General features: G+C 37.8%; 3 protein-coding genes and 1 non-coding gene across 5 annotated transcripts; all 4 read left to right on the top strand.

Annotated features, from left to right (window-relative positions):
* The first annotated feature begins 15,503 nt into the window (after window positions 1-15,503).
* LOC142172750 (uncharacterized) lies at window positions 15,504-15,908 on the top strand. The gene has a single exon (XM_075236426.1). It carries the CDS (start codon window positions 15,504-15,506, stop codon window positions 15,906-15,908), a length of 405 nt encoding a protein of 134 aa, XP_075092527.1.
* Window positions 15,909-30,155: 14,247 nt separating this feature from the next.
* Window positions 30,156-40,404, top strand: LOC107775096 (protein RETICULATA-RELATED 4, chloroplastic-like). 2 transcript variants are annotated; one of them, XM_075237392.1, is made up of 10 exons: window positions 30,156-30,788; window positions 31,136-31,347; window positions 35,891-35,959; window positions 36,049-36,138; window positions 36,680-36,811; window positions 36,913-36,966; window positions 37,062-37,106; window positions 38,918-39,051; window positions 39,731-39,856; window positions 39,951-40,404. In XM_075237392.1, the coding sequence occupies exons 1-10, from the start codon at window positions 30,428-30,430 to the stop codon at window positions 40,033-40,035; spliced, it is 1,308 nt and encodes a 435-aa protein (XP_075093493.1). In that variant the 5' UTR covers window positions 30,156-30,427; the 3' UTR covers window positions 40,036-40,404. The 2 variants fall into 2 exon arrangements, with proteins under 2 accessions (XP_075093493.1, XP_075093494.1); XM_075237393.1 differs by lacking the exon at window positions 36,049-36,138 and having other exon boundaries at window positions 30,160-30,788.
* Window positions 40,405-42,252: 1,848 nt separating this feature from the next.
* LOC107775097 (uncharacterized) lies at window positions 42,253-45,453 on the top strand. Its single transcript, XM_016594777.2, has 3 exons — window positions 42,253-43,122; window positions 43,823-44,362; window positions 45,266-45,453. The coding sequence occupies exons 1-3, from the start codon at window positions 42,328-42,330 to the stop codon at window positions 45,362-45,364; spliced, it is 1,434 nt and encodes a 477-aa protein (XP_016450263.1). The 5' UTR covers window positions 42,253-42,327; the 3' UTR covers window positions 45,365-45,453.
* Window positions 45,454-54,611: 9,158 nt separating this feature from the next.
* On the top strand, window positions 54,612-54,718 carry LOC142173106 (small nucleolar RNA R71). The gene has a single exon (XR_012702536.1). It is a non-coding gene; the product is annotated as a small nucleolar RNA R71 (small nucleolar RNA).
* The last annotated feature ends 17,371 nt before the right edge of the window (window positions 54,719-72,089 follow it).

The following is a 72,089-nucleotide window of genomic DNA, read 5'->3' as shown; positions in this document are numbered from 1 at the left end:
GGCATCTTGAACCCAGCCGGGAGTTGGACGTCCGGGAAAGGGCATAGATCCTTGTAGGCCACGCTGACCTGGTTGCCCAATCTGTGCAGGTTCCTGAAGGACTGCTCCAGGCTTTTGAACTTCCTCATTACCTCATCTTGTTCTGGGACCTTAATCGGTTTTTCAATTTCCGTCGGTACCTCCAAGGGCGGGTTATAGGTATGGGGTTCTGGTGCATGAAATGTGGGCTCAGAGGGATAGTATTGCGTATCCTGAGCCTGAAACAATGGCTCGCTTGTTGATCTCTGCAGGGTGGCTGATGTAGGTCCCACAAAAGTGGGAACATTTGGTGTTGGGAGAGGTTGATGGGGTGGTGGAGCTTGGGAATCATGGGGGCTTCTCTCCTGATGATAACGGTGATTCGGGAGGCTTGTTGAAGGGCCGGAGTTAGGGTATTCCGGCATGTGCCCTAGTGGCTCAGGGCTCTTTTGTGCTTTGGCTAGAGCTAACTGCATTGCATTCATCTCTAGTCCCATCCTTTCTATCTTTTCCATCGCTTCTTTTAACAACTGGCTCATCGGCCTTTCTTCCTCGGTACTATTCTCTGAAGTAGTCATGCTCGTTGTTACCGGTCCTTTGGATCTGGTTTGGTAAGGGTGTGTTGCCAGAATTCTTTAACAACTAACTGTCTGGATTTTGTGAAAAATAACAAACTTGTTAGCGTTAGAGCTTTAACAGATTTGATAACAACACATTGGGGATGCAAATGCTCCTAGGCAGTTAACCGTTTCTAAACATGCTTTGCTTCGATAACATGCGTCATCCCGACTTTGCTTATTTGTCCCTTTTTTTAAAGTATTATGGAAACCCCTGTATTTTATTTATTTTCTTTTTCTTTCTTTCTATTTCTTTTCTTTTTGTTAATAACGGCCGAATCTTATGTGGATTGCCTACGTATCACGTCCCCGCGTGAATCAGACTGGGCGTAGTTCTGCCACAAAGTAAAGACACACAAAAATTCTTTTGGAATCATTTAATTCATCATCAAAATTTGCTATTACAAATTACTTCAAACAAAGAACAGCAATAGTACAGATTCCAAAGTTCTTAACCTAGCTCCTCGATAGAAAGAAAACAACACATAGGAAAACAACAAAGCCCATTAAACAAGACTCGAACTAGGGGCTATAATTCCAACTTGAGGGCTCGCGAGGCATCGCTCGGCCTTTCCGCGGCCCTTGGTGTAAGGTCTCTTTGCAAGCTCTTTAGCTCATTCATGATCCGATGGACGCAACCCATGATGGAAACAAGAAGGGTTTTTCGAGGTATTTGCTCACATGCTAGGCATCTCATGTAGATGTAGTGCCCAATCACATCAATTCTTCCTCGAATGTTATCCCTTTCAACGAACAATTGCTCTATTTGCCGGTCTTTTAATCCTAGTGCTTGAGCATTGTCGGCAAGTCGATCCTGGAACATCTCCATTTGTCTTTCCATTCTGGTCATTGCATCGTAACAACGTCTTCTGTCGGCCTGGGCATCTCGTGCTTGTTTGAAGATCCGTTCATGAAGAGTGGAGTTCGTTTTCCTTAATATCTCGATACTCATTTCATAATCCCTTATGACTTGTTGCAGACGATGCCTCCGGGCAATTGTACCTTTTGCCCATCTGACCTTCATCCTTGCTATGCAAGCTTCCGATCTCTCTAATTCTTCTCGGCTTTGGCTGACCTGATTTCTCAAATCTGCTATCAATCTTTCGTCGGAGCGACGTTCCTGTCGGTCGCTGTTACTCTTACTGGCTTGGCAAATGCGGGCTTTTAGTGTCTGGTTTTCTTGGGCTAATTTGTTCTTTTCACCCCGCTCGGAGGCGACTTGTACGTTGTTCTCAAATATAAGCCTTTCGACTTGTTGCTTTAGCTTCCCGATTTCAGCCCGGTAGCCTTCCTCCCTTTTTAACCAGCCCCACTGTGCATGTGATGATTCCGCAAAGTCTTGGATGTGAGCTCTCATAGTTGGTCTCTGATGCTCAAGCTCTCTTCTGTACCACGTGAGGTATTTTGACGACACTTCGCCCTTGGCCCGATCTTGTACACAAGTATTTTCTTTCAAGGTTTGATATTCATTCCAGATTCTCCGAACGACCGTTTCAGGGAACTTCCCACTAGGCCCGATTTCGATTACCTGGCTACTGAGATCCTCTTCCTTCGGGATTATTTGATATCGCCCCAACTGTCTCAATACTCTGCATGGTGCGTAGGGCTGGATACTTTGGAGACCCATCAACAATAAATAAGACTCAGCGGTCGACATGTGTATGACCTCATCTATGGGTAGCCACTCAAATGCCCATTCTATCTGGTTTGCTGACACCGAGCGCAGCAGCGTGACCCATTCGGCGACCCCTTCTGGCAGTTTGAAACCGTCGACCCTGGTGGGAAACTCTTCTATACAAGTCTTTTGTGATGACCCATATTTCAGCAACTGAGGGCGATGACATAGATGCTCTATCATCCACATTTGCAGTAGTATATTACATCCCTCAAAGAAACCTCCTCCGGTTTTGCAAATAGTGAGTGCGCGGAAAATATCTGCTATTATTATTGGTGCCAGAGTGCTGTTTTCTTGCTTGAGAAAAGTGCTGACAACCCCAGCGATTTGTATGTTAATTTTTCCATCCTTTCTAGGGAACACCAGAAAACCCAGAAAGGCTATCATAAAAGCAATACATCTATGCCTCTCCCATTTCAACCGGTTTTCCCCACTGCAAATCTTACTCTCGGGATTGTTGAACCCTCCCAGATGACCGTACCTATCGTACAGAAATGCCCAACTACAAAACCCTTTTGATAACTCTGGGTTATGTGCCGTTCTGCGGATCTTTACGATGTCCAGGAACTTGTGTATGGTCACAGTCCTCGGTGCAATGAGATACTGTTCTTTCATAGGGATTTTAGGACATCCAATGTACCCTGCCAACTCCTCTAGTGTGGGGGTGAGTTCAAAGTCCGAGAAGTGAAATACATTGTGTGTCGAGTCCCAAAATGAAATTAAAGCCCTGATAATGTCCCCTCGTGGATCGATGTCCAGCAATCCAACCAAATTTCCCAAGTATATTTTGACTGTATCTTGCCCTAATTCTTCTAAGTCGTTCCACCACATGCGTAAGCCCAAAGGAACTTTGTTTATAATGGCCTCAGATGAACTCTTACTCGTGCTCATTCTGCACACTTATTAAGGTGATTTTAGACGAAAGAAACAATATATGTATATATATACATGTGTATATATATATATATATACATATATATATTTTATTATATATCATTATTGGCAAAAAACGGGGAGTTGGACCCGGTAGGGGTTGCCTACGTATCCCACATCCGGTGAGAATCAAACCGACGTAATTCGGGTAAGAAAATTATCTAAATCACGGGTTTTCTCAAAATCGAAAAATATTGGGACATTGCTTTTTCTTAAGTGAGAAACTCTTGAAAATCTTTTCATTTATTTTTCAAAATTCCCGTTATCACCCGCCGGTCAACATGCAAATTCGAAGAAAATTAAATGCGCTAACAGACAAGATGCCACATGATGGTCTTTTTGTTCCAGGTTGCTATTCCTAGACGGGCCCAACCCCTGTGTTGAGCCCCCTAAGTCAAATGCAACGTGATGCAAACAAGCGTTTTCCTACTAGGGATCCGGCATGAAGTTATGTTTTACTAAGCTTCAAACTGGGCTTTGTTCTAGACCTAGTTTACACGAGCGGACAACTCGAGTCGAGGAGGGGGCTACGTACCGGGGACCCGCGGGGTCGTCCAGCTTTGTAACTTATCCGAGCCTCTTTCTACTTGGGTATGACACTAACAGAATAGGGAGTCTCGACCAGTGAGCTTCTCCCTGAAGGTAAGAAGAGAAGGGTTTCGGCACAATTTATATATACAGTCAAATAACATCAAAGCGGTAACACGCATCATTTTGTACATGAAGCACATATCACATAAAAAATATCAGATAATAAATAAAGCCAAATAGAACAATTATTCTAAGCTCGAATTTCTAACCCTGAACCAACGGTTATGGGTTTTTCTAATCCCCAGCAGAGTCGCCAGAGCTGTCACACCTCCTTTTTCCGCCCCCGCGAGGGGTGAAGGAGTTTTTCCAATTAAAGGACAATCAAAACGAGATTTATTTATTTATTTCAGAGTCGCCACTTCGGAGATTTAGGGTGTCCCAAGTCACCAATTTAATCCTGAATCGAGGAAAAGAATGACTCCATATTACAGTCTGCGTACCAGAAATCCGGATAAGGAATTCTGTTAACCCGGGAGAAGGTGTTAGGCATTCCCGAGTTCCGTGGTTCTAGCACGGTCGCTCAACTGTCATATTCGTCTTGATTATCTGATTTAATACATATTGAACCTATGTGCGAATTTTAACTTTTAACCGCTTTTGTCGTTATTATTATTTTTATCAAGAATCGCAACATCGTGGAAACACATCTCGGACCACGTCACAATCAATGTACCCGTGATTAGAGCTACATTTCGACTCCGTTGAGATTTGGATTTGGCTCACATAAATGTGCACCCGTATTTAAGAAGGTAAGATTAATTAAGACGCGTCCTAAAGAAACTACGTATTGTTGTTTTAGAAAAAGGCCGTGAAAAATTCACTAAACGGCCAAATCCAAAGTCTAGTAATGGTTATGTATTTATTGAGGGCCCCTGCGATGTGTGATTTATTTGGCGAGGCTCGTCTCATTTTTATTTTAAAGGATAAACCTACAGTGACTACATTTCTTCTATTAAATTTGTCTCTAAAAATAAAAGGAAATTCCTTAATTAATTACAGGCTAAAAAAAGTCGAACTTATTAGTTATTAGTTTACGGCTAATGCAAATGGAAAATTGCGAACGAGTTTGTACGAAGAGAGATTGCTTCCGTTCTATATTCTATTATTTAATAACACTGGAACATGAGATTGACGCATAATAATATCGAAAGCAGATTAACTATTCTTCGATTGATTTAAACTAACATTTACTAGATGAAGAAGTTATACCTATGCAACCTTATTCATCGACGGGCATACATATAAGGTTCAGTTAATTATTCCACACATGCTTAACATTCAAAGGTGAAAAGACGGAAGCTGACCCTATCTAACTTAAGTGATACCGCTACATGTTTCATGCTTAACTACGCGATTTTTTATCTTTTTGCGATAATCCAAACTGCCTAGTATGCCTTTGAAATATACATTATCTACTGATGAGCTATGGTGAAACAAACGTGATTATTGCATTGACATTTTTAACCGACCCTCTGTGAAACCATTGTTGGCCGAATATCACTGCTACTCCGCTAGTTCTTTCTGATTAACATACAACGACAAATTACCGGGCCAAACTCTTATGGACTGAAAACTGTTTCATTACACAGTTTGAAGGCCAAACTTTACATGTCAAGCATACAAAGATGTTCTAAACCACAAACAGCAAAAATAAAAATAACTATGCTAAGTTCAGACTGCAATTCTTCTTATGCTCTTATTCATGCTCCAAATTCATCATTACACCAGTAAAATTAGAATGTGTACCTGGATGTTGGACAATAATAATGAGAAGAAGAATAATATCAGCAGCAGGCAACCAGACAGCAGTAATACAGCAGCAATAAACAGCAACAGCAGTTCCACAACAATGACAAACCCACAGGTGGTCGAGCAATCAACCACCAATCCCAGAACAGAGTAGTAAACCAGCAGAAAACCCCAGAATATCCAATGCAATAGTGACAACAGTTCAATAATCACAACAAACTCGATGAACAACCAACAACGGCTTTAATAACAATAAGACCAAACTCAATCAACAACGTATAGAAGCCCAGATTACAGTAGTACTCTCACAGGGAAATCAGAATACCCTAACGAGATAGTAACAGGCCAACCCTTTAGAACTAAATAGTTTTGTTCTTCTCTGAACACTCAATAATTTTCCAGCTTATGCTTTCAATACTCACTGACCTCTCTCCCCCTTTTTTTTTAGCTTGTGTCCTCCTCTATTTATCCTAGCATCAGCCCATTCAAAAACAGCCTGTTAGACCATTCAAACCCCCTCTCATGTTCTGCTGCTGTTTTTCTACTCAAAGATAAAATAAAACCCTTCCCATGAGATTTCCCTGACAAAACTATTTTCATTATTAAAATGCCTTATCATTTTATTAAACTAAACCAAACATGGGCAGCAGGAATGTATCCTGACAGCATATGATGTCCAATTGACCCTAATTCATTAAAGAACTACAAATTGCCATGCTTTTCTGATTTCCAGCCATTAAAGGCACTCAATATGTCATTAATTCCACTATTGGTCAATTAATTCCATTAGTCGAATCAATGTTTTAGTACCTTATTGTCAGCTCATCTTGACTTTAAGCATTTCAGAATTTTATAACCCCAAACCAAACCTTTAAAACCCCTGACCATTACTGTTTTATCCCAACTTCAACAAAAAATGAGATTCTGAACTTATGGGAGTTCAAATTCAACAACTATCCTAACTGAATTCCAACTATTGTATTATAGCTAACAAACCATTCACAGATAGTTTTCAAACAACCAGCTAATCGACAATGGTTCGATCAAATCATATGAAGTTATCAGGAATCAGGACATTTGAACATTCAGTCCTATGAAACTAATCGACGACGTTTATCTAATCGACTATATTAATTAAAACGTAGAACAATCAGTCGATTAAAAAGATAATACAAATACGGCATGAACTGTTCTTGACAAATTTGCATGATACAGGGAAAAACCAGGCATTATTGATTCGACGATGTTAATCATATTGAAATATGTATACTACTATACGGATTTATCACAACAGAATAAACAACTCAACCAAATAGAAGGTCTTATGGAGATGAAGAACAACTGACGACAGAAATCCCAAAATAAACAAACCAACTAAATAAAAATGCAGAAAAACTAATCTAGACTAAAATAGATAACAAAAGAGAGAAGTGAACAAACCAGAAAAGTTTTAACACGGATGACCCAGGCCCGAGCTTGATTTGCCCATTTGAGGTCGGACAAATCCTAACCGAGGTGTTCTCGAACGAGAACACTTCGATTAGGATTTACTAGACCCCAAACTTCCGTTTATATCCAAACAAACCCCACAAATTCTTGTGTTCTAGGGTTCGATTCTTCAGATTTGGGGTTTTGGGATTTGTGGGTAGATTCAGACCAAACCAAGCCTGGTTTGGTCACGAGGGAGGTCAAGGGAGTGTCTAGTGTGGATTTGGGTTGGTTTGGTGTAGGTCGAGGTCCGGCTCGAATCTTCAAATGAAGATTCGAGATGGTGGGGGAGGATTCAAGACCCACGGTTAGTGGATCTGTGTTCAGGGGGTTAAGGTGGTCCTAGGGTGTTAAGGTGGTGATCGCCGGCATCCTTGCCGTCGGGTTTATGGTGATGGGAAAAGGGGCGGTGCTAGGGTTTGAGAGGAGGGGGCTCTGGGACGATGGTGAATAGTGGGTGAAAAGGGGGGGTCTGGTTTGGGGCGTGGGGTGTTAGGTTAGGTTTATATATGGGATGGGTGGTTTAATCCTGGCCGTTGGATCAATCAAAATTGATGGCCAGGATTGGAGGAGCTTAACAATACGGTATCGTTTGGTTGAGTAGGGGGTCGGTTTAAGACGGGAATGGGTCGGGTCATGAGGGAAGCCAAAGACCGTTGGATCAATGTAGATGAACGGCTCAGATCAACTTTGCCCAAAACAGCGTCGTTCCGACCTAGCAGGGGCTGCATTGAACCGTTTGATTGCAACGAATCAACGGCTCAGATAGAGGCACAGATACAGCGTCGTTTGGGTTGTGCCTGGGCAGCCTGTGTTTGGACTGGGTCTGTGTTTTGGTTTTGGGCCTAACTTTGGGGCCCAATCCGATTTTTCACAACTCTCTTCTTTTCTTTAATTACCAAAATTAAAAAATAAATTGTAAAATCAAAAATAAAATAAAATTACACACATATTAGTTAACACCTATAATAATTAACACACAATTTAACATTAAATAAAAAATCACTCCATGTCCAGAGACACACATGCATATATTTTTGATTTTCTTTTAACCAAATTATGGTTAATTAATTTCTAAATGTGCCATTAATTCCTAAATGCATGCAACATGTATTTTTGTATTTTTGTTTACGGACAGAACGATTATCAAAATGTCACGCATATTTGCACAATTTTACCCACTCTCACACCTCTCGGTAGAGAGAGTGATTTTGCCCAATTGACTCTCTCGAGACCAAATGGGTAGGTAAATTAGCTCAAGCAACTAGGATTCAAGTTGGGTAATTACTCTCTCGAGGTTTAACCCTTTAATTGGGACTATCAATTCTCTTGAGTCCATCCCAATTCCTTGTTGGGTCAATTTTGGAGATTTAGGCTCTCTTTCTCAAGAAGAGCCAAGTCAACTTAGCACAAATCAGTGTTTGCAATCACTAATTCATAGATTAAATCATAAAATTGACCCGAATAACAAACATCCATAGTCAATCTAACAATAGATGGCAACACCCATCAATTACCCACACTAAGGTTGAGCCACAACCCTAGCTAATGGGTTTATCTACTCATGCTTGAAAGAGAAAATAGAGAAATAGATGAAGAACAAGACATATTAATTAAATGCTAAATTAAAATACAAGAATCTATCGTTAATTTGAAGCTAAGATGCCAAGAAATGGCTACAAATCAAGTTCCCACGAGCACAACTAAGTTCTGGATATATCTGATGACCTAAAAATGGTAAAATATTTTATTTATACTAGGCTAGAAAAACTGGATAAAAATACCCCTGCGGGGTCAGCACAGGCCGCATAAAATGGACCGCGGCCGCGCTAGGCTCTTGGACTTCAATTCTGGGCTCTCTGACTTGGGTTCCGTGAACCGCGTAGAATGGATCGCGGCCGCAGAGGCAACTGTCATGGTCCGCACAACCATGACCGCATTGGCATTTTGCCCCTCTCTGAATATCTCTTCCGCGGACCGCACAAAAAAGTAGTGCGGTCGCGGAACCTTCACTACAGACCGCACAATGTGTAATGCGGCCGCGTTGCCTAAGCCTAGTTTTTGTCATCTCTCTAAATCTCTTTTTCGCGGACCGCACAAAAAGGTAGTGCGCCTGCGGAACCTTCACCGCGGTCCCCATAGTATGGACTGCGGCCGCGTTGCTTGAAGCCTGATCTTGCCATCTCTCTGAATCACCTAGTGCGACCGCATTCCATTTTGTGCGGTCCGCACTAGGCTTGTTTGCCCTCAATTTACTTTGTCTTTGATACTTGAGCAAGTTTCACTCCTTTTAAGCCGATCTTTGACATTTCGTCACTTTGTCGATCAAAAGCACAACTTATGAGCTTTTGGGATTATTTTGTAACGATTTATAATCAAAGCATAGGCAAGAAGGAGCATGAAACTCGTTAAAATCCCTACTTATCAGCTGACAAGAGAAAGACTGGAAAAAATTGAAGTATGTACAGAAACAAGGTGTGAAATATGTGGTGGAAGTAAAGAAACAATCCAACATTTGTTCTTCGAATGTCAGTTTTCGAAGGAGTGTTTGAGAATTCTGTTGGACTGGCTAGGACTGGGGATAAAGGAACCAGTTATTGATGGCATGTGGAGAAGATTAACGAGAAATGTTAGAGGTAAAATGTGCAGGAAACTCAAAGTAGCAGTTATGGCAGCATTGGTGTACAAGATATGGCATGTCAGAAATGATGTATATATGGAACAACAAAGTATCACACCCAAAGGTGATCTGTAGGCAGATTCAACAGGAATGTAAAACTAGATTGAATATGCAAAGTGTATTGGGGAAAATCAAGTTAACATATGAAATTAATTATGTGCTAACATGTCAAGATACGTGGATCAATGAAAGAGTGACAGATGACAAAGAGTATTCGAAGAGACACGAGCCTTAATAAGTACGGGCATAGATTCAAGAAATTAGGAAGGAACAGTTACTCGGACCTCTTCGTAATTTGAAGAGACATCGGAGGAATAAACCTAGATAGCAAAAAGTACAGATACGTATTATCCGTAATTAATGAGCATCAATGATGGAAAACATTACAGAATCTTCATGAAACAGTTACGATTGCTAATTATAACGTTACATTAACACCATTAATTGCTCATAATGGCTCTGTTGTGAGAGGAAAGAAACGTATTGCTTAAAAATAGCTATAAAAGGAGAGGAATAAACATTTGTAAGGACACAGAATATTATTGGAATATACTGATTTACTTTGCCTTCTTTTACTTACTCGGCTATCGTTTAAGTCAATTCTTCTTATTTGTTCCTTACTTGATTATCAGTAACCCGAGTTCTTCTAAAATTAATTTTTGACTGAAATTCTTATTTTCTGGTTAAACAAATTGGTTCTGTCGTCGGGGATCTGATAATCTTTTACTTTCCAAATCAACTCTCTTGTCAAAATAATCATGTCGAATGTCAACAACAACATCCAACAAGATTTACAACACCAAGAAAATCAACAACGACAGGAGAATCAACAAGGTGATGGAACTCCAGTCCCATCGCCACGAAATTCTCCTCGACAATCCCGAGAGGGGACTCTTGACGGATCTGAATCGAATACGAATGATCAGTTCTAAAATAACTAAGCTATTGATGAAGCTTTGAAAATATTAATCGCCCAACAGGTTAGTAACGCTCTTCAAGCTTTTGCTAACCAGCTACCAGGTGTTGCACCACCAACACCTACTCCAAACAACAACACCGTGGAAAATCCTCGCTTAGGACTCGCTAACTTAGGTAGTAGAGGAACTCCTAGAGAATCTCGTGATGGAGGCTTAGGTAACCCAGTCAATTCTGATTTACAGAATTTAGTACTAACCTTGCAGAAACAGCTCAAGGAGCAGAGCGATAGCATAGAGCAAATACCTGGAGTGCCGCCCGTAATCAAGGAAATAGATATAGACAAATACTCACAACAACCTTGGAAGCCAAGTGTTGCTCCTCTACCAATTTCGAAGAAATTCAAAATGCCCGATATTCTGAAATACGATGGAACAACTGACCCACGGGATCACGTAACTACATTCACTACCGGCGTAAAGGGCAATTACTTGACCAAGCAAGAAATTGAATCAGTATTAGTCAAAAAATTCGGAGAAACACTCACTAAGGGAGTATTAACATGGTACTCTCTTTTACCCGAAAATTCTATAGATTCTTTTGTTGAGCTTGCAGATTCATTTATCAAAGCACACTCGGGAGCTCAAAAAGTTGAAAAAAGAATGGAGGACATTTTCAAAATAAAACAAGGAGGTACGAAGCTGCTCAGGGAATTCGTAGACAGATAACAGCGTGAAAGGATGATGTTGTCACGTGTACCTGATAACTGGGCGGTTATGGCATTTGCTAGTAATCTAAATGAAAAAAGGTCAGAAGCCACGAGGAGACTCAAGGAAAGTTTATGAGAATTTCCAGCAACAACTTGGAATAATATTTATAACAGATACCACACAAAGCTGCGGATACAAGAAGATACCATCATTCAGTCTCGAAAAGATGAAAGGGTAAGTTCAAGACAAGCCGAAACTGAAAAAAGGTCCGATAAAAATAGGTACGAGCTTTACATGGGACCAGTAGGAAGAGACTCGCGTTCAAAATAGGAAAACCCAAGGTACGATCATAGATCAAGAGATAGAGAGTCAGATTCATCATCAAGGTTTGGAAAAGAACGAAACACACGAGAGACGCGAGATGATGACAGAAGCTTGAAGGCAAAGATCGGCGGTTATAATTTTAATGTTAGCACATCCGAGTTGGTGGATGTTTTAAGGAGCATGGGAGACAAGGTACGTTGGCCAAAGGAAATGAGATCAAACCCGAATAGGCGAAATCCTGATTTTTGGTGTGAATTTCATAACGATCACGATCACAAAACGGCAGATTGTAGATTGTTGCAAGGTGAAGTTGAACATTTATTAAAACAAGGATATTTAACCGAATTATTTTGTGAAAAGGGAAAGCAAGCATATATGAAGAACAGGTAGGAGTCCCTAAAACCTCCTTCACCAAAAAGGACGGTTAATGTCATAAGTGGAGGAGAAGAGATCAATGGCGTAACATATACGACATCAAAAAAAGTGTCAAAAATTACAGTTACACACGGGAAGCGAGTTCGACAGGTTTTGGAAGAAGATAATATTACATTCGATGATACAGATGCAGATGGCGTGCTAACCCCGCATAATAATGCACTGGTATTATCTTTACTTGTACATGACACTAATGTGAAACGAGTTCTGATTGATCCAGGTAGTTCCGTGAATATCATTTTGTTAAGAGTGGTAAACGAGATGTAAGCTGATGATAAGCTGATACCCAATTCACACACCTTGTCTGGTTTTGACAACTCGAGCGTCGTAAAAAAAGGGGAGATAATACTCACCACATTCGCAGAAGGAGTGGTCAAAGATACAAAATTTAAGGTGGTAGAAATGGATATGGCTTACAATATGATTCTCGGCAGACCATGGATTCATGAAATGGACGATGTTCCATCTACCTTACATCAAGTTATCAAGTTTCCATCACAATGGGGGATACGACAAATCTGTGGCGACCAACAAGCTTCACGAAGCATTAATTCCGTGGCAGATTCAAACACAAAAAGTGACAAAATAGCAATCACAGAATGTAGTTGAGGACGCATCAACACGAACCTCAACTGAAGATGGACAAACAGATGTAGATTCGAGGCCCGATACTATTCAGGAACCAGAAGAAAATGAAAATATCAAAACAATGATCGAGGAACTGGAAGCTATGGAGCTATTTATACAATGGCCAGACAGAAAAGTCTATATTGGAACTAACCTCAGACCAGAAATGAAACATAAGTTGATTGAATTTTTAAAGGCTAATGCAGATTGTTTTGCTTGGTCCCATTCAGATATGACAGGTATACCACCGGAGGTAATGACTCACAAATTAAATGAAGATCCATCATACCCACCTGTCAAATAAAAGAAAAGGAAGCAAGGCTCCTTAAAAACCCGAGTGATTCAAGATGAGGTGCAAAAACTTTTAAATATTGGATCCATCTGCGAGGTAAAGTATCTAGATTGGTTGGCTAATACTGTTGTAGTACCTAAAAAGAATGGTAAGTGGCGAGTTTGTATAGATTATACTGATTTGAATAAAGCTTACCCTAAAGATTCTTTTCCATTACCACACATAGATCAACTAATTGATGCTACTGCACGGCATGAATTGTTAAGTTTTTTAGATGTCTATTCAGGATATAATTAGATTAAAATAGATCCTCTAGATGAAGAAAAAATGTCCTTCATCACAGACAGGGGACTTACTATTACAAAGTCATACCATTCGGTTTAAAGAATGTTGGGGCCACATACCAAAGGCTAGTGACCAAAATGTTCCAAGTACACTTAGGCAAAACCATGGAAGTGTACATAGATGATATGTTGGTCAAATCACAACAAACATGGGATCATATTCAGCACTTGACTGATATATTTCAGATTCTTCGCAAATTTAACATGAAGTTAAATCCTGAGAAATGTGCATTTGGCGTCTCATCAGGTAAGTTCTTGGGATTTCTTGTTTCTAACCGTGGAGTTGAAGTAAATCATGCGCAGATTAAAGCTATTGAAGAAATTCCGGATATACTCACGAGCAAAAAAGAAGTACAAAGGCTGACAGGAAGAATAGCAGCCTTGGGCAAGTTTAATTCCAAGTCATTAGAAAAGTGCTTCAAATTCTTTTCAGTTTTAAAAAAGCAAAACCAATTTGAATGGTCTGAAGAATGTCAACAAGCGCTTAAAAATTTAAAGGCATACCTGTCAAATCCGCCATTGCTAGACAAACCAAAAGTTGGGGAGAAATTGCTTGTCTACCTTGCAGTTTCAGAAGTGGTGGTAAGTGTCGTATTAGTTCGAGAAGACCAAGGTAAACAATCACCGATTTATTATGTTAGCAAATCTTTGCTAGATGCTGAGACTCGATATCCTTATTTAGAGAAACTTGCATTAGCTTTGATTATGGCTTCTATGAAATTAAGACCTTATTTCCAATGTCATCCTATTTCTGTGGTAACTGCCTACCCCTTATGTAATGTATTGCATAAATAAGAGTTATCGGGAAGATTAGCCAAGTGGGCTATAGAACTAAGTGAATATGATATTACGTATCAGCCTAAAACTGCAATAAAGTCACAAGTTTTAGCAGATTTTGTGGCAGATTTTAGCCAAGGGATACAGTCGGAAGCAGAAAAAGAACTATAGATATTTAATGGATCTAATCCAGGTACATGGACCTTATTTACTGACGGGTCATGTAATGTAAAAGGAGCAGGTCTGGGCATTGTCCTGGTACCACCTACGAGTGAAACCATAAGACAAGCAATAAAATGACATCCAATCACTAATAATGAAGCAGAATATGAAGCTGTGATTGCAAGTTTGGAATTGGCACGAGAGCTCGGAATAGAGCAGGTCAAGCGACTCGCAGCTCGTAGTTAACCAGATGCATGGGACTTATACAGCTAGAGAGGCGAGGATGCAACAATACTTGGAAAAGGCACAAGATTTGGTCAGGCAATTTCAAACTTGGAAAGTTATATAGATACCAAGGGAAGAAAATTCCGAAGCATACGCTCTAGCTAATCTTGCATCTGCTACAGAAGTAACAAATGAAGAAAATGCTTCCGTGATTCATTTGTTTCATTCAGTATTTGATCAAGACAAAAATGAGGTAAATTACAATAATCTAACTTGGGACTGGAGGAACGAGATTGTCAACTTTTTGCATTATGGAATATTACCTGAAGAAAAGAAAAAGGCTCAAGCACTTCGCAAAAAAACTACTCATTACTGTTTAAATCAAGGCAATCTTTATCGAAAAATATTCAGTGGTCCTCTAGCAAGATGCCTCGGGCCTTCTCAAATGGAGTATGTGATGAGAGAAATACATGAGGGGCATTGTGGAAATCATGCTGGAGGAAGATCTTTGGTAAAACCCATGATTAGAGCCGGATATTATTGGCCAAAAATGGAGGAAGACGCGGAAAATTTTGTGGCAAAATGTGACAAGATATGGTAACAACATGCATCGACCAGCTGAATTATTGTATCCAGTCGTTGCACCATGGCCTTTTATGAAGTGGGGGATGGATATCGTAGGTCAACTACCACAAGTCAAAGGCAAAGTAAGATTTTTGTTAGTTCTCACTGACTATTTTACTAAGTGGGTAGAAGCGGGAGCTTTCAAACAGGTACGAGAAAAAGAGGTCAGAGACTTCATCTAGCGAAACATCATATGCCGATTCGGGGTGCCAAAGGAAATCGTATGTGATAATGGCCCTCAATTTATAGGTGCAAAAATCACGGAATTTTTTCAAAGTTGGCGAATTAAAAGGATTACCTCAATACCTTACCATCCGATGGGTAATGGACAAGATGAATCAACAAATAAAGTCATTATCAACAACTTGAAGAAAAGACTGGATGAATCTAAAGGCAATTGGCCAGAGGTACTACTTGGAGTCTTGTGGGCTTACCGAACAACAACAAAAACAAGTAGGGGAAAAACACCGTTTTCACTTGTATATGAAGATGAAGCCTTAATTTCAATCGAGATAGGGGAACCAAGTACGAGATATACTCAAGCTACTGAAGAATCGAATGAAGAAGAGATGCGGATAAACCTGGATTTACTTGAAGAAATGAGGGAAACTGCATTAATAAGGATGGCAGTGCAAAAACAAATTATTGAGCAGTATTACAATCGAAAAGCCCATCTCAGATACTTCAAGATTGGGTACTACGTACTCAAGAAATTTTTCTAATCCACAAGGGCAGCCAACGCAGGAAAGTTAAGTCCAAATTGGGAAGGGCCTTACAAGATTCATGGTATCGCAGGAAAAGGAGCATACGAGCTTGAAACATTGGATGGCAAGACTCTACCTTCAAATTAGAATGATGTTCATCTGAAGAGATACTACTTCTAAGGAAAGGAAATACCAACGGGCAGGTATCCCCACTCACGATTTTTATTTTTGAATTATTAAAATTTTACTAACGATTTTAGATGATAGGCAGAAAGCTAGTCCGTACTAAATGATGAATTACGACCTGAAAGACACGTGGAGAACATAATTCCCGGTCCAGGGTTACAATTATTCTGATGGAAATTTAAATGGGTTATGCAGCCTTCATCTAAAATCATACCTCCGAGTACCGTATGTTTTTCCTTTTCAGGAAAAGGACTGCATGGAAGGAATAATCAAGTTCTCGAGATTTCATACTTCAAAGCTCAAACACTTGGGGGACTAATATAATATACATATATCATATGTCTAATGAAGGCAAGGAAGGCTGAAACAAATAAATTTCAAGTCAAGCCTAAAGTCTACTAAATAAATATCAAGTTCTGAGCAAAGTCACGAGCCTAAAATGCAAGCCTGATCCAAAAGCCTGTGGAGAATACACTCGTGGATACAGATTTCAAAATCTTACAAATGTTTAGGTTAAAGGCAATATTTAGCTATGGGTCATAAAGAAACTCTTGGTTTTTCTTTTTAGCAAATCTGTTGTAAAGAAAATAGTTACGGAAGAGTAATAGAAGATATTTAAATATATATAAGATGTTATTTAAACTTGACAAAGTTCGAATGAAAACTTTATCAAAGTTATTTCAAGAAACATGTGTGTTCCTATTTCTCCTTTCCTATTTTTACACCATTATGAAGTTGAGACATATTCTTCATTAAGTGTCGTATATAAAAGGGCCTTCTTTTATAGTTCATGTTTGATTCAAAAATCCATGAAGTTAATTAAGCATTTCTAAAAGTGCAAAAAATCAAAAGGGTAAAGCAAACCAACCAATTAAAAAGCAAGACCTTGGACTTATAAAAAAGCAAGGCGAATTACTAAAAGAGTATAGCAGAAACTCGAGAGAATTAAGTTAAAATGAAAACTTTGTAATATTAAGTTTAAGCTAAGTATGAACTTAGTCATAAACTGATTGTCATTCTAGAAGCCCCGAAAAGGCCTGGGGACATACTGTTACCAAAAACATAACCCCCAAATGGGACCAGGGGTAATACCACCACACATTCCACCAAAAAGAAAAAAAAGAGTCAAACTTCACAAATAAACTTTCGTTGTGGAGAAGGTTCAGAAGAAGAGTTCAGGGCATCATCAGCAACAAAAGGCTTGATTTGGTCTGAAGGAGCTGGGACATCCACCGCACCAGGATCCGCTTCAATATTTTCGGGATATCAGCCATAGGTGAAGAAAAGCTTTGGCTTTGCTGAGTTTTTTCTATTGTCTCCTTAATCTTGGCTAACTCAACATCCAAGCTAAAACCTTCTTGGCTTACTTCTATAAGAGTATCATGGCCCGTGTTCAAAATAGCCCAACTAACTTCAACAGCAGCCCTATCCTCAAGAGCCTCGTAGTCTCTTTCCCAATGGTCAATTTCACTATTGAACTCCTCCCTCCCAGTTAAAACAACATTGTAAGAAGACTGCAAAGGGGCAAATGAACTCTCCAAAAACTTAAACTTGTAAGAAGACACTCGGAGATCTTGTTGGACCTGTGTGAGTATTTGAACAAGCTCACCAGCATAAACTTCTTTCTCATTTAGCAAAGCTTTAAGGCCTCTGATCTCTTCAGTAGATTTGGAGAGTTGTTCAGCAAAAGAAGAATCAAGGAGATTCTTTTCTTTGCCCGCCTGGTTGGAAGAAGCTTTTTCAACTGTCAATTCTGATGCCATGACTCTCAACCGGTGCTCTAAGGTACATTTGCTTTCTTCTAAAACTTCCATCTCAAGCTGAAAACTTTCATATTATTCTTTCCAATTGTCTGCCTCAATTTGGTAATCATGCATCAATTACTATGTATGGGAAACCCTTTTCATCATTTCCGTACCGATGAGATTTATCTAAAAAAGGGGGTAAGAATCTTAGTAAAAGGAGAATGGAATAAAACATGAAAAGAAATTAATACCTTCAATGATGACTGCACGATATCATTCATCCAAGTCAAAGAACTGTGACTTTCTAGTTTGGACTTTTCAACCGAACCAATCAAAGGTTTCAACCATACGTCAGCTCAACCTGACTTTTTCAAAAGACTACCATCGGCAGGGACTTCAATGGTAATTTGCTTCATCACTCTACTTCTACTTGAAGAACCAACTTAAGTGCAAGAAATAGTATTAGTGGGGACTGTAGAGGAAGTCATAATAGCTTGAGGTGGGGCAAAACAACAGCAGTAGAAACAGGCAAAGAGCATTCCATTGGGATAGACGCGGGGAAAGACGCAAGAGGTACTTCATCAGACACCAAATCAAAAACTTCACTATCAAACCCACATGAAAAAAGTTGTTCATCAGAGTCACAAGCTGCCATAGGAGTATCATCGTCAGAACTCACTAAGGTGGCTTTAATATGCTCGATCACGAGAATAGAACGGGGAGGAGTAGCTTCGTCATTCGAAATAACGCGTCTTCTAGCTCGCGGCCTTCTAACCAAAGAACTTCCATCTCGTTCCTCTTCCTCCTCAGAATCCTGGGGTGCATCAGCTTTCCTTTTCGATGAAGAACTTAATATTATCTCCTGAGCTCTTGCCAAAGAAAGTATGGAAGTTGCGATTGACTCGACACTTACACCACGAATAGGAAACCCTGATAAAAAAGGGGTCAAATACATTCTAAAGGGAGGATGAACAAAAATAGAAAGAAGAAAGGATAGTTTTTACCATGTGTCTTAACCTTCCAACCAAACCTGTTTGAAAGGTATTTCCAAGATCTAACCTCCATCAGAGCGATGATCAACAATTTCTCTACCCAACCACGGAAATTGGGAATCTCTTCAACAGTTCCCATGGTTGCTGAAAAAAGAGAGGTGAAACGGTCACGGGAAGAACAAACCCTTTCTTAAAAAGGAAAAAAGGGGGGAAAAGAGAAAAAAGAAAGTTGTAAAGAAAACTTACATGCAAAATTCCACTTTTCAGGGAATGGTATATTTTCTTCACCTACTAACCCTACAGTAGGAGCATCAATAAATCTGGCATACCAGCCATGGTCCTTGTCATCCTCAGGGCTGACTAAAATCCTCTTACTCATTGCCACCAAAGTAAAGATCCCATGTCGGAACAACTTAGGGGAGTAAAGGTGGATCAGATAAAAAAAAGTAAAAAGCAATTGAGCCAAGTTAGCCAAGTACCTTAAATAAGCAACAACCCTCCACACAATAGGGCCAATTTGTCCTAAACAAACATTGAAAAACCGAAAGAACTCGATGATAACAGGATCAATGGGGGGTCTAAAATTCAGTGTAAAGGGATATGTATACACGAAAGAAAAGCCAACCTTGAAGGACGTGATCCTTTGATTTGTATTAGGAATTATGATTGGGAAGTCAAATTTCCAATGACAATCTCTATGAACAACAGAGATCAAACCTTCAATAATCTGAGAAGGGTAAACATCAGCACGATCAAGAGAGGACATAGAAGAAACCTGATTCTTAATCGACTCTCTATCAGTATAAAAAAGAAAGTTCAAAGGGGATAATTTTGTCTACTATGGATTCACGAATTGGTTCATTAGAGTCCCTACTTCTGGCAGAAGATCTATGTAGAAGAGAACCCCTAGTTCTAGAAGAAGAAGGAGGAATAGAACTAGGTGGAGGTAAAGAAGCACCTCGAATAGATGATGATCCTAAACTGCGTAATCTTCCCCCTTTTCTGCTTCTAATAGGAGCAAGGGGAAGTTCATCAACAATAGGAACTTTTTGGGGATTAGGGTTAGAAGAATACATAGCTGTACGAGGAAGAAGACAAGAATGAATATTCAAAGATGGAAAACTTTTATGAGAAAGAAAAAGACAAAGGTTATATTTGTGCTCAGAAGCAACCGTCAAACAAAAAGGTAATGATGGGAACGTCATGATGAAAACTGTCACTTCGTGATTGATGTAAGCCGTAAAAAAGCCTTAAAAGGTGTTGAAGGGTTTCAGAACCAATCAAACGTCACCACGTGTCATATGCATTAAATGGAAGTGACATGCGAAGCGTTAGTTCTGCATAAGGTATAATGATATGTAGAATGACGGCAAAAATTCCTGCTTTAATAAGATCCACTTCCCAAATGTTCAATTGATGAATAAATGGCAAGTAGGGGGACTATCTGTATTGGAAAAAATCAAGTTAACATATGGAATTAATTATGTGCTGACATGTCAAGACACGTGGATCAACGAAAGAGTGACAGATGGCAAAGAGTATTCGAAGAAACACAAGCCTTAATAAATACGGGCATAGATTCAAGAAAACAGGAAGGAACGGTTACTCGGACCTCTTGGTAATTTGAAGAGATATCGGAGGAATGAACCTAGATAGCAAAAAGTACATATACGTATTATCCGTAATTAATGAGCATCAATGATGGAAAACGTTACAGAATCTTCACGAAACAGTTACGATTGCTAATTATAACGTTACATTAACACCATTAATTGGTCATAATGGCTCTGTTGTGAGAGGAAAGAAACGTATTACTTAGAAATAGCTATAAAAGGAGAAGAATAAACATTTGTAAGGACACAGAATATTATTGGAATACACTGATTTACTTTGCTTTCTTTTACTTACTCAGCTATCATTTAAGTCAATTCTTCTTATTTGTTCCTTACTTGATTATCAGTAACCCGAGTTCTTCTAAAATTAAGCTTTGACCGAAATTTTTATTTTCTAGTTAAACACAAAGTACTAAAAAAAAGAGGGGAAATATAGAAGAAAATGGATAGAGGAATTGTTTTTTAGCATAACATAGAGGGATGATAGATAGGGGAATTTTGCGGCTAGAAGCAATTTACTTCTAGTCTGTACAGCTTTAAAGAAAATATATAATTGGTTGGTCGAGAGATTAATAATATTTTTTTACACCAAAACAAAAATATTACAAAAAAATAAAGAACCTTTATATGTTGCTATATTTGTAAGGCTATATATTACCCAAAGTGGAAAATAGAAAAAACTAGTCAAAAAACATCCTTTTCACATACATGAATTTCTTTTTCTTGAATTTATATTGGGATAACCTAACTTATCCCTTTAGCTTGCGTAGCTATATTATTAAATTTAAATAGAAAGAATTACGTATTTAATCACTTGGCACATCATCCCAACTAAAAATAGCTTGGGTTTGAAGTTTTTATCTGGTTTGGCCCAGATTGTATATAATTTGAAAGAAACTTTTCAGTCTTTAGCCATTATTAAAGACATACTTCTAGGTTTTTTTTTCTTTTCTTCTTTCTTCTTTCCCAGCATACTCAATCTCTCTTCACTCGCCTCTCTCTTCTTTCTCCCTAAAATTACAGATTTATTTGTACATACTCGTGATAATCCTCGCATTCTATATTAATTAGATTTCGATTTTTGAGTTAATTGACAAGAAGAGGTTCAGGAACCACAATAAATTTGGCATATCAGTCCAAAAACTATCATATCTGGCCTAAAACTATCAGATCTTGCCTAAAAGAGTATCTCCGACGACCTCGTCTCATATTTTCTTATTTCTCTTAGTTTTTGTTTCATCCTTTGCTACTGGTGAAGCCCAGATTCAAATGCCAAAACCTCGCCGGAAAATTCAACACCAGCAACCACCGAAAATTGTAATGTGGTGATGGACAGAAGGTGTTTTCTAGCGTAAATTTGTATAGGTGGTGTTTATACACACTTATACAATATTGTATAAATATGTATAAGTGTGTATATATATATATATGCTTACAATATTGTATAAATTAGATATATTTTTAATGTATAAGTGTGTATATACATTGTACGTGTATAATAGGCATCCATGGATGTTTGACACTTTCTTCTTCTTTTTTTTCTTTGTCTTATTTTTCTGATATACATTATTAGAGATTATATATACAAGTTTATACAAAGTTATACATCATTATACATGTAATGTACATGTGCAGTTAAATATAAAATTAAAATTTTATATGTTCAATCTATGTATAAATCGACTTTTCTTGTTGATTAATTTGCAAAATCATGAACGTGCAATAATTTTTTCAATTCTTATTTTTTATTTATGCTATTTGCAACTTGGAAAAGAAGAAAATTTAAGGTTTTCAAGTTGCATTATATATGAATTTGAATTTTTTGTAGCTGGAATAGAAATATATACAAACTTGGGGAAGAAGAATAAAAAATCACCGAATTTTCGTACTTGAAGATCTGCAGAATAAAAAGGAAAAAGAAAAAAATGCTTATTTTTCAAAGTTTAGCCTATTTTTTACTGGTCTACAGATTTGAAAATTATAACTGGGTTATTTTGCTGCAATGTATATAGGTGTACTGTATTTTTGTGTAATTCTATTATTTTGGGTTAACCTAGCTCATGGCCCTTAATTAGCTTGTCCTTTTCTTTTCCATGGAAATAAATTAATCGTCATTTTTCAATCTGATTATAAGAGCTACAGGCTTCAACTAAATAGAGAAATAGAGCACAACTAGTAGAAAACTATTGCCCACTTAAAAATACAATTTATTGAGGTTAGCTTTCCTAACTATCTAATAAACAAATTTATTCAAGATAGCTAGCTAGTAAATGGGGCTAGTATATACAGCATTGCTCGATAAATGGGACTAAAGTAATTGATTCTATTTGATTGTTGCCTTTTAAAATAGAATCTTGATCACGAAAGAATATAGTGGGATAAATAAAATTCTTTCACTTTTCAAAGTGTAGCATTCGAGCTCAAAAAAAAGAAGAAGAATTAAATGATCGGACATGTTTTCCTTTAAATGAGCCGTACATGACACGATTTGGAACTAGTTAGATCGACAAATTCGAATATCAAATGGTTAAATAAAAAAAATTAGATCGACAAATTCGAATACCAAATGGTTAAATAAAAAAAATTAGGCACATCCATTGCAATTGGAGGATAGGCTGCTTTGAGCAGTTAGTTCACATTTTCCTTCGAACTTACAAGTACAAGAAATAAATACTACTCCTTAGTATTTGATTACAAAACTTAATGCAGAAATTAAATTCCCCTACACAAAGGATCTATTTTGAAAAAAGACTTCCTTTTATTCAAAAGTTAAAGTTAAACTTACAAAATGCAGATTAGTAAAAACTTTATAACTATGAGCGTTTCAATCATGCTTAAACAGATAACATATGAATGATGAGGAAATTGTTACAATAATCCTTTTTAAACCTATCTATTTCAATGTAATATTCTAATTCCAAACTTAATACTCATACCTACTTACAACATGTTTGGATGGTTGTTACTTATTGTATTATATCATATTGTTACAATAAATACAACATCTATTTTAATTGTTACTTAAATTTTTTTTGTATTATATCGTTAAATCTGTTATTTGCGTAACGATGAAAAATGTCACTTTATATAAAGATCAATTGGTGTATTATTTTTTCTCTCATCTTGTCATTCCTTATTATTAAATAATTCTATTTTATCTTTTACCCTGCCTTTTTATATAATAGTTCTAACATGGTATCCTATTTTTTCTTTGTAATATTGCAAGTTTATTTCTTATATTGCTGGTGCATAATATCATGAAATAACTGTATAGGGTAAAATATAATATGACACGTGGTCATCTAAAGGAAAGACACGTGGAACCCAAGACGGGGATGGCCGAAGACCGAACACAGCTATTCCATTTGTCACCGGAAGGGATAACGCTCATAAAGGTGTATTAAATATTTTGCGCCCGGTAGCATTTAATAAAGAATATTCTACAATATTAAGAACGACTGCCCGTTACAGAGAATTTGAGATTTATGTTCACTGTTACATCTTCATCAATGACCCTCATGATTGACATTAAAGGAGGACATGATCCTCGGACCTCCTTCCCTTGACACAGCTATAAATAGTGAGTCCGGTTATCATTATAAAGGACACGAAGTTTCTGGATAACTTACTCTACATTCTATACAAAGCTTAATACTATTTTACTTTCTTGCTTTTGATCTCATCATTGCTATGCCTGGAAACTTTGTTCCCGAAACTGTCATTTCTGCAATTTCATCTACATTCTGAGGTTAAGTATTGTATAATTCTTTAATTATTTTATTATTTTAGGATCAAATAAGTCCACTTGTTTAGAAACAACGTATAAATTCAACTGTACTATTTTACAGGTAAACAACAACGATAAATAAATACAATCTATTTAAATATTATATTCATAAAAATAATACACCTACAACTAACAACCATATAGAAGGAATATCAATTTTTGGAAATAGCGAAAAATCCTCCTCTCAAAGAGAACCTCAACTTTACCATTATAGCAAGCTCTGTATAATATTTTTATTATTGAAAATGATGTATAACAAAAGTCTACTCATTTAAAGGAAAAGAACAAATAAAACCAACAGAAAGGAAACAGGAAAAGGATAGCTAAGACAATGAAGCGGAAGTCTAATTCCACACCAACCACTTACGATGCACGTGACTTTTCCGCTATACGACTAATATTTCGATACTCCCACACGACGACTCCATCATATCCACGCTTCTGCTTTCCCCGTGTAACTCACGCGCCGGTGTACACTTCTGCGGACATTCCAAGGTTTGCTAGTCAGCATCTATTGGAACTAGTGTTTTTTTGTGTTTGTGTTTCAGTATCCGCATTGAAATCCGAGGTAAGTATTCTCTGCCAAGGATGAACTAGTTCATTTTATGGGCACTCTTTGTTCCTTCTTTAAATATATGTTCTAGATAGAATAATATTCTCTTATATTTAATAAGTAATTTAATTTAATATCAAGTTTTTGATTTTGTATGTTGTCATATATGTTCTTGATGTCATTATTTTATAGTCATAACAATATTATGTCTTTTCTTAGATTACAAATTTTAAGATTCGTTCTTTCTATTTTAAATTTGGTGTTCAGTAGAAAAGATTCACGTAAAATAAATGGTGGGAGTAATAATTTGTCTTCCATTTTGTATGGCACCTTGTTGTTTATTTTTTTTTTCAAAAAAGTATGTAACATCTTTTTATATTTAAAAGGCAAAAAAGCCTCCTAGCCATTTGAACTTGCACCCGATTATCATGCCGGTAAATAAACTTTCAAAATTCCCATATAAACACTTCAACTCGAAAATAAGTTAACTAACAAACACATCCGACAGTTGAATCCTAGCGTGTGCATTACAATTTCACAAACGTGGCAATCCAGTCAGCAATAAACGAATTAAAACCTGTCACATGTAAGGCACGAAAACACACTAAGCACCGACTATTTCCCATTCATTTTAACCTCAAGACCCTAAAACACTCAAAATTAATTTCATTTTCAGTCGCCTCTCTCTCATAGAACTCTACATTTTCAATCGTCTACTCAAATAGAGTGAACGATTGTCATAGGACTTTCCGTCCATTAGATCATGATCTGCACATTGTATTTTTTTTCTTCAAAATCGGTCCCAAAAGAAGAATCTGAGTGTTTCGTGTACCGTCGATTTCTCCTTCACCAGAAACATAGAAGTCATCCAAGGTCTGATTGTAATCTTTCATGAAATTTCTAGTTGTTTTCTTGGGTTTTTATGCGTTAATGAAGTTGGTCATGATGGATATATTTTGTATGCATGCAATGGTTCTTTCATTATTTAAGGTTTAATATTAGGACTTTTGTGGAATAACATACTAAATTCTTATTTTTTTCCTCTGAATTTTGTCAGTTCCATGGCTGATTTGGCATATAGGGCTAAAAAATGAGGGTTTTTTTATCATATCGAAATTTTTTATCTCTTAAAGTGATAAATAATGGTTCTTTGCCGCATTTGCTTGTTGTTTTTCAAAGACATATTCAGACAATATTGTCTTTTTCTTTTGAATATTTTACTGATTTAACTTATCTTATCTTATTTTTATAGGTGCAATGAGGTAGGATGGTTGTTCTTGTGAAATTACAATTTCACTATCACGGACAACCGGTAGCTAGCCTATTAGTGAGGTATGAAAACGGTATAACATGACCTACTATTATAATTGTTGACACTGATGAACTGCATGTTATTCAATTCAACAAATGGATAGATGATACAGGATACTTAGGTGTGGAGAAATTTGCATGTCAAGTCAATTAAAAAGGAGCATTTCGATTTATTAAGTATGATGCTGATGTGTTAAAATTCTGCAAAGATCTTCATGATGGGGATTTTATTGATGTTTATTTATGTCACACTGTTAATATGCTATGTGTTGATAATGAATTGGATGAAATGTTAAGTAGTAGTGTGGAACCCAGTTATATTCCATATGACCAAACAATTGGCTTTAGTGAAGTGCCACAAAGGCAAACAAGTAGAGCTAATGCTAGGGCAACAAACTCACATACGAATGATATAAATAGTGGTTGTTTCACTGAGGGGAGGGTAAAGGGAGTGCTGCTGATATAGAAGAGTCTACTGAGGATGAATGGGAGTTCTACAACTTTCATCTAGCTATAGATTCAGATTGTGATGAATTTGAGAGCAATTTTGAGAGTGAGGATGCTGAATATGAGGGCGTTTTTGCTGATGAGGATACAGATGAGTCACTTTATGATGCTGATGAAGATGTTGTTGGAGAGACATGTGATATAGAAAGGTAACCTTGTTGCTGCTAGACAGACCAAAGTAAATTAGAAGAATTTGAAAGAGAGATCTAGTGATGTTAATGTAGATGAGCTACCTAGTGGCCCAGTAGGTATTGACCCTAGATTTGAAAATATTTACAAGGATAAGTCTGCTAAATATGCTAGAAAATTGGGAGGGGATGAGCAATACCTAGACAGTTCAGATCCAGGGAGTGAGGATAGTACTGATAATGATGTAGATGCAGATGATGAGGTGCAGAACCTTCCTCCAAGAAGATACAGTAAAAAGGTCTACTTTGACCCTAAATGTAAGAAAATTATTTTCCAACTATGAATGGTCTTTGAAAATAATAGAAAATTTAGATCTGATTTACAAGACTATGTTGTACAGAGGAGAGTTCAGTTAAAGTTGAGGCCAAATGAGAGGAATAGGGTCAGGACAACATATTTGAACTCTAGTAGATGTAGATGGCATATTTTAGGCAATTTATAAGGCCACACATAGAACTTCATTGTTAACACCTGCTACCCTGTTCGTTCATGCTTCCCAGTCACAAGGAACAAGCTTGCTGACACAGCTTGGATAGTTAAACATTACAAAGATAAGATCATTAATCAGCTTACATAAAGCTCAAGAAGTTGCAAGAGTTGATAAGGACTAAGTATGGTGCGTATGTAGGAAAAACAATATGTGCCAGAACTAGACAAAAGGTAATGGGTAAGTATTTACGTGATTACAAATGGAGTTTTCTAAGATTTATCATTATGTTGACATAATAAGAACTACTAACCCTGGCAATACTGTTACGGCGAGGACTTTAAAAGAAATAGAACTTGGTAAAGAGGTCTTTGTAGGGATATATATATTATCTACATGCTTTGAAAACAGGTTGGTAAGAAGGGTGTAGAAATATAATTGGCTTTGATGGTGTATTTTTGAAGGGAGTGTGTAAATATGAGCTATTGTCATGTATTGCTAAGGATGGTAATAATCAGATGTACCATGTTGCTTGGGTAGTGGTTGAGAAAGAGACCAAGAACAGTTGGCCATGGTTTTTTTTAGGTGTCTAATGGAGGACTTAAAACTGACAGAATCTGAAGGTGAAGGACTAACAATTATGTCTGATATGTAGAAGGTATATGTATTGTTTTAATCTCGTTTTTTACTTTAATACTTAAACTTGCATTATATGAACTCTAACAATGTATTTTTATTGTTCAAGGAACTTGTTCGTTGTATCTGAATTAATGCCAAATGTTGAGTATAGAATGTGTGCAACGCACATATAGAGCAACTAGAAGAAAACCTGGAGTGGTGAGGAAAGAAGGAAGAAATTCTGGGATTGTGCAAGAGATTCATTTGAAGCATTTTTAAAGGATAACTAGATGAGTTGGCAGAATTGGGTGACAATAAGATAATAGAAGACTTGCTTAGATATCCCAAACAGTCATGGTACATGGCCTTTTTTAAAGACTATAGTAAGTGTGATGTTGTGCAGAACAACATGTGTGATACCTTAAACTATTGGATACTTACTTCTAGGCACAAGTCAATCATAACTATGTTGGAAGAGATCATAGTGAAGGTAATAGAGAGGATGACTAATATGAGAGAAATAGCTACAAAATGGAATTCTGATATATCTCCTATGGCAATAGGGTACATTGAAGAGCAATATATAAGAGCCGCCAAGCATGAATATAAATGGAATGGGGTCACTAGATCTACTGAGTTTTTTTATATTCTAGGTGTTTTAGAAAGGGCAAAGTTCAACTGTTGGTGCTGGGAGCAGTACTGTAAATGCCTAGGCTACTACAACTGCATCAAGAGGTCATTTTGGTACTACTATTGATGGTGGATCTGCAACACAACAATTTGGTACTACTGCAACAACTAGATCTGCAACACAAAGAAATTCTGAAACTACTTCTGATGGTGGATCAGGAACACAACAATCTGGAACTACAGAAGAAAGATCAAGGACTCCTCAATAAATTCTTAAAACTTTAGGTGGAATGCCTAAGACTGATGAATTTGAAATACTGTTTGGTAAATCAGGGATAGTCATAGAGAGGGTAAATATGTGAAATTCTGTCCAATTGTTATGTCTAAATATTATGCTAAGTTCTGAAATTATATTTCTATTTAAATGTAGTTTGGGTTAAGAGACAGAGTCACCCACGATCCTAGGCAAATAATTGATGCTAGCCAGACCAATATTGATCTTGGATAAATAACACTTGTACTAAGGTGGAAAGGAACAAATGCAGTAACACAAAGGCAGCCTCAACAACAGGCTAGAAGGAGATAAACTCAGGCAACCCTAAGCCAATCTGAAACTCTTTCTTCAACTCAACCAAACCTGAGCCAATCTTAGTTCAACTTCAACCAGTCTTAACTATAATGATTTGAAGAAATATTTCCCTTTGTGAAAGTTTAAGTTTGTTAGTATCAGAACTTATTTGTAGGTTATTTTTTTGTGGAAGATTTAGTCTAAAATATTCAGAACATAGTTAATGAATGTTGTTTTGGTTTGGTTTAGGCACAATAGTAAATTGGTTTCTGCTAGTATGGAGATTTGACAGCCTACTTTTGACAATCAAGATGATTGTTTTGAACTTGTCTAATATATGTTCGGATGTTAATGCCAAGTATCACTTTTCATTGCAACAAAATACTTCATGCACTTGACATTATTATTGTTTGTTAAGAATAAACACACAATGCAAAGATCCTAAGCTAAAATTACACTATAAGGAGCATTGTAGCAACAAACGCAATTACATATTGTTTTCCCCTATTCCTTCGCTGCTCATTGACGCGAATTCTTGATATCAGTCTGGATATCACTTGCTTGTAATGATTTGGAAGAAATGGGTCAACCCACCTGAAAAAATTATAGCAACTGCTTGTACCATACTTTGAGCATCCTAAGAACCTTCTACCCGAATTAGTGGGCTTCTAGGTTATGCACACAATAACGTCAATCTCCACAACGACAAAATACACGACGTTCCATTACATTCTTGGCCTGAAGAATAAAATATCGACCTCGAGAAGAAAAAAACTGACTTGAATCTATAAAAAAGTTGAAGAGTAGAAGTGCTACAAAGCTTGTATAGTCAATAACAAAGGTTGTAGGCCAAATGAGGAAGAAGAAGCCCTCTAAATAGATGGGCCCTTGGGTTTATTACCGTTGGGCATTGAAAAAAGCTCATTCACGCTCCTGCCAGGCGTGACTTATACTCACAACTGACTAGGAATAATTGACGTTACATATATTGAGTCAACGATAGGAGGTGTTTATTAGTTCACTTATACTCAAGTTAAATGTTCACGTGGGAATTTTGATCTTCTCAATCAGCCAAGAAAGCAATGAGCAATGAATTATAAAGTTTCAGATTTAAATCTTAGCAAAGGCAAAAATCTAGGTGATTTCTTTCATTTGTTCATGCCTCAAAAGTTGGTAAGTCCACCTCTATTTGGTGTGCGCGTGAGCTTACTTCCCTATTTCTTCCTCATAAAAACCTAAACTCACATTAAACGCATCTCCCACTCTGTTCTGCAAACCATAGTACTGAACGTTCACTCAAACAGCTACGCTCACCTATTCAGATAGAAAAAACACACAACAGAGAGTATATATATCAACAGCAGCAAAAGACCAAACAGCAAAAAGGCATTAACCCAAAACACCATCAAACATGCCGATCGCCGCCGCCGCCGCCGTTAACTTCCATCCGACGACAACACGCTACAGCGGAGCATTCGCCTCACCACCTTCTTCACCCTTCCGCACCTCCGTTTCCATCTCTAACTCCGTCAACACACGTGTTACTTCGCTCTCGTTGTCCATGAATTCTATCCCTAATTTCACCACCACCCGCCGCACATTCCTACTTTTATCCTTTGCTGCTTCTGGCGGCAGCGGTGGAGACGATAATTTCAACGGAGGTAACGGAGGCAGCGGCGGAAACGGCAGAGGTGGCGGCGGCGGTGATAACGAGGAGAGCGGCGATCAGAAAAACAACAAAAAGGAAGCTTTGATGGCATTGACGGAGGCAGGTAACTCGCTGTTTTTACCTCAAACTCTATATATACACTGAATTTTTTCAAATAAATAAATAAAATACATATAGTAATTTGGACCGATTTAAAATCCTGAATTCCTCTCTGTCGTGCAATCATATTCTGTATTTACTAATTTAAACTGGATTTGGGTTATATATGCGGATTGTATTTTTTTTTTCTTTATACTATCCGTGAATTTTAGCCAGTGATAGCAGTTGTTACCTTTTTATTAGATTACCAATTAATGCTTATAATTGATCTGATTGTGTAATTGTTTTTTGCATTTTAAGTGCATGTAACTGAAACTCATTTAAATTTTGGATCCGTATCTGCTTCTGTAGGTAGGTCATTGGAGAGTTTGCCGAAGGATATGAAGGCGGCGATAGAGGATGGGAGAATACCTGGATCCATAGTATTAAGGTTCTTTGAGCTAGAGAAATCTCCATTATTGGCATGGTTGCTTCAATTTGGAGGGTTTAGGGAGCGGCTTTTGGCAGATGATCTTTTCTTAGCTAAGATTGCTATGGAATGCGGCGTTGGTATATTCACCAAGGTTGGGAATCAGCATTTAGCACTTCAAGTTTTGAAAATTTACTAGTTTCCACCCTAAAGTTCAATGCTTTTTTACTTATTTGGCCTTGATTTTAAAAATATTTGTTATCTGCCTGCACTTTCTTGACACAATATCGGCGACTTTCTAGTGGGGAAGGCATGCATTTGTAGGTGGTTGGGTACTTCTTTTTTGATGAAGTAAGGTATTGCATTATAGGCATCAAGAAGATGCTAAAGGTTACAATCTAAAACTTGGTTAACTCTTAATACAATAGGTGGTTGGGTACTTCTTAATTAACGGGACCTAACACCTATAGTACTTTCTTAACAGGACCTTACATCTATAGTACTTTCTTTAGTTTGTTAAATATTTGGCGAAGACCAAAAGTGAGCGCAAACTTAAAGGACCAAAGCTACTCAGGAGTATATTTAAGGGACCATTTTGAACCTGCCCCTAAATATAAGAGACTTTTCTTTCATTTTTTCTGTACTATGTTGTCATGCTGAAATGGTAAAAATTGTGATTTTACTATAGTTTTTAATGTCGTGTCTATTGTCAAAAGGTGAATTTATCTAGGTCATGTAACTTTGGAAGTTGGTCAAAATTGATTTTAATTATGGATAGATGGGGTAGTATTTGATTGTCCTTTTTGACACATTTGTAGTGATTTCCGAGATGGGAGACATACTGTAGGATGGAGAATTTTCAAGTTTTAACTGCCATGAAGAATATAATTTGGACGAAGTAGAGACTTTTACGCAAAAATTAAGATTGCTGCAAGAGGATAGAGTTGTTAGGAGTAAAGATTGAAATTTTGGGAGGATATAAGATTGAAATTTTGGGAGGATATTTGTTAATTTGGCTATTGTCTGTTTGCTGAAGTGTTGGAGTCGATCAAGAAACCATCATTGGGAGAGATTATCAGCAGATGAGCTTACTAGTAGGCTATGAACTCATCGGTTCAGACAATATGAGCGTTGACTCATAATAAACGAACAACAAAGGAGATTTATCGAGCTCAAATTATGTGTTTATTTTCTTTCGTTTAACTTTTAGGATGCATTCTTCTTGAAGCACACTTGGCTTATGAAGAAAAACGCTGTACTTGAGGAATTTATTTATTTTTTCTAAAAATAGGCCTTTTTCTTTCATTGTTTTGTGTTTGATATTAAGACTTTGCTGGTATTTTGATGTTAAGACTTTAGTTAAACCGTATTTGGGGTGAGGGAAAGGTGAAATCCTACTCTAGAAAAAAATTAAAATTTACATCTTTTGTTATGAGTAATAAGAACTATCCGGGAATTGTTGACAATAGGAGTAAGCTTACCATGTAGGAGAGCAAGATGATGAAAAGTGGGGAGTGCTTTGTGCTTTACTCTGCAACCTTCAAAAATTTATTGAACCAGGGGAAGTCTACAACTCTTTGTTCATCTCTTTCCCTTTCTTCAATCTTTGTTCTTTAAATAATAGTCAAAAAACATCTAGTTTCTAGATGCTTTCCAAGAATCCTTTCAAGTCCTTAACGTCCTCTGTGGTCATGCTAACGGTAAGAATATTTGAAGTTTTTTTTTTAGTTATAATGGAACATCGGGTTTCCTAACTTTTATTTTATGTATGTTATGCTTGGTAAAATGTCATGTCTGTTTATTGATCAGGTAAGATGAAATTTAATGAGAGTATTTGATTCAGCCTCTCCTTTCTCTTTGTTGTAAAGCTGGGGCCCATTTGGGTTTAAGCTGGATAGCCATGAACTCTGGTTGCACAGACCCCTCATCCAGTTGCAGTTTTGAGGGTCTTCGAGGGTTGGGATCGGGGTGGAGATGTTTCAGCAGAATATTTCAAAGGTTGTTCGTGGGCTTCTTTCGGAAACAACCTCTTTATCCTTCGGGGTAGGGGTAAGGTCTGCGTACGCACTACCCTTCCCAGACCCCACTAGTGAGATTTTATTGGGTTGTTGTTGTTTCGTGGGCTTCTTATATGGCCAAAGCTGGATTGCCCGAAGTTAGCTTCAACTTCCTTTTTTTATTGATAACCGTAGTGTACTGACCAGCTTGCGTACACCTCTCGACTAATTCCATTTTTACCTACTACCTCCCACCAATACAGGTATTGGGTAACTCTATCCACCAATGCTTGGACAGATGGGAAGAAATTACCTAGAGCCTGTTTGGAAAGCCACTTAGGAATTGGATTTGAGTGTAATTGGATGTAATTACACAATTAGGCATGTTAAGTAATTACTTGGTCAACATGGAATTGAGTGTAATTGGAGATGTGTAATTACACTCTCGAATTCTCAAGGGGAGGTGAGAATTGGTGGTAATTACTGTGTAATTACAAGGTTACTTTTGAATTTTTTTCCTTTTTGTTTTTATTTTAATTTATTTTCTTTATAACTTTTTATTTCTATTATTTTAATTTCTTTTTATTTGAATTTTTATTTTATTTTTACTTTTTAATTATAAAATATATTTTTCTTTGTACATTATTTATCTTTATTTCTCTACCTTTACTTCTTGCGATTACATGTAATTGCTCGTATATTTTATTTTTTTATTTATTTTATTTCTTCATTTAGCGTAATCGCGTTATTACTCTAGTTTTTGAAACTACACCTCCTAATATTAGAAATAATGAGTCATTAACAAACTTTGGCATATAATGAGTGATGTCATTAAAGTAGAACCTCATTGTTGAATGAGGTTATAAACTTATTATGTTTCGATTTTTTTTTTTTTTTTTTTGGATTTTGAAATTGTATTATATTTATGGTTCCAACTTGTTTTAGTAGTATTGGCTTGTTATTTCATATTGCATGTTGTTCATTTTTTAGTTACAATTGATAGATTAGTTTTGTCAAATATTTGAATAATGTTATGACATTATATTTGTAAACATTAATTTATTTTATCAAATATGCATTTCATGATGTTCTTACAAAACGTATATTATTAATTTTATAATTAATTAAACTAAATATTATTAATTTGGAAAATATATATCATTTATTTTTACAATATTAATTATAAATATAATTACTAATTAATGCATATTCAAGAAAAAATATGTATCTCAAATACCAAATCTAATACCATTTATACTTATAAAAAATCATTTATAAACATATATTTATTATATTAAATTTTAACTTTTGATAATTAATTCATTTAAAATTTAATCTGACTATGTAACTACACTTGTACAACCAAACAGTACGCTTGTAATTACGCTGTAATTACGTTATGACAAACAAACAAGTCGTCGTAATTACTATATTGTGTTATTACTTGGCTGTGTAATTACTACCCTAGTAATTACATCAATTCCAATTATCGGGTCGTTTTCCAAACAGACCCCTAGTGTTTTTGCCTAAGCCAAGATTTGAACCTAAGACCTCATGATCCTCAACCCACTTCATTGACTAAATATATTGATAAGATAGCTTGGTATCCAAACATAAAGAATTATGATCCTTCTTGTGTACATAAGAAATTGGGTGGGTATAGGGCATATAACAAAAAGGGTTTCCTCGATCATAAAATAAAAAAAGAAAAAGCAGACAGGAAGAGTTTGATTCTTTAAACAAGCAGGTTTTGGCTTCTTTTTTAGCACCCTAATTCTCCCTTGGTTGCAAGTGAGCTTCAACTTCTTTACAGGAGAAAGAAATACATAGAAAAAGAAATTATACTCATATAGACCTAACGTCCTAACCAATATAGTTTCATGTGACTAGTCCGAGAAGCATTTGGAGCAGCTATGGAAAACTTGTTTCTCATGGTCGATAATTTCTATGTCCAATAAAGGACTCTTTTTCTTGTGCAAGCATGCACTTGCTTCATCTTTGCTTTAAGAAGTGGGAAATTCCAAAGTCATTGCTGTGGATTATGTTTTCTGTAGTGCTAGAAGGCAATCCTCATTGGCTGAATCCTCTTTTTATCGTCGCTTGCCAAAGTCCAACTGCTATATTTTCTTCTCTGGATTCATGTTCCTTTTCAGGCGTGCATAATTTACCAACCTTTGTCCCGCACATATTGCTTTCCTTATGGGATAGGTCTACTTTATAATTTTTATATTGGTAGCTGCACGTTATTATCTCTATTACTATGGCTTGTAACGTTACCATACTTGGCTAAGCTAGAGATCCATCTTTATATCTTTGGGCGTATGGGGTCCATAAGAACTTGAGTCGACAACATTATGGTTTTTCATTGTGCTGTATAGGGAAAATTTATTTCAAATGTTCCCATTCACCCCAATTAACAGGGACTCCATTCCCAAAGATCTTGAAAGTCCAGCATGATAGGCTATTAGGCTGCTCTGCCTGTCCTTGGCGAACAAAAAGAAAAACAATGTTATGTTACTTTTTCTTTGCAGATTATTTTCATGTTGTCTATATCTGTTTATGTATTAAAATTGTGATTATTTCTCTGTGCTTTTAATTGGTAACTCATTTTTCACCTGTGCGCTACAGCAAATTGCTGTTGCTTTCCTGCTGTCAAAATAGTACGAATATTTGTTTGTTAATTAATCTGCTTTATTCCAGACTGCTGCTGAGTATGAGCGCCGCCGGGAAAACTTTTTTAACGAGCTGGAAATTGTTGCGGCAGATGTGGTATGTTGCCCTTCTTCTGATTGCTAATATATACATCTGTTTTCTATTTTGATTTTTGTTTTTTGCTTGTAATGCTAATAGAAAACAAGATTTTCTTCCATGCAGACCTATTTTTGCTTCCTCTGATTTTATGCTGTGAGAATTATTGGGCTTTCATGGAGGCCGTCACTTTTGCGGGAGTAATTTCCTTTTATCCATATATGTTGCATTTCCAAAAACTTTTTTTTCCTGAAGTTCATCTATCTTTAAAGTAGATCAAATTCACTGCCCGGAACATTTTTCATTTACCTTGGACAAATAATTGATGTTTCTCTCCAAGATGTCATGTATCCTTGGTTAATGAGAAACTTAGATTTTAAATGGCAAATGATTGATGATTCTCTCCAATGTGTTGTTTATCCATTGTGAACGAGAAACTGATATTTTCATGGACAATCACCGATGATTCTCTCCAAGGTATTGTTAATCCGTGGTAAGTGAGAAGGTCAAGTTTTAAGAAGTTCTACATGTTTATCCAGAAATGTTCATCATTTTGTCAATACATGTACTTCTGAAGAAAATGGTGATCTTCCTCAATGCGGTTGAGCTGCAGAAATCCATTCCTTTCAGTGCAACTTCTGTTTTTAGGAAGAAGGAAGATAACGCCACACTCTTTATGGACCAACTATTGCTCTAGGTTTCACAGTTCTATCATTGATATTTTGCCTTTATTCTGCGTAGGTGATGGCCGTAATAGCAGATTTCATGCTCGTCTATCTTCCTGCTCCTACTGTTTCTCTCCGACCACGAATGGCAGGTGATGCTGGACGAATTGCCAAGTTCTTCTACAACTGCCCAGATAATGCCTTTCAGGTCATTAATGCTTATCATGTTAAATTTTATTCAGGTCATAAACACGGGGTTGTACGTTAAGAAAGGTTAAAGGATAAAATTTGACTTGCTATTATATACAGATGGCTCTGCCTGGAACATCGTACACGTTGTTGCAAAGATTAGGTGCAATAGCGGTATGTAATTCTTGTCTTGCTCTCATTCTTGGGAACTAAAATTTCAAGAATGAACTATTGACTAATAACTGGTTTTGATTGGATCAATTTTTTAGCGCAATGGGAGTAAACTTTTTGCTGTTGGAACTGCCTCTTCCCTGGTAATGTTCAAGTTTTCATTTTTTTCATTTTAGATGTGTTTGTGCTGAGACTTTTTCATCTTTACCTTTATCCATATATGTTACAAATGAACTCATTGTTGGTGTCGATTGTTCTTTCTTTTAAAGATCCTATCATCATTCATCTTTTTAGTGATTTGCTTGTGAGGTCATTATTGTTTTTGAAGTGTTAAGTAAATTTTATTGCTCCAGCCCTAAGGATGGTGCTGTAGCTGTACATATCGAGCAAAAACAAGATATATAAGGATTCTGTGAGGTCTAAAATTAATTTTGCTTCACCTACTAGTTCCTCTTTACCCCAAAGAAAATAAAAGCATACAATTGTACAATTGAGCTTAATTTTTTTGTATTGCATTGACTGTCTTGAAAACATCCCATGTTCTGTTCCTTCCATATTATCCACCATTTGGATTGGGGGGATTGTTTATCCACCATATGGATTGGGGGGATTGTTTATCCACCATATGGATTTGGGGGATTGTGTTCCACCATTTGTCTTCCTTGAATGCTTTCCCGTTCCAACATTTCGACATTTGTGCTGTAGTCTTGGGATAACCCAGTGAAGATTTACAATGTTGAGGAAGAGCTGCCGTAGTTGGTCTGTTGTAGGACAGTGTAGAAAGGGGTGGCTAACACTTCCAGGCTTCTCACCACATAAGTAGCATCTTCCCCTTTGAGGTCATTGCTGAAACTTCTAATCATATAGAATGCAAAAGGTTCAATATTAATCTAAACCTCAGCATGTACTGTACGTTCCAGGTCTCCGATACCCTTGGCTTTTTCCTGATAACAAAAGTTTATGAAAAAGAATACAAGGGTGTTTAGTGTTTCATTCCCCTATAATTAATTGCTTCTTTGTTGTCCAATGCCTCAACTTTGGTTGACCATCCCTTAATGCCCTAAAAGTACCTACATTTTGTACCTACTGTACGGTCTACTGATTTCTTATTGGGCTCAAAGACACTGGATTTCTTCCTGCATAACTAGTGACTAGTGACACCGATAACTGAGTCAATTGAGCCATCATACTAAGCTTAAAAGTGAACTGAAAATAGAATGATAATGTTTTACCCAGCCCATTGCACCATCAAACTCATAATAATTACCAAATACTAGAAATATAATGTTTTATTTTGAGCTAGTTTTTCCTAAGGAAAATTGCTCTGAGAAAAGCTGAAATTTGAGAAAAGCTGAAACTTTTCTCATTTATGCCAAAATGTATGTGGCAATACTATTTGCGGATTTTGTATAAAGCCACGGAATGGCTAGAAATTTTGAAGAGTGTATGTGGATGGGTAGAGTAAGGTCTGCGTACACAATACCCTCCCCAGACCCCACTTGTGGGATTTTGCTGGGTCGTTGTTGTTGTTGTTGTTGTATGTGGATGGCTATATAGCACGGGACCTGGGGTCCATTCCTTATGCTGAGGCGGAGCTTAGTTGTTGTGCACCAATGGATCTCACTCACAGCAGCCTGGTTTAGAACTTTTATCCTAAGATAATCACATTGACCCAAGATAATGTTGAAAGTTTTTGGAAGGGAAAAGAACAATTTTTTGACTTGAATCACCTCACTGTCCTGTGATTAATGTTTTTGGCATAACCTCTGTCATTAATTCGCAAAAGAGTCCTTGATTCTATATTAGAATTTTTATTTAACTTCACTTCAAGCATATCACTAATATTTTCGTTCCTGCCTTTTGTTGATTATTGTTTTCTTTCGTGGACACGATTCTTTGCACAATGATATGGGTCCTAGAGGTACCTAAATGAAATTAATTTCTTTTCCACCAGGTTGGCACAGTAGTGACAAATGCAGTACTAAATGCTAAGAAGGCTGTTAATAAGTCCGAAGAGGTGGAGACTTTGCCTGTTCTTTCAACCAGTGTAGCTTATGGTGTTTATATGGCAGTTTCTAGCAACCTTCGGTGAGTGTGATTGGATGAGTTTGATCACTTAATCATTTGTGTTTCAGTTATATTGAGATCTTCATCGTTTATGATCTGCGCTCTCATGTTATAATTTCTCTCATACTTGCCTTTTCTCAAAATATCACAATTTTTCTTGTCCTAAGAAGCAAAATAGAAGCTCTAGTCCAGTAATGCTTGTTTTCATTTTTGCATAATTCCACATTCTTTCATATATTAGTCCAAAGGATATTCCTCCAATATAAGCATCTTTCTGAATGGAATGTCACTGGTCACAATTTTGTATTGTATCATGCAACGTACCCTTTTACTTTCTATACTTAGAATCCAGAAAAATCATCTTATTTTCCTCGGTGCGGTACAGCTTACTGATGTAGCTTGCGTGCAAAGAGTATTTCTCATTGTTCGAATGAATACAGTTTGGTGTTCCAGGGCGCCAGTCCAGTTGGCTTTCACCCCCTCGCCTGTTATCCCGGGAGGGGCTGTTATTCATTTTTCTGTTTTCTTTTATTCACTATTCTGATGTCATATTTTGTCAGGGCTCTATTCTGATCTTCTGAAAAAACCCTCAGGAGAGTATTTTATAGAACATGTACGACTTACAACAACCCCCCCCCCCCAATCCAAGCCAAGCCAAACCCTGCCAATACATTTAATGGGCACATTTCTTCTTTCTCAGATATCAAGTAGTGGCTGGTGTAATTGAGCAACGAATTTTGGAGCCCATGCTACACCAACACAAGTTGCTGTTGAGTGCAATGTGCTTTGCTGTGCGAACAGGCAACACATTCTTGGGTTCACTGTTGTAAGATACTTCACTCCTTTCACAAACATTACAAATACCTCATATTCCTTCAACTCATTAATCACATAACAAAACCTCGACAATTGGTGTACAGGTGGGTCGATTATGCTCGTTTGATCGGAATTCAAAAGGCTCACGATGAAGTTCCTATCCAAAAGGCTCAGGAAGTTGAGTCATAGGTACATCCGCTTGGTTTTGAATTCCGAAAGGTCGATGTGTGCTTGTTAGACCATTTGACATTAAGTAGGTTAGCGGGAAATGATTCGCTCTAGCAGAGGTTATAGACCTAGCATCTTCTTAGGCCTCTCAAGTATCTATACGTGTATCGTAGTTTGAAGACCTTATGATGTTCCTTTTTGGGTTGAGATATCTTCTGCTAAGTCTTTGCTTGAAATTTTCTATCCTTTCTGGTACTTGATAAGTACCAACTACAGGATTGGATTCTGATTGTAACTCAAATGCAACGTTCATTTGAGCAGATTCATAATAAGCACACAGTTTTTTTCGCGCTTGGATACGTATTGATGATATGCTTTCTTGAACATGAACAGCTTTCTTGAACATGAACAGACTTATTGCAGTTCAATCTCATTATGCTTTATACTGGTGTTCACATTTGTGTTTAATGATCAGTTTGTTTTCCACTACTAAAAAGTAATAAACATTTGAGTCCACTTAATTGCACTACCCTCCCCAGATCCCACTTGTAGGATTATACTGTTGTTGTTTCGAAGTGTTTAGGAGTCGTTTAGTTTGTACTAAAAAATAAGTCAGTGTTGCTATTTACCAATGAATAAAAATCAGTACTTCGTATTACACTATTTAATTTGACTAGATATTCAGTTACTGGTTTATAAAGTGGACAAAGTTGTGTTTGGCGTAACTACTGGGTTACTGTTTCATAGCCAGTATGATTAGCCGACTCGCTTTGACTAAGTTAATAGTCTAATAATCAAGCAGCTAATGTGAGGATTAGTCTTTTTGAAGCAATTAATTCTCTGTTAATTATCATAATCTTGTGATACACGGTGGATAGTCTTATGAAAAGGAGTTAATAAGATTCAATTCGAAGAAATTTCTAACTTAAAGAAACAACGTTGACTTGCTTAATTTGAAGATGTGTCACATGAGTCTAGAAACTCTATAAAGCAACCTTCACTTATAAAATGGATATATTTTAATTAGAAAAGAACATGCTGACCTAGCTAATTATTTTGTTAATCTTATTTACTTTTCCACATTTAGTTTAATCCATGTTAAATGAATTATTTACTCATTGATTAAGACTTTTCGAGTTAAAGCAACATGATTAATACTACTAAACGTAAGTTCTTATATATATATATATATATATACGTTTAAGAGTTGGGAAAAATTAGATACACTCAACCAGAAGTCATAATATGATTTTATGTGGCACCGTTCAATTTTAAGAGTCAATCTTCTTAATTTTATCGGACATATAATCTTTAAATTTTTAGAAATAAAATTTTACTATATATTTTAAAACTATATAAAGTACTATGAGTTACACTAATTAATACTTAATTCAAAATATTTAAAAGGCATACTAAAAAATTGCAGTAAAGAAAAAAAACTTCGATTGACTCTTGAGATCCACGGTGCTATATAAATTGGGACTAGAGTATATTTTTGGGAAAGAATATGTTGACATCAGAAACTACAGTGCTACAAAGATGCAATATTTAACTTTTAGCAAAGGTATTTTTTCTATTGTTTTGAGTGTTGGGATTAGAGATACTAAAGTTTGTCTTAGTTTTAATCATAGAGTTCGTCGAAAGCTAACAAGACAAAATATATTAAGACAGACTATGAGCTTCCAAGAAAAAGAGTGTATTTTTAATAGGACAGAAGGGAGGGTTAATTACTCTTTTTTTTTAATTGAGCTTAACTTTTATATATTGATAATGTAAATTACGTTGTCAATTACCCTTTTTTTAAAATTGAGTTTAACTTTTATATATTAATAATGTAAATTACATTGTCAATTAACTTAAAAATAATTTTTAATAATAAGTGAAATTAGTAACTCGAAAAGTAATGCAAGAACCTTTTACAAAAAGTTAAATTGTACTTGCTAGGCCGATGCACGAAATATCCTGCGTTTACGTAGGGTCCGTAGAAGAGCCGCACCCCAAGGAGGTGTGATGTAGGCATGCGACCTTGATACAAGCATCAATGACTGATTCTACGACTCAAACTCGCGACCTATAGGTCACACTTAAACAACTTTACCGTTACTCCAAGACTCCCTTCTTAATGGTAAAATTATACTCGATGCATAGAAATATTTACACAGCCAGTAAATATAACTTAAATTTTGTTTATTTAAAACTTTCACATAAATACTCCTTGCACATAACTCATACCAAGAACCAAATGAGCATTACTTCACAATTTTCTCACTCTCTTTTTCTTCTTCTTCTTCTTCTCTCTACGGTCTCTCAAACATGTCTTCATTTGACAAATCTAAAGTGATTAGCATTTCCAAAACAATTCTTATTTGTGGTTTAATCCTTTACATAACCTTTATTATCTTTTTTAGTGACTCTAATTGTCAATCTTCTCAACTTTTCTCTTCCTTTAGATCAAAATGGGCACCATTTAATTCTCAATCAAATGTTGCACAAACCAATATTGCCACAAATATTAGCCACCTTGTTTTTGGAATTTTAGGGTCAGAAAAAGCATGGCATAATAGAAAATCCTATATTGAATCTTGGTGGAGACCAAATATTACAAGAGGTCATCTTTTACTAGATTTTCCTCCTAAAGATGATCTTTTACCTTGGTCAATAAATTCACCACCTTATAAAATATCAGATAATGTTGTAAAACTTGTTGCGGAAACCAAACATGTTGATCCAACAGTTTTAAGATTAGTTCATGGGATTATGGAGGTGTTTAGAGAAGAACATGAAGGTTTAAGATGGCTAGTTATGGGGGACGACGATTCAGTGTTTTTCGTGGATAATATGGTTGATATTCTCGCACAATATGATCATACGGAGTATTATTATTTTGGTGGGCATTCGGAGTTTATATTGTCGAATTATTGGTACTCATTTAATCAAGGTTTTGGTGGTGCTGGATTTATATTGAGTTATCCTTTGGCTAAAGCATTAGCAAAAGATATGATTAATTGTCTTAAGAGATATAATTATTTGAATGCTGCTGATAAAACTACTATGACTTGCATTGCTGATATTGGTGTCAATCTTTCTCCTCTTCAAGGTATTCATCAGGTATGTTAATTTCTTCCAAAAAAAAACAAAGAAATTTACTCAGAGGTTTCTCTCACTTCTCTTAAACTTCGAACAAAAATTAAACAATAAAAATAGTTGTCTTATCAATAGATAGAAAAAGAAAATTGTGTCTTATATTCTTGAAAATCCTCACATTCACCTCCATATTAAACACGCCGGCCATAAAGGAACATCACGACTATATCCTTATCGTAATATAAAGACTTTTAACAGTGGCGTAAGCAAGATTTTTTTACAAGCATTGCTGACATGCATATTGTTACGTTTAGAGGAGGAGCTAGAATTTAAAGTTTATGAGTTTGGAATTCTAGTCCGTTTAAGTTATCGGATTTTATATTAATAATTTATACATATTCAATAGATTTCTTAAAAAAATATAGGATTTGAATTAAAGCTACTAGTTTTGGCCGAACCTATAACTTGTGTTCTAGCTCCACCCCTAGTCATATAATTCATATTGTACATCAATGTGGGTATGTGTTTAATGAAATTCTTAAGCTTTACTTCCAATCCCAAATTAATGTTTACTTTACATTATTTTTCAAATAGTGTCAGTCTATTTATATTTACACATTATTTAAAAAAAAAAATTAATTATCTGCATATATACATGTACATTTGTTTTCTTTCTTCTTTATTACTACTAATATATATATACTTGGAAATTTATAACTTGCAGATTGATCTGCGTGGTAATATATCAGGATTTCTATCATCTCATCCAAAATCTTTATTAATGTCCCTTCACCATTTTGACATGGTTGATCCAATTTTTCCCTCAATGGATCGTTCCCAATCAATTTTCCACCTCTTAAATGCAGCAAATTATGATCAATCAAGAATGTTACAACAAACCATATGCCACAAAAGATCAAGTAATTGGACATTTTCAATTTCTTGGGGATACTCAGCTCATATTTATGAAAAAATTATGCCTAGAAGTTGGATACAAAGACCTATTGAAACATTTAAAACATGGCAAAAAAGTCCTAATCCACCACATTATATGTTTGATGTAAGAAATCCTTCTTTGGATCCTTGTGAAGCTCCTCATATATTTTTCTTCAAATCTATTGAGAAAACTCCAAGAAATGAAATTCTTACAACATATATTAGAGCACGGCCTCGAGGGATTGGAGCTTGTTTATATGCTGGAAATTTATCTGCAGAGTATGTTTCGGAAATTCATGTTTTTTCACCAGCAATTAAACGCATTGAGGTAAGTCTTTCACTTTCTATATCTCTCACTACTTTTTTTTCCCTCATAAATTCTCAATAGTATTTTTAAAGCCAAAATTTAGCCGACTGAACTAATGATGAATTATTCATGGAAATCAATGTGGCCATTTGCACAAATGACCATTTTTTGAGGCCAATGCATAAATTTGTCTCATGTTAGTCCAGTGTGCTAAAATTGTCTTCCAAAAACAAAATAAATCATATGCTGTAGTCCTTATTTATTAGGCGAATTACCTCACTGTATTTATAAATACAGTCGCGTGAATACATCAGATACAGTCAAGTAGCAACAAAATTGTAGCTACGGCCAGTAAATATGGATATTGTAGCTATCAAGTTAATAGCCACTTAACTATAGTCATTTCCGAAAATTCCTCTATTTTAAAGCTGAAATTTAGCCCACTGGACTAACGAGGGACAAGATTTAAAGAGTCATAAAAAATGGCCATATGGTGCAAATAATCCAAATTAATGTGAATTTAATAAGAAGATCTGTTCATTTTGCTATGACTTGAAAATTCAGGTAACATAAATAAAGAGAATAATTAAAAATCTGCAAAGTTACATAACTATTGTCATATATAAACAAGGAAATAGAAAGCAATGATATGCACATTTCTTTCTATGTTTTTAAAATAAATAATAACAAGTTGATTTCAAGCAGACGGCTATTTAACTTATTCTTGTACAAAAATGGACAAAAATTTTGCGTGGATTTCATCGATGAATGTCGACGTTATTCATAAAGAAATATTAGATTATTAGTAGTAAATTTATAGCCATCTAAATTAAACCATTAATTACAAACAAATCTCTATTCTAACCACTATTCTTTTATTTAATTATTTATTCTCTTATTTATATTCTTTTTTTTTTCCTCCAGATTGATAGATGTGAATGTTGTGACATCATTCATGAGGCTGGATCCAATAAAGCTGATGTCAAGTATAGAGAGTGTAAGACAGATGAGATAATAGCTTGATCAACTAATAACGTTATTGTAAAAGCAATTATGTCAATTTATTTTTCTCATTTTTACCAATTTTTCCAATAGAAAATTGTTATATAGTATTTTGAATGGCTCAAATTCATACATATCTGGCAACTATCTCCAAAGGAATGTTGTCATTTTTTATTTGATTTCATTGAATGAACAACTACACTTGCCACTTGGGATCTTCATCTTTCTCGTTCCTTTTTCTAAAAGAAAAAAAATAGAGGTGGAGCTGGAATAAAGATATATGACAAATATTAATATAAAGGATATTAAAATAAGGAAAAAATATAGTTGGATTTAAAGTAAACATAACTTACAAAAAAGAAATACTAACAACCACTTGGATCTCACTCTCGTGAAGTGCTATCCTAAATGCATACTGATTCATCATCGACGGGTGATTTTTGACCACATAAAAAAAAATCTCGTTCTATTTATCTTTTTTTCCTTCAATTAGTTAGTAGTAAGTAAGTTCTCTAAGTCCCGAAGAGAGAAAAGTTAAACTACTCCTCTATTTTAAAATAAAGGACTTGAAATCGGATTGTGGTAGGTAGGTGCACGAATAATATAGGATAATTGAGAGCAGTTTCCAATGTGAGAGGAATTCGCCCTAAGGCCTTATGAGAGCCTTAAAACAAACTAAAGGTGTCTAATGGGTGGGCCGGGCCTGATCGAGAATAAAGGTGACCGGCCGGTTACAAAATCGGGCCAATTACCGATTTTTCATATCAGGCCTATCTTGGTAAAAATTGAACCGGAACGGTTATAGGTCTAAGGGGCCGGGCCGGGTTTATGTAATTTTTTTTGTATTTTGTATAACTATTATAATTTTATATTAACTTATAGTATAAATCTTATACTGGACACTAGAGTGTTATAATAACTTGATATATAACTATAAAGATCAAGCTTCAAAGGCTTTCATAGTTTCATTTCGAATTTTCATTGCATAATAATACTTCAAATTAATCTAACAAACTAAAATATTAAGTATAAATACGTCTAATAATTTTAAAATAACACAAATTATCTCAAATCAACTTAAATACAAATTTCTGAAGGACGCTCAAGACAACTCTTCATATGCGTCCTTAAACAGCCTGTGCCCACCCACTTTAGACGAAGATTTAAGACTCGACCACAGTTCTTGCACTTTACTTTGTGAACTTCTTTATTTTCTTCTACCACATCAAGTGTTCCGAAACATATGAGCGCACTCTAGAAGTACGGGGCATGATTTAACTTGAATTAAGAATTTGAGTTTGAGAAATGACAGATGAGTGAAGAAATAAAGAAGAGGGGGGGGAGGTGTATTTATAGTTTTTCAAAGGGCAAAATTAGTAATTACTAAAAGTGTTATTTTTTAAAAAAAGGGGCCCAAAAAGGGCTATTCTTGCAATCAGCCCATTGGGCAACATTCATATGACTTAAAAATTCCCCCCCAGAAAATAGCCTTTGAATCGGTCCGGGACGGTCCGGTTAATCGATTTAACAGTGTTTTTTATTGAGCGAATTTGACCGGTCTGGTTAACTGAATTTTTTTTAATACGGATCAACCCCCTAACCTAGCCCACCCGGCTCCCTAACTACCGGTCTGGGTTATTACCGGTCTGGGCCGGTTCGAAAATGGGTCAACTCAGCGTATAAAACAAACGGATTTTTTTCATGACTAAATTTATCATCTCTTTCCTAAAACGAAGGATTCCCCTTAGCTATTCTTTCCTAAAGTTTTCTCTTTCTTAAGTACGCTTAGTCCTTATAAATTACCTAAATTGTACGTAGGGGTACGTGCGAAGTCTTCAATGAATACCGGAAAATTGACCAAGTATTATTTCACTTCCTCTTAGTTCAGGCTATTACTTAGCGATTGTTCATCTTCCACTGCCCGAGGCCTTCAGAAAGAAGGCGTTCTTTTACATTGCACTTCTTCATGTCTTGGTTCACCGTCGTTCTAAATAAGTCATATAGTTGATTGAGAAAGCGCCGCCCAAATGTGCTCATTGAGCTGGTCCCCGATGGCGGCTAAAATCATCTCAAAGCTGAAGTGAAGAAAAAAACTAAGTTATTGCAAAAATTATAGGTATACTAATACCCTAAGGATATCTTGATAACTGAAGTTCGAAAAGGTAAAAAAATTAATCGATCTTTCAACCACCAAGTGGTATGGCGAAATGAATGATATTCCTCTATCCTTAATTAAGGTTTTCGAATTTGAGTCCTAAATTTTAAAAAAAAAAATAATAGAGAGCGCTTTACCTTTAAACAGATCCTACACGACATGAATATAAATAAAATAAAATTGAACGACCTTCCAAGAATGAGGATTAATTTGTAACACAAGCTAATCTATATTGATAGTCAACCGATTTTTCTTCTAATAAATAATAAATAAATATAATATTATGTATATATAAGATAACTTTTTTTGACAAAATAGGGATCATATTATATATATATATATATATATATATATATATATATATATCACATATTAGTAGAGACAATATTGTTCATATTGCCCGGAGGGGCATTACCTACTTGGCTATTACAAATCAAAAATATGTCTCTAAGGACATTTTTGTTACCAAGAGCTGCTAGTCTAGAGCAAACATCTTTGTTAACGAGCCTAACTACATAAGTCTTGCCTTCAAAGTCTGATTTCAAGACATTGGTTACAAAATCAGGAGCGTAGTAGATAACATTGAAATCCCTGTTGTTGTTGCCACTCAGCGCTTTTTTAGCCAGCATGTGTGCCGGCTTATTCGCCTCCCTGAAAATGTGTTGTATTCCCTGAATCTTCACCTGCCTCATTAACAACCTGCACTCATGAATAATGTCATTTAGCATTATCATTCCATTATCCAAACAGTTAATGACATCGGTTGAATCTGTTTCTACTTCTAATTAAGTGAATCCTTGTCTAATGGCAGTCTGCAAACCAATTTTCAAGGCCATTAATTCTGCCTGAAGCGGTGTTGTTCTTGGGATGTTTCCATGGAAGCCAACTATCCATTGGCCATTGCTGTCTCTGAATACTCCACCAAATCCACAAAGCGATTGGTCTTCATTGAAGGAACCATCAATATTAAGCTTAATGAGTCCTCTAGGGGGTTTACTCCACGTAACGTTTATTGAAATTTTTACTGACGTTGTATTTTGTTTTTCAGTTAAAAGCTTAAACTATATTGTTAAATTAATAGCACTTTTAAGGCTAGCTAAGTACGCATAGTTATTGTATAAATTGTTGTTTTTGTTAATCTAAATTGTCCATATGACAAAGGGAAATAGATCGTGCTATGTGATAATTGGGTTTTTAAAAGTAGAGTTATGGTATCGAATATAAGTTAGCCAACTATTGACACCATTCCAATTTTTGGGATTAATTCCTAAGTGTGACCACAATTGTCTAACTGCCATGCATTCCAACAAGACATGTTTAATAGTTTCCTTATCAGTTTTACAAGTAGAACATATAGGATCAATGTTTATACCAATATGGTCTAAGAAGCTTCTGGTTGGAAGTCTATTATGGTAGCATTTCCATAATAGAAATTTTAACTTGTTTGGGCACTTAGCTTCCCAAATCCACGTAAAATCCTTGTTGCATTCCATTTGACTGCCTAAGAGGGAGTGGCATGATTTGCTCGTAAAGAGACCATTGGTGTTCAGCGACCAAACAGGTGTATCATAGGATTTGTTTGTGGAGTGTGTAGCATTTATCTTCTTAATAATCCCTGGTTCAAGAGTCATTGAGAGCTTTGATAACTATTGCTCCCAAATGCACACGCAAATATACGTGGTCGACAAGTAATATAATGATAAGTTGAGTGTCAAACCCACAAAGACTTGTGTAAACTACTCACTAAATTACTAAAATTGTTATTCAATCCAGCTAAAATCAAAGTCCAATAATATGATTATATTATACTACAATTCTAAATAATAACTAAGTTATCAAGTAACGAGTTGATTGTTGTGTATTCAGTAGAGACAAATATTCCAGGGTTGTGATCGATTTACCATTCGTATTGTGTTCTAATTATCTCTCCATTTCATATAATTCACTCGTGGTTTCTAATTAATCGATAAATGCTCTCATAGCCTTCTCCCGAGGACTACTCACCTATTCTCAATAGATTAACGCCTATATTCCTATGAAATCAATCTATTAAGAACGCATTAAGATCACAATATTTAATTAAGCATGGTGACTAGGTATATTCCTATCCTAACCACAAATCCGCTCCCCCTAAGGGTTAAGATCAAGCTCTCTTCAATTCTTCTCTAATCTAAACATGGCTTTCCCAAGCATAGCATAGATAGTAAATAGAACCTAACTGCTGGCCAGACAATTAAGCAATTCAACACAGAATTGAAGAAACAACCATATATGAGTGAATTATAACCAAGGTCAAGCTAATATCAAACAATAATATTCATGGCTAAATCACAACCCTAGAACAATGGGTGTTTAGCCACTCATAATGTAATCAAACAATTGCATAAGTGTTGAATCAATTGGAAATACTAGAAAAAGATGAAAAAAACTGAGAATTCTTCGCTTCCTCACGATCCCATGTGTATCTCTACTCCAAAGTGGCGTCTCCTCTCTCAAAAATAGGTTTAGTCTTGCTTTTATATCAGTTGGGTAGGTCTAGGGCCGAAATAAACTTGTCCCGGGCAAAATAGGACACATTTCACGTCACCAACGCCCAGCCCGGTGCCAGGCGCCCTCCACGGCGCCCCATTATTTGTGCATACTATTTTTGGCACCACAGGTGGCGCCAGGCACTGCCTGTGGCGCCCTACTGGCCCTTTTTCCCGGTTTCGTTCGTGTTGGCTCAAATCTCGCGCATTTTTTCCTGTTCCGTTTAGAATTTGGAAAAACGTAAAACATGAAAGTTGTAACCCTTTGAGTTAGGTTTCCAATCATATATTGTGGAGCCAAAATGGAGTTCTGAGAAAAAGGTTTGTATTTTACTAGACAGTGCGCAATGTGCCCTCTCGAGTCTTCGTTTATTCTTAACTATCAAAGTTGACCCCTGACACGATCCCGACTTAATTCCTTGGGCTTTTACTCAGACTTCAAAGCTCCAAATCACTTGAATTTATTCCATAACATCTATATAGCTCGGAATCACTCCTATAAGGCATAAAACACATCGTTAGTGCAAAACATTAGTGATTAAAGCGCAAACTCAACTAAAGTGTAGTAAATTAGAGTGTAATAATAGACTAAAATACGTAATTATAGCCTATCATCAACACCCCACACTTAAACATTGCTCGTCCTCGAGCAATTGGACTATCTAATAACCCCCCCCAACTACGTACAAGTATCAATTATAGAGGATCACTTTAACTTTTAACCACACACTATACCCTTGACTATGATCAATACCGGCACACAAGCATGAACACACAAAAATTCACATTCTTCCCGTTTAAGCAAGGCCAAGTATAATATTTTAATTCAATAATTTCCAATAACCTAATTGTCACCACCCAACCTCACAAGCCGACTTGCAACCACTAAGTACCCTCAATTTATGCACTTACCCAACAAGAAAGTTACATCATTACCAATCATTCATGAGATCATGTGCCCTCACCAACAAACCGAGAGTGAATATAAATTGGTCCACACATTCAAATATGCTTTTGAACATAATTTAAGGACAACACATAATTGAACAAAATTCGCTCACTCTCACAAAGAATTCATATGCATCCCGTGGTCGTTCCATAAGCTTGCCCGTAGTGTATATCTCCACTAATTTAAGCTAGCCAAATCTAGGATCAATTAGGACTTTTAGGTTGTAATGTAGGCTAAGGGACGGGTAGGATATATTTAAAAATAGTGACTCACCCTCCTAAGTACTTTAATACACTACATTTACACTTCAAGCACATATTCTTCTCAACCAAATCACTTGCCATATACAACATAACCCTCTTTTCACTTAAGCACTTCTCTATTTTGTCACTAGCACAAATCAATAAGAATTGGAGGTGTATATTTTTCTACATTATTTGAACTATCATATTTTTTTTCTCTTTTCTTGCAATTTTTCTTTTCCTTTCTCTCTCTTTTTTTCTTCACACACTCCATACATTAAAGTTCATCGGCTAGTGACTTTTAATTTCAACTTTAGTGCACCAACGAGCCCTTCCATGTTTCCACTCGAAAACTACTCCCCAATATCTCACCTTACTTCTTTTAGCGACTAAGTACCTTAGAAGGTAAAGGTTCAATCAATATCAAATTAAGAACAAAATAGGGGTATGACTTGTAATGTGGGTGCCAAAAGAAAGGTCTATAGGCTCAAAGAGGCTAGCAATGGAAAATTCTATTATTATGTGACAAGCACATCCATGATCAAGCAAGAAAATGCCTACGTCATCTCCTAGATTAACACAACTTACAATTTTGCTTCAATTAACACACGGGGCAAGTTCTAGACTACACATGATAGCATAGAAAATCACAAATCCTCATACATACATATGACTCAATCAAGACGGTTCTGTTCAACTCTCAAGTCAAGCAAGCACAATTAAATGAGAAATTTAAGCAACATTGCACTATGAAGCATACAAGTCAGACAACTGAGAAAAGGCGTCACAAAATAGGCTATTTACTTTACTTAGGCTTCACAATTCAAATCAAATACACTGGAAAATAGAATGTATGTCATAGCCTAATGTGCCAACATCAACCATGTCAATGAGTATCTCAGAATGACTCAGTTCCTTCCTAAACTACTCCTAAAAAGAAATTAAAGTGCCGGATTCGAGCTGCATCCTTGGAAAAGAACCAGTGCCCAAAGAAAAACCAAGGAATACTACCTAGCTATTCAAAATTCAAAATAAAAAATAAAAAATAAAAAATAAAAAATCTTTTTGGTGTTTTTAAATCGGACTTTAATCCCTCAAGAAAATTGTCCAAAAGATCCATCGTCGGAAAAATCCGAGCTTTTTCAACTTTTTATTTATTTATTTATTTGTAACCTAGACTATGTCTACTACGAGTTATAAAAGAAAAACAATTATACTCCAGAAAGTAGTTTCCCCACCCCACACTTACATTATGCATAGTCCTCGATGCATGATCATAGAGAAATATTAAAACAAGGGTGAGAAATACTCCCTGAGACCCTCTCAGACCTAGCTCGGACATGATCCTCAATATTAAGGGCTGGGACGACCCCACACTTAAGATCAAACATGCTCCTCAACTTCAACTTTGGGTACTCAGACTTCCCCTACTCTGCAAATAAAAACAACACAAAACTTGACACTAAAGAAAATTAATCAATAGATAAAAGATATACAGGTTGGGTTGCCTCCCAACAAGTACCTTATTTATAGTCGTGGCACAACTCTGCTATTCTGCTCAGGCTGGGCGCTTTCTCTTCTTCTTTCTCCCATGAAGTCTAGCCTTTTTGCACGCTCTCGGAAGGTCTCCTCTTTCATCTCTGGTTATTTTCTCAATCACCTTAACACGCTCAGCTGGAAATACCACCTCCTTTAACTCAGTTGTCCCATCTAGATCACTATAATTCATATAAGGACTCTGTTTATCCCCTTCAATTCTACTACAGTAATCATGCACAAGTCCTCATAATGCTTAGGAAGCTTAAGTACCTTGTACACATTAAAAGTGACCTCCTCATCGCCAACTCTCATTTTTAACTTCCCTGCTCTCACATCAATAATTGCTCCACCAGTAGCTAAGAATGGTCGCCCCAAAATAATGGGCACTTCCTTATCTGCATCGTAATAAAGAACAATAAAATCAGCAGGAAGAATAAACTTTCCCACTCGAACTAACACATCCTCAATAATTCATTCGGGCATGACTAGTGACCTATCTGCTAGCTGTAAAGTGACTGTAGTAGGTCTAAGCGCCCCCAATCCGAGTTGCTTGAACAAAGAGGATGGCATCAAATTTATATTGGCCCCTAAATCACACAAGGCTCTACCAACTTCTTGTTTTCCAAGAGATAAAGGAATTGTGAAACTCCCAGGATTCTTCAACTTAGGAGAAAGTTTACTCTGAACTCTGGCACTGCACTCTTCAGTAAGTGCAACTGTTTCAAACTCTGCATGTCTTCGTTTGTTTGCCACAATATCTCTGAGATACCTTGCATACTTAGGAACTTCCTGTAAAATTTCCACCAAAGGCAGATTCACCTTCACTTGGCTCAAAATATCTAGGAATTTCTTGTACTTAGCATCATCTTTTTGCTTCTGCAGTCTTTGTGGAAACGGAGGTGGTGGCCTAGTCTCAATTACTGGCTTGGGTCCTTTATTATCTTTCTTATTCCTCTCAACTGGCTTGGGAGCTAATTCTCCTTCAGGATGATCTGTATTCTTCTTTTTCTTTGGAACTTCTTCTAGTGCTCTTCCATTTCTCAAGGTAACCGCATTGACTTGAGCTTTAGGATTGCGCTCAGTATCACTTGGAAGAGCTCCAGCCGGTCTAGTGTTTTGAGCACTAGCAAGCTGTCCCATTTGACGCTCCAAATTTCTCACTGTTGTGGTGAGGGCTTGCTGTTCAACCATCACTTTCTGAGAGAGGGCTTGCTGTTCAGCCATCACTTTTTTCAACATGTTTTCAAGGTGACTTGTAGGACTCACTTGTTGTTCAACCTGAGGTGGTATATATTGCTGTTGAGGTGCCTGAGGCCTATATTGATTCTGAGGACCTTGGTTTCCACCCCAAGAGAAGTTTGGGTGGTTTCTCCAACATTTCGAAATGTCCGCTTCAACCGCTGTTTCACCTCCCAAAGAGCAAAGTTTTGTAAGTGTCCCCATACTGATTTGTTTGGCCTCGATTTGCATTACCCACAAAATATACAGACTCTGGATTTGCTGGGCATAGATTGCTCATGTGACCCTCTCCACATACTTCACAAAAGCTTGAACCTGTTGTACCTGTTGCTTGTTGATACTCAAGTTCATCTGGTTGACTTGATTGGTCAGTGTAGAAATCTGTGCTGATAATGCTGAGACGACAACTAACTCAAGACCCCCTGTAGACTTTTACTCTGTGTGTCTGCCCATCTCTCCTTGCCAATCTGAATTTCTCTCGGAGAATTTGTTCAATAATGCATATATCTCGTCAAAGCTTTTCTCCAACACTTGACCCCCAGCTGCAGCATCTACCACGATCTTTGTTTCAGAATGTAGCCCTTCTATGAACGTGTGAGCTAACACTTCATTCGTCTAATTATGATGAGGACAGTCTCTGAGTAGCTCTTTGAACCTTTCCCAAGCTGAGTATAAATATTCTCCCGCTTTCTGTTTGAAGGCAACTATCTCACTTATGATCTTTGCAGTTTTGCCTGAAGGGAAGAACCTTGCCAGAAATTTTCTTGCCAAATCATTCCATGTTGTAATTGAATTAGCTGGTTCTACCTTTAGCCATAGCTTAGCCTTCCCCAACAGAGAGAATGGAAAAAGTGTGAGCCTCACATAATCTGGAGTGATCCCGTTAGTGATATAAGTATCACTAATCTCCAAGAAGTTCAGAATATGCTACTGTGGATCCTCGTGTGGAAGACCCATAAACTGCCCGTTTGCATGAAGTAGCTGGATCATGCTCTGTTTCAGCTCAAAGTGCCCAGTGATTCTAGGCTTCACTATGCTGGAGGTAACATTAGCAATACTGGGCATTGCTACCTCCTGAACAGCCATATGTTGCTCCTATGCCATGTTCACAGGAAATTGAATGAGTGCTTGAATATTATTTGTATCCCTTGCTTCCCTCAACCTCCAGTGAAATGTTTTCTCAGGTTCGGGGTCAAAGCCGTTGAGTCTGTCCTGGCTTCTGACCCTACGCATTCAATCAAAGTTTCTGAGATTAGAGCAACAATCAAGTAACGTTAGACTAGACGAAATAAACAATTAAAGCAAAAACTAGAAAGTAGTTTATATTCAAGCCCCCGGCAATGGCGCCAAAAACTTGTTGCTCCCAAATGCACAAGCAAGTACACGTGGTCGACAAGTACTATAATGATAAGTTGAGTGTCGAACCCACAGACACTTGTGTAAACTACTTACTAAATAACTAAAATTGTTATTCAATCCAGCTAAAATCAAAGTCCAATAATATGATTATATTATACTACAATTCTAAGTAATAACTAAGTTATCAAGTAACGAGTTGATTGTTGTGTATTCAGTAGAGACAAATATTCCAGAGTTGTGACCGATTCATCATTTGTATTGTGTTCTAATTATATCTCCCTTTCATATAATTCACTTATGGTTGCTAATTAATCGATAAATGCTCTCATAGCCTTCTCCCGAAATACTACTCACCTATTCTCAATAGATTAACGCCTATATTCCTATGAAATCAATCTATTAAGAACGCATTAAGATCACGATATTTAATTAAGCAAGGTGACTAGGTATATTCCTATCCTAACCACAAATCCGCTCCCCCTAAGGGTTAAGATCAAACTCTCTTCAATTCTTCTCTAATATAAACATGGCTTTCCCAAGCATAACATAGATAGTAAATAGAACCTAACTGTTGGCCAGACAATTAAGCAATTCAACACAGAATTGAAGAAACAACCATATATGAGTGAATTATAATCAAGGTCAAGCTAATATCAAACAACAATATTCATGGCTAAATCACAACCCCAGAACAATGGGTGTTTAGCCACTCATGATGTAATCAAACAATTGCATAAGTGTTGAATCAATTGGAAATACTAGAAAAAGATGAAAAAAACTGAGAATTCTTCGCTTCCTCACGATCCCATGTGTATCTCTACTCCAAAGTGGCGTCTCCTCTCTCAAAAATAGGTTTAGTCTTGCTTTTATATCAGTTGGGTAGGTCTAGGGCCGAAATAAACTTGTCCCGGGCAAAATAGGACACATTTCACGTCACCAGCGCCCAAACCGGCGCCAGGCGCCCTCCACGGTGCCCCATTATTTGTGCATACTATTTTTGGCGCCACAGGTGGCGCCAGGCATTGCCTGTGCCGCCCAACTGGACCTTTTTCCCGGTTTTGTTCGTATTGGCTCAAATCTCGCGCGTTTTGCCCTGTTCCGTTTAGAATTTGGAAAAACGTAAAACATGCTAATTGTAGACCTTTGAGTTAGGTTTCCAACCATATATTGTGGAGCCAAAATGGAGTTCTGAGCAAAACGTTATGTGTATTTTACTAGATAGTGTGCAATATACCCTCTCGAGAATTCGTTTATTCTTAACTATCAAAGTTGACCCCTGACACGATCTCGACTTAATTCCTTGAGCTTTTACTCAGACTTCAAAGCTCCAAATCACTTGAATTCATTCCATAACATCTATATAGCTCGGAATCACTCCTACAAGGCATAAAACACATCGTTAGTGCAAAACATTAGCGATTAAAGCGCAAACTCAACTAAAGTGCAGTAAATTAGAAGTATAATAATCGACTAAAATACGTAATTATAGCCTATCATCAATAACTCCCATGTGTTTTGCTTCCATATATTCTTTATGGTTAGGGTGTCATCTTGGAGGGTCAGAGGACCCTGAATACATTGACGGAGTGGATTCGATTGGGGAATCCAGCTACTATTCCACACACTTAAGGTTGAGGATTTATGAGGCAACCATGTAATCCCTTTGGTACATACTTCCCAACTTAGTAAAATACTATTCCAGATAAAGGAGTTATTTTTAGTGCTTTCCTAGTACTATAGAGACCTAAAATTGTTTTTGCCCAGGCTGATTGAGTATTGTGAAGGAGTCTCCAAGTGAGACTAGCCAAGCTTACTAGGTTTTTCTTTTTTGCGGCATGAAGACCTAGCCCACCATCTTTTTTGTTATGAGTGATATTGTCCCATTTTATGAGATAGAGTTTTTTGAGGTACCATTAGTACCCCATATAAAATCCCGTTGGATCTTATCAATTTTACTAAGAATCTTAGCCGGTAGAAGGGTGTATTTCATTAAGTGATTTGGAAGGCAGTTTAAACAAGAGGTTGCTAAAGTGCATCTACCAGCCATGCTTAGTAAATTGGATTTCCAAGTACTAAGTCTAGAAATCATGTTATCAAGGACAAATTGGAAGTCTTTGACCCTAGGTTTGGAGCTCGTAATAGGAAAACCTAAATACTTTCCGAAAGAGTTACTAACTCTGATCATAAGGATTTGTGAGAGGATAGCTTGTGTAGGCTTAGGGCAATGTTCGAAGATAATAATTTTGGACTTAGCTTTGTTGATGGATTGTCCTGATAGGTGACAAAAGGATGTAAGACAGTCTTTGATGACTTCAATAGATTTATCATTTATTTGAGCCATTAAGGTTAGATCATCTGCAAAAAATAATGAGATATTTGATACTTTTTGATGCCAATTGTAATGGGGTCCCAACAACCTAGATCAACTTTATGGTTAATTAGGGTAGAGAGCATCTCCATACAAAGGATAAAAAGATATGGAGATATAGGGTCACCTTGTCTAATACCTCTACTTGGTGAAAAGTAACTAGTTCTAGTGCCATTAACTAAGATGGCTATTCTACTAGAAGAAATACAGTTCATTATGAGCTTTGTAATATTGGGATAAAATTTAAAAAATCTTAAGGCTCTATAGACAAAGGACCATTCTAAACGATCGAAAGCTTTTTCCAAGTCAATTTTCAAAATCATGTTGTGCTTATTACCACGATATTTATTCATTTTAAGAATTAATTCTTGAATAATAATGGCATTATCACAAGCTTTCCTATTTTTTAAGAAACTACTTTGGAAAGGTCTAATTATGTTGTTCAGGAATGGTTTCAGCCTGGTTGAAATGATCTTAGTAATGATTTTATAGACAGTATTACATAGGCCTATAGGTCTAATTTTTTTTTTAAATTATTAGCATTTGGAATCTTAGGAATTAGGCACAACAAAGTATCATTAATATTTCCAGGGATAATGCCAGTTTTGAAAACTTCTTGGCAGAGATTAGTGACAGGAGTACCAACAATATTCCAGTAATTTTGGAAGAAAAAGGGGTGAAGACCATCAGGCCCGGGTGCCTTATAGGGTTTAAAAGAAAAATACGCTTTTGTAATTTCAGATTGTAACGAGGTCATCTAGGGAGGATAAATCTAAGTTAATAAAACACCTAGGATCTTTCTTAGTATGTCTCCAATTGCTACTAGTATGAGAGGTTGTGAAAGCTTTTTCAAAGTAGTTTTTTTGTGTGATTAATGATATCCTCAGGATTATTAATCCACATGCCAAGGTCATTTTTGAAGAAATTAATCTTATTGATTCTTTTCCTGTTAGTTGCCACAATATGAAAAAATTTTGTGTTAGCGTCACCTTCGTTTAACCAATGGATTTTAGATCGGAGTTTCCAGTAATCTTCCTCAATGCGAAGAATGATGTTATAATCCTGAATTAGTGAGTGTTCTAATGATTGAAGAAAAATACTATATTAGTAGGATGACGAGTTTTGGATACCTTTGAGTCTTGCAAGAATGCGGCTCTTATTTTTAAAAAAGTCCCCAAAGGTAATATTTTTCCAACTAACGACAATATCCTTAAAGGTGGACAAAGCTTGATTATAAGAGTTATACCAAGTGCTACTAACTATTGCCTTAAAATGAGGGTGTTTGCACCAGTATGGTTCTAATCGAAAAGGTTTATCAAATAACTGACTCTTTTTAGGAATAAGATTAATAAGAAGAGGTTTGTGATCAGAATGGGTCTTAGGTAGATGAGTAATAGAAGCGTTAGGAAAGCATTGTATCCATTCATTATTATCAAAAACTTTGTCCAAGCGTTCCATGATTAGGCCATTGTTACCAAACCTACGATTAGACCAAGTACACTTGCTTCCTTTATAACCTAAATCTTGTAGATTATAATAGTTTATATTGTCCCAGAGCTTAAAGACATGTCTACTATTAAGGGCTCTCCCCCCTAATTTGTTATTAGCACTGTAAGCACGTGATTTTTGCTTCACGGACAATCGCTCCAAAAGAAAATAAAAATAGTGGCAAAAGGCTTCGCTGTACAATTTTTCGATCTTTCCGTGACATGTGTTGTTAGTCGTTTGTGAGTCTGTCCATTTTGCATCTAGTCATTATCAAACAAAAATACAAAAAATATATGTGGCGTTAAAAGAAAATTCAAAAAAATATATAAATATATGTGCATCGTCCGTTTTAGGTTGTGATTTAACTTACTTGGTATGATAATTATGTTGAAATGCCATATTGTTATTTGTTTTAATTTCATTTGTTTTATTAGTTATTTTTATTTTTATTTTTATTTTTCTTTAAATTGGAAAACAAAAGAAAGTTGAAATCAATTTGGGCCCAAAAAAAATAAGACAAAAACAGGCCCAAACCAACGATCTGACCCGGTCCAAACCGGCTGCCCTGGCACCTCCTGAAACGACGTCGTTTCAGGCAAATCAATCTCAGCCGTTCCAATCAATCCAATCCAACGGTCCAGGATCATTTTCAGCAACCCGTGTTCAAACCCGACCCAATAACCAATCCGACCCAACCCCTCACTTAAACCAAACGACCCCGTTTAACTACCAAACGACCCCGTCTCATTTCTTACCATCAGATCCAAGCCATTGAGATCATTTGATCTAACGGCTCAGATCCAATCCCCTACTCCGTATATAAACCTTCCCTTATACCCACGCCCCCTATACCAACACCCCACCCCTTCGTCCCCAAGCTCAAACCCAGACCTCCCATTAGAAACCCTAGCCGCCCCCGTCTCCCTCGCCATTAAAGCCGGCGGCATGGACGCCGGTGGCCACCTCCTGAACACCCTAGGACCACCTCACTGTCCTGAACACGAATCCACTAACCACGAGCCTCGAATCACTTCCGTTCGTCTCGAATCTTCATTTGAAGATTTGAGTCGAACCCGGATCTATGCCAAACCATCCCATCTTCATACCAGACACTCCCCTGACCTTCCTCGTGACCAAACCAAACTTGGCTTGGTCCGAATCTACCCACAACTCCCTAAAAATCAGATCTGGAAATCCAGACTTTAGAACACATGCACCTGGGGAATCCGGCCGGTTTGGACATGGGTTTGAGGTCTAATAGACCTTAATCAAGGCGTTCTCATGTGAGAACACCCTGATTAAAGTTTGTTCGGCCTCAAAAGTTCGAGGTTGAATCAGATTTGGGTCTGTTTGATTTAAACACTTTTGGTAAGTTTTCCTTTCTTTTGTTTTATTTCTAAATAAGTGGTCAGCATATCTCTTTGTGTTTGTTTGTTATTTTGTTATTTTTCATTCGGACTTCTTTCATCTCTGTAAAGACCTTTTATTTGGTCAATTGTTTTCTGTGTATGATTTGAATGTATTCTGTGATGTGCATGTTCGATTAGAGTAGTCGTCAAGCGAATTAATTCATATAGCCCTAGTAACTGAACAAAAACTGTCTGATGCCCTTTAGGTCCCTGTATGTGTTGTTTATTTGAACGACTGATTATTACCTGTTATGATTAGTATAGTCGACTCGATAAATGTCGTCGATCAGTTTTCTATAACTAATGAGTCGAATGAGCTAATAATGTCGCATGACTAATTGAACCTTGCTATTGACTGAATGCCCCAGCATTGTTTGAAATGGTTTGTTTGCACTATAAAACTGACTGAAAAGGTTCAGCCCAGGCAGTCTTGAGTTCGAACTTTCATCAGTTCAAAAAATGCCCTGATGCTGCAATAGGCAGGGGCAGTAATAATCAAGGTTGACAGGGGTATTCTGGGGTGTTAAAAAGAACAGAAGTAATTAGTTTAAGTGAGCTGACAAATGGGGTACTAAATTAGGATTAAACTAATGCCAATGGGGGAACAAGACACAAGGGTATGGGGCTTAAATTGAATAATAAAATGATGCCCATAACTCCTGATTAAACAAAACCAGGCGTGGGGAATAAAGGGGGCTGACACCAAAAGATGCTTAGGCATGGGGCTTAAAGGGGTATGGGCAGGCTGCAAGTTGCAGCAAAAAGGGCAGCTTAACTGCACTGGTTCATTTGGCTTATAAATAAGCCATTTGAGAACTTAAACAAAATATATTTTGGAGTCTTCAGAGAGAAAAAAAACTTTAGTCTGAAGAGAGGTCTAGTGAGTCCCAAATCACAATAGCATAAACACAAGGTAGTGTCCAATAGACATTGTAACCAAACACTGCCTGAAAGTTGTACAAGAGTGCATATTGGTCAAAGCTGTCTTGGCCAAGTTCTGTTGCTTGCATTGGCTGAGTTGTTTGTGGTTGTTGAACTGTTAGTCTTACGGCATTTGAACCCTCAGTTACTGCTGTTATTTCCTTACTCTTTCCTGGGATTGCTGGCTTGGTTTCGACTATCTGCTAGTCCTTGTATTCTGGGAGATATTGTTGGTTATCTGTGGCTGTGGAAAACACTTGGTTTAGTTGCTTGTTGCTGTGTTGTTGCTGTGTATCTGCTGCTGCTGTATGTACTGCATACTGCCCAGCTGATCATTCCTTTCTTCTTCTGTTCCTCTATACCAGGTACACACCTAAGACACTGTCAGATGTAGCTGGAAATTTGAGCATGAATGTAAAGGAAAGACCTGAAGAATGTTTTTTTTATAGATATAGATTGTTACATTAAATATTCATGCAATGTGTAATAGTTTTACATTTTGTTCTGGGTACTAGAGTTAGTCTCATGCCTATAAATGTCAATGTATGGTAGTTGAATGCTAGAATGTGCATATAGGTTGGTGATGAGAGTATGCCCAAGGCAGTAGTTTGTATCTCATATTTAGTTCAAAAGTGTAGTATAAGCCTGTAATGTATGCCAAGCATGAAATTCGTACACTAACTAAGTTCTTTCCTTTCCAATAAATTGCTATATATGACTCTTAAAACCATGTTTTAAGACCCGGAACACAAATTCAGGGCCTCAACCTCACAAAGGTCGAGTTCAGGCCAAAACAGGCCAAGCCGGCCTGCTTCGAACAAGCAGTGGCCCAGGTCTGGCCGATCACGCTTGGGCTGGATTTGGGCCCGTGATTATTTGTTCGGACAGCCTCGTTTTTGATTTTAGGCGTTCCTGAATGTTGTTACAAACAACTTGCAAGCATATAATTAATTAGGACTATCTACTGTTTTCAATTGATAAGGACAAACGCGATAAGAAACGTAGTTGCTATAGGATATCCTTTTAAAATGAGAACGAGATGAGCCTCGATGAAAATAAACACAACGTGCAGATGCGGGGCCCTTGTTTAAATGTATATTATCGAAGCATTTAGGTTCCAGGACGGGTTGTTTAGCAAATCTCACAACCCTCCTAAAATAACAATACGTTAGACTCTTTAGGACGCGCCTTAATAAATCTTACCTTCTTAAACTCGGGTGCGCATTTATGTGACCCAAATCCAATTCTCAACGGAGTCGAAATGTGTTTCTAATCACGGGTACATTGATTGTGACGTGGTTCGAGATGCATGTCCATGACGTTGCAAATTCATTAAAAAATAAAGAACGAGATGAGCCTCGCCAAACAAAAATACAAATTGCGGGGCACTCAGTAAATATTTGCTTTAGAAATTATTTGGATTTCGGGATGGACCGTTTAGTAAAATTCCACGGTCTTACCCAAAAGAAATACGCTAGTCGCTTTAGGCGCGTCTTTAATAATTTAATTTTCTTAAACTCGGGTGCGCATTGATGTGACCCAAATCCCAATCTCAACGGAGTCAAAGTGTGTCGACGACCATGGATACATTGATTGTAACGCGGTTCGCGATACATTTTCACAACGTTGTAATTCCTGATAAAAACAGTAAAATGATAAAAACGGTTAAAAGTTAAATTTTGCACATAAGCTCACACTTGTATAAAATCAGATAATCGAGCCGAATATGATAGTTAAGCAACCGTGCTAGAACCACGGAACTCGGGAATGCCTAACACCTTCTCCCGGGTTAACAGAATTCCTTATCCGGATTTCTGGTACGCAGACTGTAATATAGAGTCATTATTTTCCTCGATTCGGGATTAAAATTGGTGACTTGGGACACCCTAAATCTCCCAAGTGGCGACTCTGAAATTAATAAACCATCCCCGTTTCGATTGTCCTTTAATTGGAAAAACTCCCCCTGCGCCTCTCGGGCGCGGAAAAAGGAGGTGTGACAAGAACTAAACACATCGTTAAAACGGCTAACCCAGAACCACTGGTTCAGGGTTAAGAGTTCGAGCTTAGAATAATTGTTATTATTTGGCTTTATTTGTTATCCGATTATTACATGTTCTGAGCCTAATGTGCTAAATGCTGCTTTTACCGTTTTGATATTATTTGAACTGTATATAAACTGTGCCGAAACCTTTCTCTTCTTACCTCCGGGGATGTGCTCACTGGTTGAGACTCCTTATTCTGTTAGTGTCATACCCTAAATAAAAGAGGCTCGGAAAGTTTCTAAGCCGGTTGGCCTTTTGGTTCCCGGAAAGGAGCTCCTTCCTCAACTCGAGTTGTCCGCTCGGGTACACTGTCTAGAACACCGACCCAGGTTTTGAACATAGAATAACGTGACTTCATGCCGGATCCCTAGTAGGAACGCTTATTTGCATCATGTTGCATATGACTTAGGGGACTCAACACAGGGGTTGGGTCCGTCTAGGACTAGCAACCTGATATGAAAAGACCATTCTGATGCATCCTATTGTTTTCCGTGCATTTATTTGTCTCATGCCCGCATGCTGACCGATGTTTGAATATTTGGGAAAATTGTGGAAAAAAAGAAATAACGGTTAGGGAATTGATTGATTATTTTGAAAAAATAAATGCACGGAATTTATAGTTTGTCAAAACCCTGCCGAAATTTCGAAAAGTCATTATTCTGTTTTGTTTTTTTTTAAATATAAATAGAAATATATAGTTTGTCTTGCCATAAAAATAAAAAAAAATTAAAATGGTTTTTATGAAAATTCAAAAATAATAATAAATAAAAAAAAAGAGAAAAAAGGGGAGTCTTATTTTGCCTTTACTTCTATTATTTGTTGCAAATATGTGTATATATATATGAAAAATTCAAAAAAAAAAGTCTTTCTTTACTTCAAAAAATGTATATATATCTTTATTTGTTGCAAAAGTATTTGTCTTGCCAAAGGTCTAGAGAGTTCTTTTAGGCTCCCAGTTTTCGAAACAAAAATCAAAAATATTTTCCGTTATTGACTTCTTTAGAAAGTTTTTTTTATATATACGAGAATTCAAAATTCAAAAAAATCGCATATACTTTTGTTTTATCAGAATAAGTGTCGTTTGTTAAAATCTTATTAATAAATGTGCAGAATGAGCACGACTCCGAATGAACCCTTTTCAATCATGAGTAAAATCCCCCTCCAATTGCGGCTCTGGTGGAATGATTTAGGCAAAGAAGGGCATGACGAAATCAAGAAGTATCTGAAAGGCCTCACGAGTTTGTTGGATATCAGGCCACGAGGAGATATCATAAGGGCACTAGTTCCCCACTGGGATCCTGCGCACAATGTCTTCCGTTTCTCAGATTTTGAACTTACCCCAACTTTAGAAGAAATAGCAGGGTATATCGGCAGCGATGAGACCCCTTTGAGGCACAAATATCTGATTGCTCCAAGAGCTGTAGCAATACACCGGTTTCTGGACTCCTTAAAGATAGTCAGAACAATTCATAACCCTGACTTGGCAAAAGGTTTTTGCAGCATGAGTTTCATATATCAAAGATATGGTCACATAGGAGGATTCGACAAGCCAGAAAACCAGTTGTTCAGCAAAGGTAATCGCCAAAAGTGGGAAGAACATAGACGGATTGCTTTCATGATGACTTTTTTAGGACTACTAGTATTCCCAAGAAAAGACGGGAATATTGACATAAAGATAGCAGGGGTCGTCAGTACATTGCTCACACAGAGTGATAGTACGTTGGCGCCCATGATAGTGTCTGATATGTTCCGGGCTCTCACATCTTGCAAAGCCGGAGGAAGCTTTTTCGAGGGTTGCAATTTGTTGTTGCAAATGTGGATGACCGAGCACCTATGTCACCGAGCCCAGTTTCTGAGCCATGGATCCGCTGGAAAAACCTGCATAGAGGAATTCTATACCAGAGTTAATAAGACATACCTACCAGAAGGAGTCGTAGCATGGACCTCATATTTCCGTACCCTCAACTCCAGTCAAATACAGTGGGCGCTAGGATGGTTACCGATCGACGAAGTCATATACATGCCAGCAGCCAGACCCCATTTTCTCTTAATGGGACTCAAGAGCATTCAACCATACGCGCCGCATCGGGTTTTAAGGCAACTGGGAAGGTATCAGATAGTGCCGAAGGATGAGGATCTAAGCACCCAGGTGATCGAGATCAGTCCCGACGGCCAGTTTCCCAAAGCAAGGGTGCGTCAAATTTGGAGCCAATGTCAATACTTAGAAGCAAATACTTGTGTAATGAATCGGGCAAAGGGGGAAGTTTCGCCCGGGTATCAGGCCTGGTACAAAGGGGAGACATCATCTGGAAGACCGACCAAAAGACCTCACCTGCAAGAATTTGCCAAATCTTCACAAGAGCAATGGGGCTGGCTGGCCAAAGAGCGGGAATACCTTGCCGAAGCAGGCAAACTGAAGCAACAAGTTCAGGATATGAGGTTTGAGTGCCAATTACAGTCTGCCGCCCACAAGGGAGAAAAGAACAGATTAATCAGAGAAGGCGAAATCCTCAAAGCTCAGATCCGGAGAATGAAAAAGGAGGCCAATAGCCAGCTAAGAAGCCGGGCAGATAAAAGATTGATAGCAGGGTTAAAGGATCAGGTTGCGGAATACCAGGAAAATTTGGAAAGAGCCAAGGCCAGCACAGCAAGATTGCGGACCAAGTGGGCAAAGGGTACGATAGCTCGGAGGCAGCGCCTGCAACGAGTCATAAGGGATTATGAACTGAGCATCGGGACATTAAGGGAAACGAATGCCTCTCTTCAAGAGAGGATCTTCAAGCAAACACGAGATGCCCAAGCCGACAGAAGGTGATGTTACGAGGCAATGACCAGAATGGAAAGGCAGATGGAGATGTTCCAGGACCAGCTTGCCAGCAATGCACAAACACTAGGATTGAAGAACCGACAGATAAGGCAGTTGTTCGCGGAAAGGGACAACATTCGGGGAAAGATCGACGAGATTGGGCATTACATCTACATGAGATGCCTGGCATGCGAGCAAAAGCCTCGAAAGACCCTCCTTGTTTCCATCATGGGTTGCGTCCACCGAATCATGAATGAGCTGAAAAACCTGCAGAGGGACCTCACACCAAGGGCCGCGGAAAGGCCGAATGATGCCTCGCGGGTCCCTAAGTTGGAAAATTAATCTTTGGTTGAGTCCTGTTTATTTGGCTTTGTCGCTTTTCCATATGTTGTTTTCCTTTCTTCAAAACGGGTTAAGAACTGTGGAGTCTGTACTATTGCTATTCCTTGCTTGAAGTAATTTGTAATAGCAAAATTTTGAGAATGAATTTAATGATTTCACAAGAATTGTGTGTTTCTTTACTTTAAGGCAGAACTACGCCTGGTCTGATTCATGCGGGGACGTGATACGTAGGCAATCCCCATAAGATTCGACCGCTTTTAATAAATAAATAAAAGAAAATGTAAATAAAATAAAACGCAGAGTTTCGCAAAATACTTTAAAAGAGACGAATGAACAAGCCGGAATGACGCATGTGGTTTGAAGCAAAGCATGTAGAAACGGTTAACTGCCTAGGTGCATTGCATCCTCTATGTGTTACGATCAAATCTGTTAAGCTCTAACACTAACAAAGTTTGTTGTTGTCTGATACCAGACAGTTAGTTGTTAAAGAATTCTGGCAACACATTCATACCAAACCAGATCCAAAGGACCGGTAGCGACAAGCATGACTACTTCAGAGAATAGTAATGAGGAAGAAAGGCCGATGAGCCAGTTGCTAAAAGAGGCAATGGAAAAGATTGAAAGGATGGGACTAGAGATGCATGCAATGCAGCTAGCCCTGGCCAAAACGCAAAAGAGCCCTGAGACACTGGGACACGTGCCGGAGTACCCTCACTCTGGCCCTTCCACAAGCCGCCCAAATCCCCTCTATCATCAAGAAAGAATCCCTCATGATTCCCAAGCTCCACCACCCCATCAACCTCTCCCAACACCCAATATTCCCATTTTTGTGGGACCTGCATCAGCCCCTTTGCAGCGAACGACCAGTGAGCCATTGTTTCAGGCTCACGATACACAATACTATCCCCCTGAGCCTACATTCCATGCACCCGAACCACAGGCTTACAATCCCCATCTGGAAGTACCGGCAGAAGTTGAGAAGCCGGTTAAGGCCCCTGAACAGGATGAAGTGTTGAGAAAGTTCAAAAGCCTGGAGCAATCCTTCAGGAACTTACACGGACTGGGCAATCAGGTCAGCGTGGCATACAAAGATCTGTGCCCTTTCCCAGATGTCCAACTCCCGGCTGGGTTCAAGATGCCCAAGTTTGATTTATATGAAGGGCACGGTGATCCCATGGCACATTTGCGGGGATTCTGTAGCAAAATGAGAGGGGCAGGAGGCAAGGATGAGCTTTTGATAGCTTATTTCGGCCAAAGTCTGAGCGGATCTGCACTGGAATGGTATACCAGGCAGGATTTCAGCAGGTGGTACACGTGGGATGACCTGGCGCAGGCTTTTGCAGGTCATTTCCAATACAATCTGGAGATAGTCCCTGACCGTCTCACGTTATTGAGAACTGGGAAGAAACCCGGGGAATGTTTTCGCGAGTTCGGGTTCCGCTGGAGAGAACAAGCAGCTAGAGTCGATCCTCCCATGAGAGAGGGAGAGATGGTGGACTATTTTTTGCAGACATTGGATCCAACCTACTTTGGTCACTTGGTGACAACGGTTGGAAAATCTTTCAATGAGGTGGTCAAAATAGGGGTCATGATAGAAGAAGGTTTGAGGTCGGACAAGATCTTGAACTATTCGGCGCTTAAGGCCACAACCCAGGCTATTCAAAGCGGCACGGGAGGTGCGCTGAGAAGAAAGAAAGAAGAGGTTGCCACGATCGAGGCAGGCAGTTGGTCCAGGGCTGGCAGGCCACATTACAACCAACCCAGTCCTCACAGGTCAAACTACCCATACAACCCACCACAAAATTTCTATCCACCTCGAGAACCACATTGTTCCGTACACCAAGCCCAGGTATACACTCAGCCTCCGGTTCGCCCACAATGGCGCGCACCGGCTCCCCAGAACATATATGCACCACCACAAAACACTTACCCTCCACCAAGGGCATATAGAAATCCTTCAGGGGCAGGTTTCCGAGGAAATCCAGATGCCAGAAATGACAGGTTGCGGAAGCAAAGAACCTTCACCGAACTGGGAGAAACCTACACCGCTGTATTCCACAAGCTGCGACAATTGGGTTTGGTTAGTCCTGTCCATACTAGGGAACCAAATCCCCCGCCTCAGAATTTGGATCGTTCAATCAGTTGTGAATACTGTTCAGGGATGCTCGGGCACGATACCGAGAAGTGCTGGAAGTTAAGGCATGCCATACAGGATCTTATTGACACCAATAAGATCGAGGTCCAGACACCGGAGGCCCCTAACATCAACCAAAACCCACTGCCAGCACACCACGAAGCTCACATGATTGAGTTGGTGTGTGAGGGAGGAGAATTAAGAAAACCCTCACAAACAGTGATGATGATCCAAGCTGCCCCAAAAGAAGTCTTAACCAGTGGAGGAACAAATGTACAGTCGCAGGGAGAAGGCGTAAAGCCGGTAGTAATATGGGGGAAGAGCCCGTCCGTCATAGCAAGCAAACCCGAGCCAAGCAAGTTGGTAATACCAGGGATCCTGCCCACACCGGCAGTCATGTTGAAAGGGGTATGTGGAGAACGGGTGACCATAAAGCCGGTGGTCCAACTGCCAATGCTTGACAGCAGGGCTGTGCCCTGGAAATATGAAAAAGCAGTGGTGACGTACCAAGGAAAACAGGTGGAAGAAGTCAGTTGTGAAGCGCAAGGGCTGACTCGATCAGGTCGATGTTTTGCTCCGTTGGAGTTAAGAAAAACCAACCCAGTGGCAACCAAGAAGCCAGTGTCAGAAGAAGAGGCTGAAGACTTCCTGAGGAAGATGAAAGTACAAGACTATTCTGTGGTTGAGCAGCTGAGAAAAACACCTGCCCAGATCTCACTATTGTCATTACTCCTCCATTCCGAGGAACATCGTCGGGCCCTGTTAAAGATATTGAACGAGGCCCATGTACCTAGTGAGATTTCTGTAAACCACCTGGAAACCATTGCCAGCAAGATTTTCGAGGTGAACAGGGTAACATTCTCAGATGATGACCTGCCGGTGGAAGGTACGGAGCATAACAAAGCTCTATACCTAGCTGTCAAATGTGAAGACTCGGTGGTAACTCGAGTATTGGTGGATAACGGCTCAAGCGCCAATATTTGTCCATTGTCCACCCTGGACCAGTTAAAGATTGACCGTGGAAGAATCCGGGAGAATAGCATCTGTGTCCGGGGGTTTGACGGAAACGGAACAGCCACTATGGGGGATGTCGTACTTGAACTGACCATTGGCCCGGTCCTGTTTACCATGGAATTCCAGGTATTGGACGCCAAGGTATCTTACAACTTGCTGTTAGGACGACCCTGGATTCATGCAGCTAAAGCGGTGCCTTCCACCCTACATCAGACAGTGAAGTTCGAGTGAGAAAGACAAGAGGTCGTGTTGCACGACGAGGATACAACATGCACCATGGGCGGAACCATTGTGCCTTTCATAGAGACCACTGATGACAAGGGTCCCTGGGTCTACCAGATTCTCGATACAGGGTCGGCCAACAAAATTTCTGAAGGAGAAATCATCCCGCACCCTAGGGTGTCTGCCGCAACAGTCATGATGGTATCAGAAATGCTGGGTAATGGGTTTGTGCCGGGAAAAGGCCTGGGAGTTGAACTTCAAGGGATAGTCCAACCTGTCTCCCTTCCTAAGAATCTGGAAACTTTCAGGTTGGGGTTCAAACCAACCGCAGCAGACAGGAAGCAAGCGCGAAAAATGAAGAAGAGAGTCTGGTTTCTGCCTAAACCAGTGCCACGCCTCTCAAGGTCTTTTGTTAAAGCAAGTGCCAAGGGGTCAGCGATCCCAAAGATTCGAGGACCTTTGATCGGTATAAATGAAGACCTGAATCAGAGTTTTGAGAGGCTGTTCGCGGATGTCAGTATGGTGGAAGCTGGAGAAGGTTCCAGCAGAGCAGAGATACAATTTGTGGGGCTTGAGGCCAAGACCAACAATTGGACGGTTACTCCTCTTCCTGTCCGAGGGAGTCTTAGTAGTAGGCTTTGATTAATGTTTTGTTTGTTTGTTTGTTTGATCGGATTATTCAAGGGTGTAATCCAAATTTTACTTTCGTTTTGTAAAAGTGTGAACCCTTTCTATCCCGCAAATTTAATACAAGTTCTTTTCTTTTGTCTCATATTAATTTTTGTCTTGTTCTTTTTCTTTCTGAACAGTTCTCTTTTTACTGGTTCTAATGACATGGCATGCACAGCGGATCTGCGACCTAGTCTAATAAATCAATCTGAAACCGACTCAATGATGCAAAAAGTCGTTTGTGACGATGAATCTGAATGTGACGAAGGTGAAGCCTTCGAAGAAATAAACAGAGAACTGTGCCAATTTGAAGAGAAACCCAAGCCTAACTTAAATGACACCGAGGCTGTGAATCTAGGAGACGCTGATAACGTCCAAGAGACCAAAATTAGCATCCACATTGAGCCGAATGTCAGAACAGAATTGATCAAAACTCTCAGGGAATTCAAAGATATTTTTGCCTGGTCCTATGATGATATGCCTGGATTAAGCACCAATTTAGTGGTTCACAAATTGCCCACTGACCCGGCATACCCTCCGGTCAAGCAAAAACTAAGGAAATTTAAAACAGAAATGAGTGTAAAGATCAAAGAAGAAGTGATTAAGCAATTACAATCGAAGGTCATTCGGGTCACTCGGTATCCCGAGTGGTTGGCCAATGTTGTACCAGTCCCAAAGAAGGATGGAAAAATCATGGTATGCATTGATTACCGCAACCTCAACAAAGCAAGTCCCAAGGACAATTTTCCGCTGCCCAACATTCATATCCTGATCGATAATTGCGCTGGGCGCGAGATCAGATCCTTTGTGGATTATTATGCGGGTTATCATCAGATCCTAATGGACGAAGAGGATGCTGAGAAGACAGCGTTTATTACGCCATGGGGAACCTACTGCTATCGGGTAATGCCGTTCGGGTTAAAGAACGCTGGGGCAACGTACATGCGAGCAATGACTGCTGTGTTTCATGACATGATACACAAAGAAATAGAGGTGTACGTCGATGATGTGATCATCAAATCTTGGCATCAGGAGGACCATGTTGCAGACCTAAGGAGATTTTTCCAAAGACTTCGGAGGTATGATATCAAGCTTAACCCGGCCAAATACGCATTCGGGGTCCCATTAGGAAAGTTGCTGGGATTCATCGTCAGTCGACGGGGGATTGAGTTAGACCCATCCAAAATCGAATCCATCCGAGATTTGCCACTGCCAAGGAACAAAACAGAGGTAATGAGTTTGCTGGGTAGACTCAATTACATCAGCAGGTTCATCGCTCAACTCACAGCAACTTGTGAGCCCATATTTCGGTTGCTGAGA

The sequence above is a fragment of the Nicotiana tabacum genome, chromosome 18, assembly GCF_000715075.1.
Source record: "Nicotiana tabacum cultivar K326 chromosome 18, ASM71507v2, whole genome shotgun sequence".
NCBI classification, from domain to species: domain Eukaryota; kingdom Viridiplantae; phylum Streptophyta; class Magnoliopsida; order Solanales; family Solanaceae; genus Nicotiana; species Nicotiana tabacum.
The sequence above is the reverse complement of the archived record's forward strand: the minus strand, read 5'-3'. Positions and strand labels throughout refer to the sequence as shown.

Coding starts and splice junctions, on each gene's coding strand:
- LOC142172750 (XM_075236426.1), top strand. CDS start 15,504: ATGGGTAATGGACAAGATGAATCAACAAATAAAGTCATTATCAACAAC.
- LOC107775096 (XM_075237392.1), top strand. CDS start 30,428: ATGCCGATCGCCGCCGCCGCCGCCGTTAACTTCCATCCGACGACAACA. Junction 36,139..36,679: donor AGGCCGTCACTTTTGCGGGA/GTAATTTCCTTT, acceptor TATTCTGCGTAG/GTGATGGCCGTAATAGCAGA. Junction 39,857..39,950: donor ACATTCTTGGGTTCACTGTT/GTAAGATACTTC, acceptor ATTGGTGTACAG/GTGGGTCGATTATGCTCGTT.
- LOC107775097 (XM_016594777.2), top strand. CDS start 42,328: ATGTCTTCATTTGACAAATCTAAAGTGATTAGCATTTCCAAAACAATT. Junction 43,123..43,822: donor CTCTTCAAGGTATTCATCAG/GTATGTTAATTT, acceptor TATAACTTGCAG/ATTGATCTGCGTGGTAATAT. Junction 44,363..45,265: donor CAGCAATTAAACGCATTGAG/GTAAGTCTTTCA, acceptor TTTTTCCTCCAG/ATTGATAGATGTGAATGTTG.